General features: G+C 37.9%; 1 protein-coding gene across 3 annotated transcripts; it reads left to right on the plus strand.

Annotated features, from left to right (window-relative positions):
• The first annotated feature begins 12,274 nt into the window (after window positions 1-12,274).
• On the plus strand, window positions 12,275-49,826 carry LOC149156549 (uncharacterized). 3 transcript variants are annotated; one of them, XM_089438277.1, is made up of 4 exons: window positions 12,275-12,626; window positions 48,069-48,169; window positions 48,476-49,291; window positions 49,452-49,826. In XM_089438277.1, the coding sequence occupies exons 1-4, from the start codon at window positions 12,586-12,588 to the stop codon at window positions 49,523-49,525; spliced, it is 1,032 nt and encodes a 343-aa protein (XP_089294403.1). In that variant the 5' UTR covers window positions 12,275-12,585; the 3' UTR covers window positions 49,526-49,826. The 3 variants fall into 3 exon arrangements, with proteins under 3 accessions (XP_089294403.1, XP_089294404.1, XP_089294402.1); XM_089438278.1 differs by having other exon boundaries at window positions 12,278-12,626; window positions 48,060-48,169; window positions 48,476-49,237; XM_089438276.1 differs by having other exon boundaries at window positions 12,283-12,626; window positions 48,060-48,169.
• Window positions 49,827-72,089: the final 22,263 nt, after the last annotated feature.

Here is a 72,089-nt window from a genome sequence, read left to right on the forward strand (position 1 = left end):
TTTTTTAGGAAGGTATTAAAGTATATGTGCAAAAATTTGTGGTGGAATGTGTGGTATGCCAACAAAATAAAGGAGAGATTATCAAGATCCTAGGGCTCCTTCAGCCATTGTCTATACCAAGCCAACATTGGGAATAAGTTTCAATGGGTTTGTTTACATGTTTACCCAAATATGAAGGAAACAATGTCAATATGGTAGCGGTAGATTGAATGAAAAATTATGCCCATTTTTTCTTTCTTTATCATCCCTTTAAAGCAAGGATTGTGGTAGAATCATTCATGGAAACAATGTAAAAGCTACATGGAATACCAAAGATTATTATAAGTGTCAGAGGTCTAATTTTCACTGGAAAATTTTGGACTAAATTATTTTCTTTGTGGGTACTCAATTGGCTCACAACTCATCTTACCATCTTCGATCTAATGGGCAAACTGAGATTGTGAATAAATGCTTAAAATGATATCTAGGTTGCTTTGCATATGATAAAAAAACATAATGGGTCAAATGGTTACACTTGGCATAATGGTGGTACAACACATCCTTCCATTCTTCATCAAAAATATCACCATTTTATGGCACTTTATGGATATCATCCTCCATCCATCAGATCACACTTGAAAGGGACTATAAAGGATCAATAAATAGAGAACCATATACAATACTAACAAGAGGTTCTCAAACCATTGAAGGACAACATGGTTATGACACAAAATAAGATGAAACAACAAGCAGATCAACATCATAGTGAAAGGGAATTTGAAGTAGGGGATTGGGCATTTATGAGGCTACAACCATATAAACACAAGTCCCTCAAGCAACAAAATGATAATAAATTATCTCTAAGGTATTATGGCCCCTATAAGGTGTTGCAGAGGACTGGAAGTATGACTTACAATTTAGAGTTGCCTCCATCTTCACATGTACATCCAATCTTCCATGTTTCTTGCTTAAAGAAGGTAATTAGCAATAAAATCCCAATCCAAACTATCCTAACAAAGATTGATGAAGAAGGGAAAATAATACTAGAACTAGAAACAATTTTGGAAACAAGGACTAAGCAGCTGAGAAATTGAGCAATTACTGAGTACCTCATCAAATGGAAGAAGCGACATGGGAATATGAGTTATTCATGTAGAAACACCCACAAATAGTCGAGTGTTGATGACAACACTTTTTGAAGGGTAGGGGCATGTTAAGCCCTATAGATGCCCCATGTTAACCTAAAAAACCCTTATTAAGCCCTAGATATCGAGTGATTACATTTACATTATTATTTTTTTACGTATGCTAAGACCTATCATGGTCTCATTTTATTATAGTTGCACCATTTGTCTCTTGTATATACACTAAGGAGACCTGGTCTTAGGATCATCAAATATTGTCGTGTACATTGTATTCATTGAAAAGGAGGTTTCCCCCTCGAAGATAATTGTAATTATTGGTTTCTTATCATTTTTAAGGCACGAGGATCATAACAAATACAAATAAAGGGGTACTCACTATGGAGTTTCCTATAACATTATTGCATGAGTGGCTACTAGTAAATATACTTCCCCCATTGTTATTATCTCAAATCCCACTTCTAGATTCTCTACTTAACTATGGAATAAGTACAATGCTCATGAATGGAATAATTTATCCTCCTAACAACCTAACATTTAACATAACCTTATAGTTGTCTAGGGGTAGGGTTTTTACATGCCATTTAGGGGTAGTGTTTCAATTCATCATAAGATTTTGACCTTAACATGTGTGAATAATGGGGGTTGATGTGGCATCCACTCATACAGTGGTGGTCAACAAGATGTGTTAACCTAAAGGGGGCATAACTTTTTCATGTGAGATTCGATTGAAGTGATTTTTACACCATTAGAAATATCTTGATGTGTAGAATAGTATCAAGAGGCTGTAAGATATGCATACAATTTTTTGACCTAGAAAAGTGCCATTTGATGCCTCAAAATATGTAAGGAAGGTTCCATACCCCAAATTTTCAAATTGGGATTTGTTGTTAAAATGGGGCCTGCAAATTAATTCCTCCATTATTCCACCCAAATACAACCAAGATAAATGAAAAATTATATAATGATCCATTCAGGATTAAAGCAAAATCACCATTCTTCTCATGTCTCAGAGGATCCTTCTTCACAAATATAATAAAGTAAACATAGGCAAATTCTAATGGAGAACATTTCGACATTAAGTAATATAGATTGTAATAGTTTCCCTACGTAACAAAATAAAACAATAATTCTATCATTGACATATACACAACAAGTGTATTCACCCATTTAAATAACTACGTCAACCTTCTACAAGCCAATATTTAAACAAAACATGACTGCAAATATAAAAAGATATTCAATACCACTCCTAATCCATATACCTAAAAAGGTGAAAAATATCATAAAACAATAAATAAGTCCATGACAACATAAGCCACAAGTTCCTAGATGGGGTGGTTAGAGAAGTGTATGGGGTGCACCGCCCGACCTGACCAAGAGGTAGGGGGGACGTGGCAACACACCCACTTTAGTCAGAGGAATATGACAAGGCCCATCAAACGGCATCTTTATCTAGATGATATACCAAGAAATGAATGTGATGGGAGATCTTGCAGGTGTGAGAAGATTGGAGGTGGAGCCAAGATAAGGGTCTTTAATGGAGATGGAGAATGTAAATTTAAACATAGTACGGGGAACTAGATTAAGTTTTCCATCGAATTCAATTGGCAAGACAATTCACCAAATGCATGAAGGCCAAGTAGAGGAGAGTGCTGGCCAAATATATTTGAGGGAGACAAAATTGATATTTAACAGGGTGGCAATGTTGAAGGCGGAGGATATCCAGTGAGAAAAGTTAAATGAATGGTCATTAATCATAATTGTATAGGACATTGAGCCGATTAGTGGGGAGAGAGGAAGAATAAACAACATTTCATAATTTGTTAAGTGTTTCCTTATAGATGTCTACTGAGGTGTGGATATCTTATGGCAATTATTAGAGAGTCTATAGGGAAGTGACTTTCATCAAGCTCAGAGCTTGAGTGGCTAGGGGGAGTCAAGGTGCACTAAAACTAACACCTACTCAGCTTAGTAATTGGGAAAGCGAACAAGAGCTAAATGGATAAGAGCTTGGGTGGCACAAGAAAGCAAAAGGACCTCTCACTTCACCTCTCTTAGGTACCAGTCACTCTGAAATTTTGCATTCCTTCGTAATTTTTTACTTCAATTTGTCTTTGCATAATTCTTTTCTAGAACCTTGGTCCCTTTTAGTTGGGCCATTGGTGGAATTAGGCAATGTGCCTCCTCTTAATGTTGTTTCCTCGTGATTAAGTTGGTAACAAAACAGGGAGTGGGAGTTAAAAGGTAATTTAGGAACTTTCTTGGGGAAATCTAGTGTTGTTGGGATTAGTTTGGTAGAGGGAGGCTTTATACGTTATGGGACCAACGCCGACCTACGATGGTGGATTCGACTATCTAAGGTCCTGAATTACTTATCCTATTGTTGGAGGTGAGTTGGGGTTGGGGTTTATTTAGTTGGGAGATTTCTAGTGGCATTGCAAGTCCTCTCTAGGATGGTGTGGCTCTATATTGTCTACGGTGGGGGTTGGGTTGGGAATGAATCTGTTCCTTGCTATATTTCACCGGAGTGGGGAGAATGGAGGGGCTCTACTCCCATTTCAGGCAGAGGAAGTTTCTCAAAAGGGGTAAATAAGTGGTTGAATTCTTTTGTATCTCAATGTGGGGGGCAGGACAACAAAGTGTTTTACAGGGAAATAGTCACTCTCGATGTAGACCACCTATTTTTGCCTACTTTGTCAGACATTGCTACTTGGTTTTTGTAGAAAAGGTCATCTTTCCCAGTTCCAGTCAGTAAAGGAAATATCATCATTCCAAGGTAGAGGGGTCGAGTGCGAAGTGGATCTGCATATTATGAAGAAGGTGCTAGTCGAGGGAATACTCACCTACAAAACACGTCTACGAGATTTGTATCACAATATCGAGCTCAAATCCCCATGCATGTTCAAGAAGAATTTAATCAAGGAGAAAGGGAATCAATGTCTCAAAGATCTTCACTTTTAGATGTTGTAGTGAGATCTGGATAAGAATTGTGGATCCTAAGCACTAGGCAGACAAGGAGTAGGGAGAATCAATACATGAAGGCCATCGATCTTTACTGGACGATGAAATTTCTTTTGGGGAGAGTGTTAATGGACAATCAATATTCAAGGAGGGATATGTTGCAGACTTTGGACCATATACATGGTCATCTAAAGCATCACGACTACCGATTAGACATCATGGATCGATAATTGGCTCATATTGAACAACACTTGGGAATCCCACAATGATGTTGAGACCATCATTAGACCAAATGAGCCTAATCCCTGTAGTAGGATTGGATTCTAAGTCAATGTCTTGATTATCTAATGAATCTTGTCTATGCATTCATTTTTGTTACTAACAATGCTTGTGATCGGATTGATCCAGACTTATATAGGAATGAAAAAGAATACAGATACAAACATAAACAACGAGATGCATCAGAAATAAAACTTCATTTCATTATTATCAAGGAACTGAAATATGCTTACATACAGAATGAAAATAAACTAGTTTAGGTGATGGTAGCTTATCTCTAAGAAGAGATGTGGTGGCTACATACCTCTTAACTATGTTACAATGATTCAAAGGCCTTTTTATTATTAAACAACAAGGGAAAACCCTAAACAACCAAAACTCTAACCCCAAGAGATGGAACACCATGAGTTTGTGGGCCTCGTTGGGGTTAGTTGGGCATCCAACTTCTCGGGGTTGTAATTTGGTCATATGATCTTCATTTTGCACGTACAATAACTCATTGAAAATATCTCTCCAAGTACTGCAGGATTTTCCGCAGGCCCCTTCCATCAATTTGGACCTACTGTGGACCTCAAAAAAATGTCATTTAGGGGTTCAAAACAACTCCGAAAGTTCAGGACTTGAAAACTTTCTAAAATAGTAAACGCTACTATAATCAAGGAAACAAATGAAACCGACTGGAGTTCTAGGTGGAATAGGCGGGTGGCCACCAATATCCACTTGGATCAATCCTACCCCCTTAGGAAACAATGGTTCCCATTGCGTGCAAAGCCTCCATGAGGTGAGGAAATTTCTGTTGTACCTAGTCCCTAGTGAACCACTTGCCTTGGTGAAGGAGTTGGCCTACTTTGACAACTCGATATAGCTAGATCTTCTCCTGACAAGTGTTTTTATTCTACATGTCCATGATCCTACTAGTTGTGGCCTATTCGATGCAACTGGGGTTGAGGTTTGTGTTTATCAGTTGCTCATCAACATCAGATGTGTCCAATAATGGGGGAAAGTATGGTCGCAGATGGTACACATTGAATATCGGGTGCAGTCCAAGGAATGGTGGAATGTTGAGCTTGAAGGCATTGTCCCCTACAACCTTGGTGATGGTGTACAACTCATATCAGAGTGTGCAAAGTTTGAGGTGGGCCCTAGTGAGGCTCTCCTTCTGCAGATGTAATCAAACTTTGTCGCCCACCTAGAACTTGTGTGGCACCCGATGTTGATCATGACATTGCTTGTATTTAGCATTGGCTTTATCCAATATGTCATGGAACTACTTGCAAATGTGTTGAATGCGTTCAATGAAGCTGTTAGCCTTCTCAAATTCAACCTGAACATGAGATAAATCTACCTGAGTAGCTGCAAATGGTATGGCCACATCAATGGGACATAGTGGTTGGAATCCCAATCCCACCTGAAAGGGGTTGTGGCCAGTTGAGCTATGGAGAGCTCTATTGTAACTATGCTAGACATAGGGGAGGATTTCATCCCATGTGCGTGGATGCTTCGAGTTGTACATGCACAAAATATGCATGATCATGTTGTCGATGACCTCTGTTTGGCCATCAGTTTGGGGGTGGAAGGTCGTGGACTTAGTAAACTAGGTACCCAACATAGTAAACTCTCCCGCCGTCACCAAAATTTCTGAAAAAAGAGCTGATTTTAAATCAGCGATATCTCCCTCATCCGAATTCCGATTCAACTGATTTTTTTTTTTGAAATCGGGTATTTTTTCACAAAGAATCCAGATCTGCAATTAAATTTTGCAGATCTTGCACCAAGACGTCCAGATCTGCGTCGCAAACTTGCTGCCCCGAAAATTTGTCTGCAACACCATTGATTTTTAGATCAACGATATCTCCTTCATCCGGACTCCAATTCGGCCAATTTTTTTTTTGAAATCGGGTATTTTTTCACAAAGAATTCAGATCTGCAATTATATTTTGCATATTTTGCCCCAAAATGTACAGATTTGATCTGCAAAATCACCGACCCAAAAATTCCTACAAAATATTAAAAAAAATAAAAATTTCTCCACTTTTGCCCAAGAAAGTGCTATGGTACCACTTGTTATAGATCTGATATGAAAGTATTGATAATGGAAATAAACCCAAGAATATCAATCCCAAAATTATATGATAATATAAATAAACCCAGAAATAATATGAAATGATTCTTTATTGATCAAAAACCCTTAAGGTAGGGCAACGCCATACATTCACTCCTTAAGGAAGGAGAACACTCCACAAGCCATATGCCTGTTCATACAATAGTCCTTGACACCTCTCCATGTGGAATCTCCAGCCTCTATATAGGCCGCATACATACAATACCATGGGTCATTACCATGGTTCCTTCATACCATCGAACTAATAGCATGGGCCCATTACATTATTATTAACTACTTGTTACCCAATATTAAATTATTACCTTGGGTACCTCCCTTTGTACCCCATATTATCCTCCCTAGGTATATAACAAAATCCCAATCCCACCTGAAAGGGGTTGTGGCCAGTTGAGCTATGGAGAGCTCTGTTGTAGCTATGCTAGACATAGGGGAGGATTTCATCCCATGTGCGTGGATGCTTCGAGTTGTACATGCGCAAAATATGCATGATCATGTTGTCGACGACCTCTGTTTGGCCATTAGTTTGGGGGTGGAAGGTCGTGGACTTAGTAAACTAGGTATCCAACATCAACCAAAGGCTTGACCAAAATGTACTCATGAACTTATTATCCTGATATGAGATAATGGACTATGGGATCCCAAAGTGTACCCACACTCGTTCAAAGAAGAGCTTAGCAGTGGCTTCTATTGTGATACTCTTCTTGCACAACGCTAGAATGACCATCTTAGAGAATCGGTTGACGACCATGAAAATGCAGTTGTTACCATGCTTAGTAGAAGGAAGGCCCAACATGTAATCCATGGAGATGGATTCCCAAGGCTGGCTAGGAGTAGGACAAGGAGTATATAGGCCTTGCTTCTTGATGGTTGGTTTGGAAATGGCGCAAGCAATGCAGGCTGTAATGTACTTCCCAACATCCTGTCGAAGGTTCAACCAATAAAAATACTTTTGTAGCACTTCCATTGTTTTCTCTACTTCGAAATGTCCAACAACTTGATTGTAGTGCACCTCCCAAATCATCTTGGCACACTTGATTGAAGGAACACATAGGTGTCCTAAGTGGCATAACAGTGCACCTTGGAGGTGAAAATCAAGAAAAAGCTTGCCTTCTAGGAGCATATGGTATGTGTTGCTGAATTCTGGATGAATCTTATAAATATGTGGCTACCCTGAAGTCTCATGTCCACAAGAGTTGAGCACAATGGTCAACGCCATGATCGGCAGTCGGTTGAGGAAATCTGTAACATTATTGGTGCTGCCCTTCGTGTACTTGATGTTCAAATGGAACTGTTGCAAGTATGTGGACCATTTCTGATGGCGATCATTCTGCAACTTTCCTTGTGTCTGTATGAACTACAGGGGCCAGTGGTCTGTGTGGATGACCGTTTCCTTCCCCATAATGTAATGCTTCAATTACTGACATGCCTACGTAATGGAATACATCTCTTTGTTATAGGTGGGATACTTTCAGACTGTGTTTGAAAGTGTCTCACTGTGATATGCCACTGCATGCCCTTGCTAAGTAAGAAATGCACCAATAGTATAGTTAGATGCATTTGTCTTAATCTCAAATGATTGTTGAAGGTTTGGTAATGTGAGTAGTGGTGCAAGGCAAAGGAGACGCTTCAACTTGACAAACGCCTTATGTTGGGATTCAGAACAAAAGAACCTTTCTTTGGCTCCACCCTTGCTGACTTGACTCAAAGGCCAAGTGATATGAGAGAACCCCAACATGAACCTATGGTAGAAATTGGCAAGACCCATAAAGCTACAAAGCTTTGTTAGAGTGGTTGGGGTTGGCCAATCCCGAATAGCTTGTATCTTGGTCAGGTCCACATGCATACCCCGTTCATCAATGATGTACCCTATATATTGAACCTGGGTCACACCAAAAGTGCATTTCTCCAAATTGGTACACAATTTATGTTATCGTAGGTTTTTTAGGACATGTCAAATATGGTGGAGGTGCTCTTCCCAACTCTGGTTGAAGAACATGATGTCGTCCAAATACACTACCACGAATGAGTTGGTGAAGGGCCGCAAGATGTCGTCCATCAACCTCATGAAGGTTGGGGGGGCATTCATTAATCTGAAAGGCATGACCAACCATTCGAAAAATGCCTCCTTGGATTTGAAAGCAATCTTCCACACATCAAAGGGTTCAATTGGTACCTGGTGATAACCAGACTTCAAGTCAATCTTGCTGAAATATTTTGCCCCCTTGAGTTGGTCCATAAGGTCATCAATCTGTGGGATTGGATACCTATTCCAGATATTGATATTATTCAACGCCCGATAGTCAATACAGAGTCTCCAGTTCCCATCCTTCCTCTATACCAACACGATCATGCTCCCACAAGGTGATGAGCTTGGCCTAATGTGCCCTTTCTATAACAGCTCTTGAATCTACCTCTTTATTTCATCGTTCTCCATAATAGAGCGTTGATAGATCGGCCCGTTGGGTAGCGACGCGTCCGGGGTCAGATTGATGGAGTGTTTGACCTAACAGTGTAGGGTTACCCCTATGGGTGAGGTGAAGATGTCCCTATAATCCTCCACGACCTTGTTCATCTACTGTTGCTATGTGGAGGAACCTTGTATGGAGGCCGTGGATGTGGCCATAATCTTCTTCTTGCTCTAAGGACGAATCATAAGGAAGATAAACTTCTTGGTATGGGAAATGATCGTACTGTATTACTTCACAAAGATCAAAGAGATGATGACAGGTGGTGCTACCTCTCGTATCATGTATAACTTATTACCCAAAGAAATAATAACAATGCTAGGCCTGGACTCATACAGAACATGTCGTTTCCATAAGTATGGTTGGCCTAATAATAGATCACACACTTCAAGAGGAAAAGCATCAAACAATACCTCATCTGTGAAGGGCTTGATGCTATATGGAAGGCAACACTGTTGGGTGACACAAAGATCTCATCCTTGGTGAAGCCACCCGATGGTGTATAATTGCGGGTGGGGTGTTGTCTGTTGACCCAATCGCTTCACGACCTCTGCTTAAATGAGGTTCTTTTGGTTCTCACTGTCGGTAATGAACTACAGCGGAAAACCCTTCACCCACATCTGTGAGTGGAAGAGCGCTCCCCCTCCTCTGGATCTTTGGGCTCAGTCTTCTGGAAATGATGGCACTAGGCTTCGCATCAATAATCTGTTTCCCTTTGTTATTTCTCTTGTCGCATTCTGACTCAGAGTCAAAATATGCATATGATTCAGAAGCTTTCAGCTTGACCACCAGTGACTGCTTGACTCGACACTCACTTGTGTTGTGAGTGGGGCTCTTATGGAACTCACACCATTTCCTTATGTCCTTCTTTGTCTTAGTGGTGTTGTTCTTTGCTTGCGGCTTCGGTGGGTTGTCCTAGGTTGCCCCATCTTGGCTTTGTCCTTTATTCTGCAGTTTGGGGGTGCCTTTCCCTTGCTTCATATTCACATATCCAAAGTCTTGCTTCTTCTGTTTAAATTTCTGCTTGATATTGACAAGGTATCGATAGGCGACGCCAAGCCAGGAGATGTCCAGGAACTCCATATTGTCTTGGATGTACTTACGTAGACAACCACAGTACTTGAGTACCAAATGTCGCTTAGAATCCTTGATACCCAATTTCATCCAAAGGGTATGAAAAATATTTGTGAACTCCAGTACATCTTGGTCCCTTCCCTACCGCAATGAGGTCCACTTTATGTATTTATCTTCATAGCTCCCGACAAGTGAATATTGTTCCTTGATGGCGTCTTAGAAAGAATTCCAAGTGGGTGCAGATGAAAACAATGAGGGTTCACTCTCGTCCTTCTATTCACAGTAGGTTTCCCACTAGTCCTTGACATGGGGGGAAGTTTTGAGGAGTGCAAAAGTAATATTTTCCTGATTGGAAAAGTCATGAATCGAAAAATATCATTCCAACAGATTTAACCATCTATCTACAACGTCTGCATCTATCTAGCCTTCAAATATGGGAATGTCAAAGTTGACTTGTACTTTAAAGGGATTGGCACCTCTAGAGCAGCTGCTGGATGAAGATGCATCGCGTGTGGGTAGCCGCTGAAGGATATGGGCAAAGTTATCCATCATCTCGTTCCTCTGTCACTCGAGGGCTTCCTCGAGCAATAATTTGAAAGGATCTACTGCTCCCTCGACTTTCTTTTCTTCCGCCATGGGAGGCCGTCGGGGTTTGTCAGATTGGTCTTGCAAAGGTTCTACTAGTTTGATCCCTAACTCCTTATACCCTGACCTCGTTGGGGACATGCGAAAAAAAAACAAAGAAAGAGCAGATCAATCTAAACTTATATAGGAACGCAATAGAATACATATACAAACATAAACATCGAGATGCAACAGAAATAGAACTTCATTTCATTAATATCAAGGAATTGAAATATGCTTACATACATAATGGAAATAAACTAGCTCGATCGATGGTAGCTTATCTCTAAGAAGAGATGTGGCGGCTACATGCCTCTAAACTGTGTTACAATGAGGCTCAAGGGCCTTTTTATTATTCAACAACAAGGGAAAACCCTAAACAACCAAAACCCTAACCCAGGAGATGGAACACTAAGAGTTTGTGGGCCCCATTGGGGTTAGTTGGGCAACCAACTTCCCGGGGTCATAACTTGGTCATATGATCTCCGTTTGGCACGTACAATACCTTGTTGGAATGATCTTTTTGAGTAATACAGGATTTGCTGCTTGCGGTGGACCTCAAAAAAATGTCGTTTAGGGAGTCAAAACAACTCCAGAAGTTCAGGACCTGAAAAATTGCTAAAATAGTAAATGCTGCTATAATCAAGGAAACAAATGAAACCGAATAGAGGTCTAGGTGGAATAGGCGGGTAGGCCACCAATATCCACTTGGATCATGGATGGATCCATATTGTAGTATATGAATGTTTATTTTTTGTTATGTTATGGCATGTCTGTCTCTTCTAACCCTTCGTAGGGTCCAGTTTTGGCTATGGTCCAATCTCCCCAAGAGAAACCGAAATAAACTATAATTTTTTTTGATGTAAACTATGATTTTGAAGTAATATAATCCACTTAAAAAAACCACAAATCCAACATTAAGTTGTGAAATCCAAATTATTAAATAATCTCACCACCAAATACATAGATATTACATAGATATGGGAACCTATCTCAACAAACTAGGAATAAGAATGGCATGATGTGATACACATAACAAAGTTAATTCAAAAGACAACATAAACTTGTTGTGTCACCATAAACTAAAATTTTAAAATCAAGCTACACCAAAGAGAAGACCGCAAATATGAAATCGACATAAAATTTATCAATAGTGAATCTATTATGCAATTAAACATACCTTGTGTCACGTAAAACTAAATCACCTAGATATAACATCTTTGCATGTGTCACACAATTTAGATTCTACATGACGATTGATATACGTTCTCGAAAACATCTCTTTTTAACAAATTCTCACTTTCTAATAATAGATTTGTAATTAATGTAATGCATTTTTGATTTCTTTTCAACCCTGGATAAATTCAACAATATCCAAAATTATTTAGATACTCTACAAAAATTAACAATTTCTAAGAAATAATTATAATTCCTGACCAACATACTCTATAAATACAAAAATAAAATAATGGAAACAACATTAAATCCGACCATATAAGACAACAAAGCTTCACCCATTATACTAACTCCTCCCTAGATCTATGCTTTTTGATGTTTAACAGCCCTTTTTACGCCGTTCAATGTCCATCTACTACAGCTCCGTGGATGTCACTAAGCAAAGTTACTGTCACAGGTCGTACAGGGCACGTTTCCTAAATGCGATCTTGCAGGTGGCGAGCTCACACTGGATCACGAAACCCAAAAAATGTTCAGCCCACGTGCCCCGTATGGGTTTCCTGGACCATTGCAGTAATCCAGTCGCTCGAAAGGACACCAGCAAGAATGGAGTGGACAGCCTTTGACCCTATACCATGGTGATGAGACTTGAGATGCACCTGCCTTCTCTACGACATCACAAGCTTGGTCTGATATTTTCTCCTCTTTTCTGTCGCCTTTAAAGGTTTTTCCTGTTCCGGTTTGACTTTCATAGCATATAATGGGGCAAACACGAGGAGAAAGAGGAGAAGAAGATATCGGGTAAGTTAAGCTGATTGTCAGAATGCTTTCATGGGAAATTATAAACTGCAAATTTTCCAGTTTTATATGATATCGTCTGATATCGTCTATTACCCAATGCTGTGATGAATCCTTGGGTCGGTGTGATCTGGTATTTTGGAGTGAGTATAGATTGGTTACTGAAAGGGATTAGGGTAGGAGCATGGGAAATTAGCTAGCTGAATTTCATATATATGGGTTCTGTTTAGCAAAAATAAACTCTGACCAAGGTCGGAGATATAAAAATATTATTACAGCTGCCCTGTTTTTTTAGAACTGTGAGTTGGGCATTTCATTATCAGAACTTAAAATGTTGTTCGAGATAGGGACGGGGTTTAGGATGGTTTCCTCTTGGATCTCTAGGGCACATACTGGAACTTTTATCTTATGCTAAACTGAAACGATGATCCATGCCCCATGCCAGTATGATATTGGGGGGCTCATGGCCAAATTAGAATTCATGTTGAAGCTTGAATCATGGAAAGCTTGAGGAATTATTTTTAAAGGAGCATTGTAGAAATGTGCATGTTGGCCCAAAAGTTTACAGCTTTGACACTAAAGATGGTCCATTAAAAATAATAATTATAATCAAGTGCAACGTCCTCTATTTAGACGAGGAAAAGTGAAACTTCATTTCCTGCACAACAGGAACAGCCAAATACATGAACGTCTCAAACGCTGTCTTAACGCTTCTTCAACATTGCCCTATGCACATCTGTTTTGGGATTTGAACCCGGGTCATTGCAGGGCAAACAATGTGCACCCCCACAGCAGTGCATTGAATGCTGTATAGGTCAGGATATCCACTGTTGAATATAAATGTTGTGTATCCCGGTGTATATTCAACAATGTATATCTCCACCTATACAACACTTGAAGCACTGCTGTGGGGTGCATATTGTTTGCCTCATTGCAATGGTAAGCACACCATTTGCACATCCATTGGGATTTGAACCTGGGTCATTGCAGGGATACACCACAGCATGAAGGACAAAGATCATTATTAATTTGATTGAGCCAACTCGATGCTACCTGGCTCAAGGTTATAGTTTTGACACAGCAGATGGTAAATTGGATTGAACCTTAGTGTACGAGTTTGACTCTAGAGTTTTTATTGAACCAGCTGGAGAGAATAAAGTTAATTCTTCTGTACCTATTCATCTGTAAGAAGGCACCTTTTATTAAAACTTAATCTCAAGTGGACCATCGTTTACAACTTTACTCTATGTGCCGAACAATAGGCAAATGCCCCTGCATTAGAAATCTTTACTATTTTCTTTTGAAGTCAGTTCGTGAGACATCATGGACAGTTATTTTAAACCACCCATTTTGAATTTTGTCGCTCCTGAAAAGAAGTATCTTCAGTACACAACAATTTTACATGCTTGAAATGTGACAAAGGGTGCTTTGTTGCAGTTGTTTATATTTTTGTATTTAGAAAAGAAAGTGGCAACGGGTTGAATGCAGACTCTATCTTTTGTTTATAGTCTTGAATTTGAAGAAGCAAAATTTAAACTATGCTTCCCAGTCACCATTTGATGTTTAATAAAGATTTCAAACTGAAGAAGTGCTTTTATAAGTAACACTGCCTGACATGAATGGGCTAAGTTGTATCCCAGCAACATTGACGACAAAACACTGTGATTTCCTGCACTGGCTAGCTAGGGATCTTACACCTGGGGTGATGTAATACGACAATTTCTCCAAATTATCTTACATTAGACTGGCTTTGGGTTATCGATTTCAACAGATCGAAAACCTAATTTAAGTGTCATTCAACAATCGAAGACACGAACAACTACAATTAAGTTCTCAGTCTCCAGGTTGTGGGATCTGTGAATCTTGTTTTAGCTGAGTCCCTGCCCACTCAATTGAAAGTTTGACTCAAGGTGTAGTCTCCAAATCAATGGATGAACATGTCAAGTATGTGCACTACACCTACTAAAAACCGTAGTCACCAAGTTTGGCTGAAGAGGCCCCAATAATTTGGAAATTCAGTAGTTCGTTTGCTCAGCTGAATTATTTGGAGCAAATCATATTAAATTTGCATGAGTTAAATTCGGCAGTTCAGATGGTTTTCATTTTCAACAGAACCATCAAGCTAATTTTGGACTGAATAACATTATTAGCATGAATTATTGATATGGTCTTCAATGTTAGTGGTTCAGAAGGTCCAAACCCAACAATCAAGCAATCTCTACTCGGAGACCTGCAAAACTTATGTCCAGATGGCAACAGTGATGCAAATACATCAGGGCCATTGAACCATGTGACCAGAGGTAAGGTTGATGATGTGTATTCAAAGATTTTCAGAACAATATAGAGCTTCTTTGGGAGAATGGGGCACACAAGTGGAGGTATGAAAGTGTTAGGTAAAGGCATATGGCTGTGAATGGTAGCAATGGAGGAAGGAGTTGTTGAGTGTGGTGGCAGATTGTTGTCATTGATGTCAAGTTCAGGGGGAGCTTCCTAAGTATCCATTGTCATTGATGTCATTGTTGTATACTTGAAGTTGTCTTTGATTCTTGAGTGTTGGAACTTGGAATTTTGGCTTGTTTGCTGAGTGTTGGATGTGTAGCTTGAGTAGTCTATCTCTGTATGGATTGTGCCTACATTTGCCTAGTTTGAAAGAGCATGAAAATTGTCTGGTTAGATAGCCCTTTCAAAGGGCTTTCCAACGATTTATATCACTTAGTCTAACTCCGAGGGAGTGAAAAATAAAACCGTTTTGAAGTACGAAATTTGAGTAGGCTTCAAGGCATCTAGATTCATTTGGGGGGCATTCACATGCACACTTGAAATGGGCAAATACTGGGTTATGTTGATACATTTGGGCTTTGACAAAATCTAGCAGGTACGAGGGTATCCAGGCATCCGGGTTTGCCCATGGCAACTACTTAAGAAATGGCCCAGATCCTGATTTCTCAACACCAAACTAGTGGACCCCAATGTGACAAGGCAACACTTGGAGACAGGTGGCAATGGCAGTGTAGTGTACATGGCTCATGTTGGGGATGTGACGCCTTGATGTGAGGACATGTGGCAGGTGGATTCGGTTCTTTTGGGTGGCCAAAGTGACAAGTGGTAGGTGACATGTGGCAAATCTTTGTTGGTTGGCACAGATGACATGGCAATTGAGTTGGGATGTCGATGTGGCAAGGTAGTGGGCCACAAGAGGAGGTATTTGGGCCTCCGAGCATGCACTAGATATGTAGTTTACGAATGACTTGAATATGGATTGACTCGGATTTGACCAAGTCCAGCGGGGTTGGGTAAAGGTTTTGCCTTGTCAAAGTTCTAGGCCCCCAAGACATTCAGGATGCGCTTAGAAATCTATGCTTCATTTTGCATTTGGGCATCTAGGCCTCTGGGACTGTAGCAAAGAATGACTGAAGGAAAATATCGGATCAGGTTTTGACTAAAGGCGTAGGTGGACCCCAAGCACAACTAGAGGTACGTGTGGCGGTACAGGTGGCACAGGTTGGTGACATGGTAGCTTGAGCAGTTAACACGTGGCACAGGTTGGTGACATGGTAGCTTGAGCAGTTAACACGTGGCACGTGGTTTGTGTGTTTTTCGATGACCAAACAGACAGGTACAAAGGACACACGGTAAGCTTGGTTAAGGTTTTAGTTTGGCGTCAAGGTTAGGTGGACCCTAAGCACAGCTGGAGGTACGCGTGGCGGTACAGGTGGCACAGGTTGGTGACATGGTAGCTTGAGCAGTCAACATGTGGCACGTGGTTTGTGTGTTTTTGGCTGACCAAATAGACAGGTACAAAGGACACACGGTAAGCTTGGTTAAGGTTTTAGTTTGGCGTCAAGGTTTGATGCCTTTATATCTAGGTATCCAGGGATAAAGCAACACAAGCATTTTGGCAGGTTAAGAATGGGCCGAACCTTTATTTGGATCAAGGACTTGGCACAACTATCGAGGTGAAGGTGGACCTCACGCCAAGCTTCGAAAGGAATCTGGCCCATCTGGGCATCTAGGGGTTGAGGCATGCAACTGCGGTGGGTCAGTTAGAATGGGGCCGGAGACTGGATTTCTGGATCAATGCCTTGGCAAGAAAAAAATTGTGGACCCCACATCACTGTTTAAAGAGTTATTCAGGTCGTGAAGCAATCTAGGTATGGTACAAAAGGAAAAAGGACGAGGGGACGAATCTCTAGAGTTATCCGGATACAATAATATTTGAGCTTTGACCACATCCGAGAGTAACGACTTAGTTAAATGAGGTTGGATCTAGATTTTTAGGAAAACAATTAGTTGAATAGATACAAATTTATTTAAGAAATGTTGAAGATGGTCATATTGTAAGATTTTGTGGGCCTAAAGTTTAAGCCCACAGGGACTAAGGGGTCATGGAAAGAAAATATATATGGGTTATTTAGACTGGATTTCCGGCAAGAAAAGTGAAAGAATAATACAGGTTGTTTGATTGATTTTCAACAGAGTGTTGGCCCAACCATGATTGGTTGATTTGATTTAGTATATATAAGTTGGAGAAGTTTGGAAGTGTGCGATGAGCGTGTGTTTGTTTGGTGAGGCACATTTGTCTTGTGCGTTTTATGTAGCTAAAATGGTGAGGAGTTGAGCAAAGGAGGACATAGAAGCTTGAGAGAAGCTCTGTGGTATTGGAAGTGAAGGAAATCTGGAATGAAGTATAAGGAATGTGTGCGATAGGCAAAGTAGCTGCTCAGTCTAGTGCAATATGATGTGATGCATTGAAATGAACTTGGAAGTGTTAGTGTCTGTCAGTCCTACCAGTGACCAGTGATCAAATGTACTTTTTCAATATGGTTGATAGGGTACTAGGTCAAAATTTTATAGTTTCAATAGGTTTTCAAATAAAAATTTGGTCACTGGTTAGTGTGTCTAGGTATGTTACTACTCCCTTCATTTCATGGTCAAAATGGCATCTTGGTCATGCCATCACTCCTTGTGATGAGTTATCAGTAAAATGTCTTGATCACCATCTCAGTCATCATCTCATGGTCAGTGCTATTGCAAAGGTCTAAAGGTCCAAATCATTAGTCTCATAATCCATTAGGTGTCATTATTAGGTCAAGTCATCAAAATGGTCAAAAAGAGTCATGACATCACTTATGGTCAATCATTATGGGAGTAGTAATTAGGGGAAAAACTGTTCAAGGAGATTTCATCTTGTTTCAACATCCTCATTCATATTCCATATACCTCCCTCAACCTTCTCTCATAAATGCTCTCATTCCATCTAAAACCCTTTGTTCCTTGGAAGAATCCTTACATCCTGATTCCTGGCCAAAACCCATTTTTTTCATTGGAAAAAACTCATTTTCAAACTCTAGCCAAAATCCATTTCATAGTCCAACTTTAGCCGCATTTCCATTTTGTTTATACATTGAAACTCTAGTCGTGTGCCCCATTCTTTTTATTATATATATTGCATTATATATAAGTTATAACATAAACCCCGCACCACTCCCGCTGCGATAAACTAAGCCCGCAGACCACGTGTCACCATGTCGGAAGTTTCAATACTGTCGTGCCCCCAAACCTCTTCCCTTTGCCGATTGCAATCGCGCGATCACAATCGCATGTTTCACACGACAATTCAACTCTAGAGCCCCTTCCATATTGCGATAGCGACGAACTCGACTGATTTATAAGTTATATTCTAAAGTTTTTCGGGTCCAAGTCTGTGTTAACATCCCATCCCGGAGGCGATGTGTTATGTATTATGCTTTAAAGTTTTTTCACGTCCATCCATCCTCACACCACAAAGCATATCGATGTCGGCATATCGCATGGAACAATAAAACAACTGTTAGTCTCCCCTTGCTGATTGCGATAAGTCTCCGCTCGCCAATTGCGATATCGCAATTGGGGATTGCTCAAGTCACAAGTTTCTTCTCCGCTGAAGCCCCTTCCGGCTTGCGATTGCGATGGATGCGATATTTTATAAGTTGTGCTTGATAAAGTTTCGGGCCCAACTCGTCGGCAAAACACTATGAAACATGATTAAGGCCCCTCTCTTTGTTGCGATTGCGATATACAATGACCTGGATCAACGACCCAGGTTTAATCAGCCCGAATCAACAGTCCCAGATCAACGGTTAGTAAATCCTCTCGGATGGTCAAAATTAGTTCATTTTCTATGCTCCCAGCCATAATTTCTCGTTGTTTTTCATGTAATTTACCATCAATGCGCACAAAGGCAAGTTGGAAATTTTGTTGGTAAGTGCCAACCAAGCCACAAGAAATTGATAAGTTCTAGCAAGAAGTATGTTTTATTGTTTTTAAGAGAAAATCCGTTTGTAGAAGAGTTAGTCAGAGGCAAGGCATCCTTTGAGGGGTGTACTAAGAAACAAAAACAACAATTGGAAGAGATGCTACAAGCATATATGGATGTGTCTTGAGAGCCTAAAGGGTTACCACCTAATAGGGAAGTGGAGCACAAGATCCAACTATTGTCGAACTCCCCATTGCCAAACAATTGGCTGTATAGGCAATCCGTTATAGAAGCAAGTGAGGTGAAGAAATAATTGCAGCAGCTACTGGAACAGGGTGTCATTCGACAAAGTACATCACCATGTGGGTCACCTATCATCATTGTGCCAAAGAAGGATGGGACTTGGCGGATGTGTATAGACTACAGGGCATTGAACAAAATCACACTCAAGAATAAGTACCCCCTGCCTAGGATAGATGATCTGCTGGATCAATTGCAGCATGCAAATTACTCATCCAAGCTAGACTTAAAGTTTGGATATCACCAAGTTCGAGTCAGAAAAGAAGATACTTGGAAGATTTCCTTCAAAACCAGGCGAGGTTTGTATAAGTGGTTAGTCATGCCATTTGGCCTATGCAATGCACCAACTACATTTATGAGATTAATGAATGATGTACTGCGCCCCTTTATAGATTTATTTGTTATTGTCTATTTGGATGATATACTGGTATACAATGCTACCTAGGAGGAGTACATCTCACATTTGACGCAGGTGCTGGAGACATTAAAGAAGCACCAACTGCTCGCAAATCTCAAGAAGTGTGAGTTTGCACAACAACGTTTGGTGTATTTGGGGTATGTGATAGGGGGAGGAGAGCTAAAAATAGATTCTGTCAAGATGGAGGCCATCTTGAAATGGCCAGTGCCTGCTAATGTCTCTAAGGTCGGGAGTTTCATTGGCGCAACACAATACCTGAGGAAATTCATAGCCTCGTTTTCAATGGTTGGAACACCACTACACCCCATAACAACGAGTGGCAAGAGATTCCCGTGGGGAAAACATCAGCAGAGGGCTTTCGAGTAGCTAAAGAAGACGATTAGTCAAGCACCAGTTCTGGCATTACCAAACTTGCAACAGCCCTTTAGACAGATGCAAGTTTGTGTGCTATGGGAGCGGTCTTGATGCAAGGAGGAAGGCCTATATGCGACCATTTTGAAATATTTTATGGGGCAGCTCTTAACTACCCTACCTACGACAAGGAGCTCTATGCTTTGGTGCAAGCTGTGAAGAAGTGGAAGCATTATCTGATGGGAAAGGAGACAGTAGTCCAAACATATCACCAACCACTATAGTGCCTACATGGCTAGAGTAAGCTATAGAAGACCAGGCATTACAAGTGGATGGGGTTTCTACAATAGTTTCATTTGGTTATTAAGTACAAGAAAGGCAACACAAACAAGTTGGATGACATGCTTTCAAGGCCACCTGCATTAAAGATCACAACTTTTGGAACTCTAATGCATGGAACCATTCACCCATGATACATACAGAGACGCATATTCAGAGGATGAGGACTTTAGGGAGGTGTTTCAACAGTTGCAGAGTCAGAGTCATGTGCACAATGGCGACAAGACTGTTGACTACCATCTCCAAGATGGGTTACTCTACAGGCTAGATAACCTATGTGTTCCTAAAGGTGAGTGATTGTGGCTAATTAGAGAGGCTCACACCTCCAAGGTTGCAGGGCAATTTAGTGTAGGGAAGACCATGGCTAACTTGTAGAGTATGTGTATTGGCCCAAGATGCAAGAACATGTAGCTAGGTTCATAAGAGGATGCATGCTTTGTTGTACTAGCAAGCCTAGCAACATGAAACAGGGTCTATATCATCTCTTACCTGTACCCACTTGTGCTTGGGAAAGCATTTCCATGGACTTTGTGGGAGGTTTACCAACAACCAGGAAGGGACATGACTACTTGTTCGTGGTAGCTGACAAGTTCAGCAAGATGTGTGTTCTAATGCCTTGTAAGAGGACCATCAATGGGCAAGGAGCAACAAACTTGTTCTTTGGACAGGTCTAGGTGCACTTTGGTATACCAAGGAGCATTGTTTTAGATAGAGACACATTGTGGGAGAAGATGGACACAAAGTTGAAGAGATTTACAACATTCCATCCATAGATAGATGGGCAGACATAAGTAGTCAACAAGACTTTGGTGCAGCGTCTGAGGGGATACAACTAGAAGCATTCAAAGACCTGGGATGAAAATCTGGTATATATACAACATTCTTATAACAACGCAATCCACGCTTTTACATGAAGGTCCCCATCTGAAACTTGTTTTGGATATTTGTGGCCTTCAACTTTGGACATTGCATATGGAAAACAAGTAGTAGTGAGGAAAGATCTTACAGGGGGTGCCTTGAGGGTGAAAGCTTTATAGAGAAGATTAGGAAGATCCATATACAGGTACAAGATACACTGCAAAAGTCACAGGAGAAATATAAGGCCAGACATGATCAACACAGAATAGAGAAATTGTTCAAGGTGGGAGGCAAAGTATGGCTGCAGTTGAACAAAGAGAGGCCACAGGGGCCTCGTAAGAAAATCAAGGCTCTGTGGTATGTTCCCTTCGAGATATTGGAAAAGGTGGGTGATAATGCCTATTGACTCATTCTACCACCATATATGCGCATTTACTCAATTGTGAATGTAGAAAACTTTAAACTATACGAGCCCTCCATGCTAGATCAAGAAGAGGAACATGTCCTACCTTTTGTGGAGGATTTGGCACTAGATGCTCAGATAGAGTTGACAAAAGATACAATTTTCCAGAAGAGGTCCAGTACTACAAGACATGCATGACCTTTTGGCAGATTGGGTTGAAAGGACAACTTCCAGGCGAAGCTAAATGGTAAACTCAAAAGAAGATGGAGGAAAAATTTCGTCACCTCATTCAATAGAAGCTTTTGGGGACCAAAAACCTCCCAAAATGGGGAGATGTGATCCAGATTGATCGTTATATTGTTTGTCATCCATCTCGATTCTAAAGTGGAAAAAGTGAAGGACTCAACTCTCATAACCTTTTTTACCAGTAGGACCCAGTTTGGCAAATTGGGGTCTGAAACCTTCTGGGAGCGTTTTTGGGGGTAAAATTTTGTTGCTTTTGCATCATACATTTTTTTCCTATTCTACACACAAAGACCTTTCCATTGACGCAAGAATATCGTCAATTGGAGTTTGTATGTGAAAGTTATGCCACTCATAAGTTGACTTTCTTGTTTTCACCACCATAATTCGAGAGGATCCCATGTCATCCCCCATTGTTCATGAAAAAGGGGCTAGCCATGTGATTATGATGTAGAATACTCTAGAAGAGTCTATATTGTAACTCCGGTTAAGAGTTGAAGAAGTCAAACCTAACTACTAGTAGGCTATTAGGTTGTGTTATAATCGAGCCACTAGGAGGAAAAAGGATGATTCTATTCTTTTGAGTGCATTTGTTCCATAGCTAGGTAAAAATAGACAAGGGGGATTGGAGATAGAGCACACAAAGAGGATATGTGCACTGTAGTAGCCCACAGGCCACATACCATACTTCTTTGTACTAGTAGCCATATTTCCATTCATAAAGAGAGCAAAGCGATCTTACCTTCCAGCTAGGTTTTCTCCTGAAAGAGTTTCCCACGTCAAATCTTGTGTCAAATGTGTGTGAGAGCTTTTATTTCGTCGTTCTCTATTTTTTGCATTATTTTAATTTGCATGCATACGCTATTAACAATAATCTACAGATCTATAAATCTAAAGAGAGAAAAATGTAATAGTGTAGAATTTTTAGATTTTAAATATAGTTTTATTAGATCTGTTGTGACGAATTGTCTAGTGGAATATCCAAGACAGTTTACAGATCAACGTTTGAGCAAGTTTCAAAGCATCCAAGCATCTGGATTCATCTAGGGGGCATTCACGTGCATAGCTGAAATTGGCAAATACCTGATTATCTGGATACACTCAGGCTTTGACAAAATCTGACCGCTACAAGGGTATCCAAGCATTCGGGTATCTGGGTTTGCCCAAGGCAACCACTTAAGAAATGGCATGGATCTTGATCTCTCAATGCCAAACAACTATTGGACCCTAGTATGACATGGTAGCATATGTGGAGACAAGTGGCAGTGACAAAGTGGATGATGTGGCTTTGGTTGATGACATGGCACCTTAACGTGCGGACATGTGGCAGTGGATTTGGTTCTTTTGGGTGGCCAAAGTGACAAGTGGTAGGTGACACGTGGCAAGCATAGGACAACCTAGGACATGTGGCAGATCTCAGTTTGTTGGCACGAATGACATGGCAATTGAGTTGGGATGTTGATGTGGCAAGGTAGTGGGCCACAAGAGGAGGAGGTATCAAAGCCTCCATGCATGGAGCAAATATGCAATTTACGAATGACCCACATCCAGATTGTCCCAGATTTGACCAAGTTCAGCGGGGTTGGGTCAAGGTTCCGCCTGGTCAAAAGTGTTGAAAATGTAGCTATGGTCGGTCTTCATGAAATATTTATTTTCATTGGAACTTGAAAAATGAATTGTTTCCTTCTAGCATGTTCTTCATGGTCAAAGTAAATTTTGTAAGCCATACTTTACATGGCATTGAAAGAAGGGAAAAAATATATTTTTAAAGAAAGAAAATTATTATTATTATTTTGTAATTTACAAAGGCTCCACAAGTGCAAGTCGACCCTTCTAGATGGTCAAATCGGCTTACCCTCCTTCACACCCATTCGGATCACTTTGATGGCTATATAAAGAGACCTACTCGCTCTACTTGCTATGCACTCACCTCTCAAGCATATCTATTCGTCCTACTCAAGTGAAGATGTTTGATGGAGCAATCTACAATCTACTCAAGCAAGAAAATCTCTCTCTCTCTCTCGCTAAGGTCTAATTCATTGTGTGACACCCGTAGCAGTGATTCGAGAGCTTGATCTAAAGCTCTGTGGCATAGATCTGACTTTTGGTGGCTTGATCTAAAAGTTTGTGGCATATATCTAAATTCTGGTGGCTTGATCTAAAAGTCTGTGTCATAGATCTAACTTTTAGTGGCAGATCCGAGCTCTGTGGTGACCGATATGAGCTCTGTGACAAAGATCCGAGTTATGTAGTGGCAGATCTGAGCTCTGTCGTGGCAAATCCGAATTGTTTGTCTTATTAGTCTGAGATCTATTATTGGTTGAAGTTCGAGCTCAAGGAAGGGTACATTCCAGTCTTGTGAGAGAATCAACCTTTCCTTTGTGATCTTTATAGGACATTCAATTGTGGAAACCTTGCACAAGTGGAAGTCTTCTTGGGTCAGTATAGTCCTTGTCTTTATGTATTTTGAAGGATCTCTCTAAGAAGGATTTGGTTGGGTTTTGCCCTGGTCTTGGACCTAATTTCTGGTGTCTCTTATTGTGTATTGTGATCTCTGCTTTCTCCTTACTACTGTGGTTAATTTCTGAGGTATAATTATTTGTTGATGGAAGAATAAATCTAAAAGAAGCACTGCTAACCTCACAAATAATATCTGAAGTTCAGAAAATATTGCTTGTACTGCACTATATTTGGTTTTCTAACATGGAACCAGAGCTAGGTTAAGGAAGAAAGTCGAAGATTACCTGGTTCCTGAAGTGGAAGTTGGAGTATCAATCCTTGCACTTTGGAATCATCAGTGGTATTTCTCAGAAGTTTCAATCTTGGAAGGTACCAGTGAAAGAATGGTTAAAGGTATGATCACCTATCTGTTCTAACCTTTCTTTACTCAGTGATCTCTAAGTAATGTATCTGTGGCTCCTGAATTTGTATTGATCCTTTAAAAGCCAGAGATCAAATTGAACAAAGTATTAACATCATATATCATCCTTGTTATTGTACTTCTTGGCATCTTATGGAAATCCGAATTGGATTTTTATTTCGGTGATTTAACCTCTCTAGGGTATGGTCCAAATATATATGAGTAAGAAGAATTGATATCAAGAAGTCGTGGTATTGGTTCTCTTGAATCTCTGCAATCAAAATCAAGTCCCTTGGATCCAATAACCAAAGTCTCTCTGATGAGCTCGTATCTACCTCTGTAGCCAAATCATAATCTTTGTGGCATTTTAAATCTGAGGCATTTTTCTTGAAAGATCTATTGGTTGGGAAGGGCATCTCTGTAGGTTTGCAATCAAGATCATGCTCCCATGAAACTTCTATCAGTCTGAAGTTTATAGGACGAGTTTGACCTTTCCTCTTATGTACCTCAATTTCAACTATATTAGTGATGATCCAAGTTATAACATATCTCTATGATATGCATTCTGTTAATTTTAGTTATGTTCTTTGTTAGGACAATTACTTCAATGTTCCATATTATCCCAATTAACAGTTCCATTTCATTTGCATTAGCAATCACATAAACCATTATCACATTGACAGAAACTGTAGAAAGAACAATAAACAAATGCAGAAGACAAGCCAAGACCAGAGAACACAAGAATTTGGCTCAAGCCAGACAAAAACCCCAAGATGGGGGAAACCCTTGATCATTCCTTCTTATTATCAAATATCAAATGATAAACAGAGAGAGAATATCCAATAGAGTACAATCGATGATCCAATACCACTGTCCTTAGTCAAATAGATTTCCCAATCAAAATCTGCAATTCTTCTCTCAGTCAAACAACCCTAACCAGAAAGTCAACAGTGGTCAACGCAACAATAAAAGTGTCCTCCTTGAGCTCGGTCAAGGTCAAGGCAATTTGACCTTCCTTGAAGATTAACCAGCAATAAAAACAGTGATCAAAGGAGCAGTCAAACTTGGTCAACCAGAAAGTCTGCTCTGCGGTCAAGCAATCAATACAGGTCAACCTGCACAGAAAATCTCAGTTTCTGTGTCAATAAATGCGTCCTGCTGAAACAGAGAGAAACACCACAAAAAAATAGTTAAATGACGTCAAACAGAGAGTCAACTCTGTGGTCAACCTGAACTCAGACCCTGCTGTCAATGTAGATCAAACTTCACCAAAAGCCTCGGTTCCTGTGCTGGAATGTGCGCCTGCCCAAATAGAGATATCTCCACAAAAATCACAACAAAATAGTGCCTAATAAGCTTTGGTCAAAGCTGGTCAAAGGTCACTGCAGAAAAGTCAACGCAGAAGAACAGAGATACCCAGTCCACCCTTTGCACGTGTGAGAAGAATCTGCTGCCTCAGATGTGAACAAACCAATCAGAAGAGAGAGAATGTGTTGTTGTGATGAGGTGCCAAAATGAGGAGGACATATGCTATATTTATAGTGGTTGACGTGGGGTGAAAAGACATGTCTCTTCATCCATGAGCAAACATGAAGGGGTGCCAACCTGAGCCGATTTGAAAGAGAAGCATTTGGAGGAAGGCAACAAAAAATCCAAATTTGCCAATGATGAATGATGTCATCAAGAGCTCTTCAAGGGTGAAGAGTGCCATCAAAAGAGGAGCTGCTAAATGAGGGAATTGATCCCTAGTTGCCAACTTTAACACATTCGAAGTGTGAATTAGCATCTAAATCCTTGTAATATCCAAGGCATTCATATTGCATCTCTGTGGAAGATCTATTGAATTAAAATAATACATCTTTGTGGATTCTAGAAGATTGAAGGATAGACAACTTAACTTGTGAAGCCATTCCCATCCTCTAGAAGAATGAGGCTGTAGAATAAGCCTTGGTACAATACCTCTGAGAAATAAATCTCCATTGCAAGGAGAAATCTGGAAAAGTTCTTCATGATCCTTGACGAGGTCTAAGATACCTACATTAGAATCCAAACTGTATTAAATATCCCTTGCAAAAAGATCTCTGATCTATTCGTAGACATTCTTCAACATTAAGCCGACCTGATCAGAGTAGATTCCTTCTGCCATTAAAAGGAGTTTCTGATCAAAGTCTGTTGCGAAAGTCTGAAGACTTGGAATGTGTTTTACAGGACTGTCAATCAAGTATGTCATAAACTCTGCTCCAAGATTCATATATGAAAAGTATCTCTGTCAGTCTGCCTGAAAATGAACGAGATACCAAGTTTCATAATGAAATTATCTTAGAAGCTAACTTAGTAGATGGTACTGAGCCATTTGAATATACAGTACTATCTAAAGTCATTGAAGTTTTGAGTACTGAAGGGTGATAGAGCCATGTGGATATCTAATTAATTGATGTGACAAAAGGCTTGCACTGAAATTCAAGATTCCAAGTTTGAGTACTTGCTTTCCTCGCACTGCAAAGGATTCATCTAGAAAGGAAGGTATCATCAACATCATGCTTGAAATAGAAGATTATGATGATGATTATCCAAAATATCAAAGTAGAACCCAAAGTCCTTGCTTTAGGTAATGGAAGGTGATGAAGTCATTCCTTATAGATGGTGATAAGAATGTTGTTTTGACATCTGATGACAAAATATTTTAAAACCCCAGCAAGATGAAATATTCTTGATTGAAGTATTGGTATGATAATGTTGCAAGTATTCACACCTCGGTATCTCTATATGAAAAGATCCAGGAAATTGTTATCTGAACCTGATTGATACCCTATGGCAGTTGTACATTTGAAAAAGACCTAAGATGTGGAAGCACGCCTTGGGATATCCTTAAGATTGTAAGTGTTTAGGGTTTGATCTAGAATTTGTGGACAAACCCTAGATTGACCATTTCATTATGCTAATAGTGTGCGATGAAGTGAAATGCAAGGATGAGTGCCACATATTAAGGGTTTGTAAACCCTAGACAAAATTTGAGGAATTATTAAATTATAGGGTTTCAAATTAAAGCCCCAACCATGGTTACTTGGGAGTGGGAGCGAAAAGGGGGAAAGGGAGCGACATTTTCAGAAGCTCCCGGTTTGGGAGTGATTCTGGGAGCATTTTTTATATAATATATATATTTTTAATATTTTGATGCATATATGTCAACAAAAGCATGTAGAATGATGAATTAGATATAAAAACATAGAAAACATAAAAAACATAGATTGAACCAATAACAACAATCATCCAGAAGTTATAATCTTCATCAACCACGTCCACAAGTTAGTAACATACAACATATTGAGTTTCATGATTCGTCAATCTTAAAGTTTCAAGCTTTCAAAATTCAATATATAACATTTATCGTCATTGATCACCAAAGTTGTACTTGTAAGCTAAGTGTAACCGTTACAACAAATAATATCTAACATGAAATGAAATGTTATAAAATGAAATGAAATGAAACAACTTTCAACTTTCACGAAGCATGATATTTATAATTCATTACTAATGAGTTATAATTGCCAACTTCAAACTTAAATTGTCATATATTGTTGACAAAAAATATCATAATAAATATGAAAGAGTAAATAGTTATAAAGACTACTAGAAACTAGAAAAGACAAGTAAATCTATTATCTATTGCTAATGCTTGGGCCTCTTGCCGCCACGAGAAATGTCCAATTTTTTAGTCTTGTTGGAAAATTAGGATCTTTGTCATTAATATCACCCTCTAAGCCTTAATATCCAGAGGTATCTTTGTCATTACCTCTGGATTTGTATAGGGATCTTTGTCATTGATATCACCCTCTAAGCATTAACATAAAATAGAAAAAACATAGCATGTCAGGTCAATATTTTGTTTGAGTGATGCGTAAATTTTTTAGGAGGGTCATGATAGAGGAGTTCGACAACCAATGTCACTAACATCAAGGTACATAGAAGGATTGGTGCTCTTGATTAATTACAAGTTTCATACCCTAATACATGACAAAATCCAATGGAAACATTGCAATCCCCCAATCTTGAAATCCTGAAAAACTGATAAGTTGGCTAGATTTTGAATGAAATCTAAAATTATACTTTCTCCATATGAAATCCAATGAGGTCGGAACCACTCTCAAACATCCTAAGTCATTTCATGGTAATGCTAAAAATTTAAGTAAAAGGATGAAAATGAAGATTAAGGAGAATGTCACTTTTACTTTAAGAATTTAACATCCATGAATCGCATATCAATACTAGGGCCATAGGCTTGATCATTACGCTGCCCCACTCAAAACTTATTTGTTTCTTTGAAAACAAATTGCATTTGGAATATTATTGCAAAAAAGACTAAACACTCTCGAAAAACCAGGGATTTTTTTTTTTTACCGGGAGCACGCTCTCGACTAGCTCTCGAGTTGCTCCCACCCGGAGCATGAATTGGGAGTGGGGGTGTGGGGGGTGGGTGGGGGGGGGCGCTCCCCCCGCAACCTTGGCCCCAACCATACAATTGTAAACCCTAACCATGTTAGTTTTTGTAGCATCGAATGTGTTCTAGCCTTGAAATTTTGTGGAGAGGCTAGAATACATGAGATCTCCAAAACCCAAAAATCGTTTCTGGAAATTCCGCCTAGAAATGACTTAATTAGATTATTAGTCAGTTTTTAAATATTTTCTAAGTCTAGGGAATATGACTAATTAATCAAAATTAAATATGTCAAGGTGTGAATGTTCTAGAAACTCACATGGATTGACTTCAAGTTAATCCTAGCCATCGATTAAGATCTAATCTTAGCCTTTGAAGTGTCAACATAGGGTTATAATCATGAGCAGATTGATTTCCAGAGTAGCAGCAATCAGTTGCCAGAGATGGAGCCAGTGAGATCGAAGCAGTGATTGAGGAGCAGGGACAGTGAGCCAGAGGAAAGAGTTTTCAGATCTGGGGAGGGAGAAACAAGTGAGTCGAATTATCCCAGAGAGGCAACGTTGAGGGACTGCGCAGTGCTTCAGTCAGACAGATTGATTTGGTGAAGAGAAAAATTCGTTCTCAATTCCAGAGGCTGGGCAGGAATCCCAGAAGGTCGGAGAGACGATTTTCCTAGCTTCCATAGGCAGAACGACTTCATCTGAGCCTAGTCCAGAGCAAGTCGTCCAACCAGCTATGCAGAGCAGCGCAAAGGCTGACACAATGCTCCAAGAGGCCAAGTTTTGATAGGGAAAGTCTAGCCAGAGATTGTTAGTGGGAGAAGGGTAATTCCCTCGAGTATTTTACTAAGATTTTCTTGCCGTTTGGATTGCCAGTTGGGCATCCATAGATGTACTCAGATTTCACTGTTGCATAATAAAATAAACCCTCACTATTGCATCGGTTTCCCAAGTTGGGTTTTTCCGGAGACATTGGTCCAAAAATAACTGTGTATATTTATGTGTGTGTGTTAGCATTTCTTCTAGCGTTTCTTTCTTCTGCAGTTTCATTTGTGTAGGTTGCAATGTAATTGATTCAGTATTTGCTGTAGCAAACGGTAAATAAATTGTCAAAAATTAATTTAACAATTAGGAGAATTATTTCTTGTTGCTGGAATAGGATTCGGGTTTTCGAATTTTCACATGGTATTAGAGCGCAGATGATCAGTTGGAGAGCTCAGTAGCGAAGAAAGGAGTTTTGTTGTTCAGTGTGAGCAGCAGATCGAAACCCCTAGAGGTAGCGCAGTCACCTTGGCCAAGAGGCTGAATTTCTTGAGGAGAATCGATTTTTCTGAGAGAGGGACAAAAAAATTCGATCTCTCCAGATCGAGGGATTCCAGAGGTAGAGGGAGCAACCCCAGTATTTTCACAGAGAAAATCTCTAGCTGGATGCAGTAGTTTTGCAACAGTTTGCTAGAGCAGAGCTAGCGTCGAGTGGAAGAAGAGCACACACTGAGGGAAAATTTTCCTCAGGGAACTTCTAGTCTCAAGAAGTTCGATTTCCCTTGTAGATCAACAGTCGTTGTGTGCAAAGTTTCTCACTCTAAAAGGGAGTGCGAATAGTTGAGCAACAATTGAGCAGAAGGGAAGAGGAGATTTTCGACATTGTTTGAGATGGCCACTGCTGGGCTTCAAGATCAGGACAGGTTGGATGGTGCTTCCAACTATGTCATTTGGAAGGCAAGGATGTCCTTCCTTCTAGATGAGTTTGGCTTGAAGACATACATAGATGCAGTGGTAGTTGTGCCCCAGGATGCAGATCAGTTGAAGGAGTACAAAAAGGAGATGGCATGGGCGAAGAGGTTGATCCTTGATGGAGTTTGGGATCACATTGTTTCGCACATAGCTAGCAAAGGGACTTCCAGATAGATGTGGGAGACCCTCACCACGTTGTTCCAGGGCATTTTCGAGCAACGAAAGATGTACTTAGAGGAGAAGTTGAGGCTCATCCTGATGCAGAAGGGGGAAGGCATAAACCCCTTCCTTACCAGGATTCAGGAGGTCCAGGACCAGTTGTCAGCAGTTGGGGCAGTGCCTCAACCCCAGAGCTTGTGAGATTGGCACTCAACAGTATCTTCGAGGAATGGCAAGTCTTTGTCCAAAGCATATTGGGTAGAGACAAGCTCCAGAGTGGGACAAGATATGGGCTGACTTGCAGCAGGTGGCATTGAGGTGAGCTCTTCTAAAGAGTTCCATCAGTGGCAACAACAGTGGACAAAAGCAGGTGAAGGAGGAAAATGTGGCCTCGCATCGAAGGGTCCCAGTCAGGGGCAAGGGGAGCAACGAAAGGAGGACCTATCAAAGGTCAAGTGCTTCAGGTGTGGTGAGCTCGGTCACTATAGTACCCAGTGTCCTCTCAGGAAGGACAAGGAGGAGAAGCAGGACCAACAGACAACATCAACAGAGATCAATAAGCTTTCCTCCAGGCTGGAGGAAGACTTCGCTATGTTTGTTGATATACCTCCAAGAGTGAGGTGGGGTGACTTGGTGCTATAGCCCCAAAGTGCTATATATGGGTAGGATCCTTGAGGAGGTCTGCCTCTTGGATTAGTACCTTGCTATGGGAGCCCACAGTATTTAGTAGTAGGATGGATCAGTGGCAGTAGATGCAGTCAGATGCCAGAGTGATAGATGCAGAGTCTAGTTGCAGTCAGATGTTGGGGAGTGCAGTACAGAGTTGGAAACAATGCGGTTGGCACAGTGCAGAGTCAGTAGCAACATAGAGGCCTTAGTGACAATGCAAATACTAGGAACAATGAGGACTCGAGAGGCAGATGCATCATACTGATCACAGTTGATTCAATATTTAGGATGCTTTTCAGTTGTAGATGTTGCAGTTGCAACAACAACAGATGAATGGGGAGTTGCAGTGCAGATGACCTCCAAAGGGATTGTCGAGTCAATTTGACCCCTTTGGGGGAAAATTCACGAATTGTAATGTAATATTTTAATTAAAAGTTATTAAGTCTCCAACATGTACATGATCAGTAAAAAAAGAAAAAAGAATAATAATTAACTAGAGGAAGAATCCAACTAGTTGTTAGGAAAAGTTTTTCAAAAGACTAACATCTCCTCAAGAAATTGTTGTTGATTGTGAGATCATTTGATACCATAATACAAAGAAATCATTTTGCAAAAAACATTTTATATGTTGAATTGATTTTTTTTATTCTCTTCTTTCTTAGTTTTCATCTCTATCATTGTGCTTTTACAGGTATATTTCTTCCATCACAAGATCAAGACGACAATTCATTGAGGGATGAACAATTACATGGAAAGGGAGATCAAGGGCCAAGCTTTCACCTCACCCTTAGTTAGTTGTTGAAAATACACTTTTCCAAGTATTGTATAAGCCCTCTAGGGGGAATCTCCATTCATAATTGTGGGCTATCAACAATCATTGCTATTTTGATTGGGGCCATCTCGAATGAGTATGTCCTCCTAGTTGTTGAAGAACGTAACTAGTTTTGGTCTTCATAATTGTACTTGAAGTCAAAATGTAATATATTTGTCAAAAGAAAAGCAATTTTTTTTTATTATTATTATTGAATTAACTTGTTAAAGCATGGGTTTCATGCTTGGGTCAATTGTCATAGGTCAAGCCTCCATTGTAGGCTTTAGGATTGTTATTTGGGTTAAAGTCATTTTGTTGATTGGTCAAAGACTCCTCCATCAAGTCTCCTTACAGTTGGCTTCAAATAGATCATCATCAAGTCGGCTACAGTTAACTGAACTCAAGTCGACCTCAACATATATGGAGACACCACCCTTCAACAAAGTCATGTCGGCCTATTACGAGTACAAGGTCTTCGCATTACACCACCCTTCAACGAAGTCATGTCGGCCTATTACGAGTACAAGGTCTTCGCATTACACCACCACAAAAGTTTAGATTAATTACAAAGATAATTTTGGATAACCACAAAGACAAGCTTCAATGATATTCTCGGCATACCTTTCTGAGATAGAATGTGGATTACAATGGAGACTAAATTTCGGTGATATGTCACAGTGACTCGGTGCTATTTCAGTCTCAGTTTCGGTGCCATTTCAGTTTGGTGCTATTACAGTGACCTTAGTTCAGAGCTATTACAGTGACTTCAGTTCGGTGATATCACAGTAACCTCAGTTCAGAGCTATTACTGTGACTTCAGTTCGGTAGTGTCATAGCGACCACAGTTCGATGCTCTTACAGTGATAAGGTCTCAATGCCATTACAATGATAAGGTCTCGGTGGTATTACAATGATGATGTCTCGGTGCAAACACAGTGACAAGAATTTGGTGCTAACACATTGACATGGATCTTGGTATGCAAACACAGTGAAAGGAAGAACAAACAAGGATGACTTGATAGAGGAAGTCTCTAGTCTAGTTTGTAAGGTTCTTGGTCGTCTCATCTTGAATCTACTGAAGAAAGAATTTTTGACCGGGTTTTCCCTAGAGCGGGGTTTTGCACTGGTAGCGTGCCTACATCTTGTGTTCTCTTCTATTTGTTTCTTGGCATTAGTCTTGATGAAAAGAAAATATAATTTGAAAGAACAAATAATAATAATGAAAAACATCCCAAGATAATGTCATAATAAGTGAAATCGTTTAATTGCCACACTTTGGATTTCTCAACATTGTATCAGCACTAAGTTCATGATCAAACACAGTTTGAAGATCACTTATGCATCTTTGAAGTATCCTCAGTGAAAGGTTCATAACTTAAGGACATCTCTGGGCTCATAAAATTAAGATTACAGAGAGCTAGTTCAGTCCTTTCAAGATACCTTGAAGAAGGAGGATTTCGGTATATCTTAAAGAGACTGAGAACAACAAAAATCTCATAGTGAAAAAGTCAAATCATTTCAGAGAGAAAGGTTCGATGATCTCACAGTCTAGAAGAAATGTAACTTCGCTCCACAGGATAGTGATATAATCCACAGAAACAAGTGAAGTTCAGACCAAATTTCAGTGAGGAATTTGTAACAGGTGTAGTGATGAACTCGAGACATCTAGTATCACAAGTATAAGGTAAGTACTATCCTCAACAAGACAGTTCAAATCAGTTTCGGTGAAAATCACAAGGAGACAAGTTCGATCATTGAGTACGTATAATCTCAAAAGTAAATGAGGATTACAGTATGGTGTAAGCTACAGTGAGACAACTCAATCACTTCTGAAATTGGGTGCATAGTTTTTCAAAGAAGTCATAGTCACAGTCATGACTTCGCTATAGATTTCAGAAGAAGGATTCAGGATCAGTGATATGTTTATAGTTGAAGCACTAAGTGCTGAAGCAATGATAAGGTCAAAGTAGCAAAAAAGTATATTCTATCTTCCACTCGTTGAAGGAATGGAACTTGGTACAACTGCCTATGAAGATCTATCAAGTACAAACACAAGGAACCAGCGTAAGGAAATCAAGTAAGTATTCTGTACTCAACAAGATGCACTTGCAACGAGTCTAATGAGCTATCTAATCATAGATACGTAAATACAAGGTATGCTTTTAGATTTGTAATATATTTAATCTTAGATGGTCCTAGTTTATAGTTAGTCTAGGGTAAAAAGAATGTAATCCCTAGATAACATATAAGAACCTTAATCCTAATAAGTAATCTAGGATGTGTAGCAAAAGCCCTAATATTGATTGGAAGAAGGAATAACTTGATTTTCAATATCATAGGATTCCATCCTCCATGATTATGTAGAAGATCTAACTTGAGAAATTAAATCATGTTCTTGGTATCACATGTTTTGCTTGTAAGTATGTATTACAGGTATAAAAGATCATGGCTCAATACAAAGAAGACACTTCAAGGAATCCTTCCAAGGTTTGTCAATCTCTAGGTATATCTTAGACTATACACCTTATAAAAACTCTCTTAATATAAAAGGTATGTTCATCTTATTTTTGTAATTTTCATTACATTACTAACATCGTTATGTCTAGTTGTCTTGAATCATAAATATTCTTGTCGAGGGTGATTCATCGCTAAGTAAATTTACCCTCCTTACATTCTTGATAGTTCTTACAGAACCCTAGACAGGTTCTCTGGAAACCCTAACTTAAGGGTATGCTAATGTTAATGTGTGAAACTCTAGCCTGCTTAGGGTTATTGGAAATGTTATTTCATGTTTTTGATGATAATGTCATGTTTGGGGTTTGGCATGATCATGAAAACCCTAACTTGTTAGGGTTGAATAATGTTGTCTGAAATTCTAAACCTTTAATGGTTTTGGTAATGTAGGGTTTGATTTGTTATGTTATGAAACCCTAGATCTTTAGGGTTTGGTTGGGTCTATAAGCAAAACCCTTGTTATGTAAGGTCCTAGGAATGAAACCCTAGGTATATGTCCATTGGTTGAATCCCTAGCCTAGTCTAGGTCAGTATATGTCTAATGTATTGTCTGACATATGATGTGCTTATTCCTGATAATGAATTCCTAGACATGTGTGCTTGACCTAATTATTAATGGTCATATGTCCTAGGGTTTCAAAACAAGCCCTAGTCAAAGTTTGATATTCTAAGATGATGATGTTTGGGAAATCTAGGGTTTTGCAACTAAACCCTAGTAGTAGTTAAATTCTCTAGTATGTGTGATATGACAATCTGGAATCTATGAATTTATATAGTGATTATTGAGATTGTGTAAATGATAAATCTAGGGTGTACATCAAACCCTAGTAGAAGCTAGTTATGTTGTTGATTAAGTTGTGATCATTGTTTAAGCTCATGTGTGAAATCTAGGATATGTATGAAATCCTAGTGAGGATTCTAACATATGAATTCTGATAATTGTTGGATGCATTACTTGCTTGAATTGTTTATAGGGTTTTTTATATGAAAGAACTTGTCATATCATTGAAAAAATATTGAAACCCTATATGAGTTTAATATTTTGAGCTATTGATGTGATTTAGGGTTTAACAAAACCTGGGCAAGAAGGTGAAGTATTGAAGTATAGTCTCTTGCTGATTATGTTTGTAAATTCTAATGCTTATGTTATTATGAGATTTTGAGATGATTAACCTCATGTTTCTATAGTTTTGGTTCTACTTGCTATCTAAGTTGTGCAGGTGCATCATCTTCAAGATGGTGAAGATGATCGTAAAATGTGGTAAGCATGAATCTAATAAGAACAATGGAAGCCATGAAAGATTCTCCAATTTCATAAGAAGAAGATGATCTCCCTAAGAGGGAGCCTGAATATAAGATATCTCCCTGAGATTAAGAGGGAGTCTAGATATAAGGAATCTCCTTGGTTGAGAGGGAGGGCATTTCATAGTTTTGATTGAATAATGCATTTTGGAGGATATGTTGTTGCATGTGAAGTAGGAAAGAAAAGTTGATTGAAGAATCTTCTATCAATGATTCGGTTGATAATCTTACTATGATAAATTGAGAAGTAACATCTAGAATGACCTCGGAGGTTTGTGTTTATTTCTGAACATGTGAAAGTATATTATTGATTGGGGTTGTGCTTGTACAGGTAAATCTCTCGAAGTTTTGATAACATGCTGGTTACCGATCAGTTTGATCGGGAGAGATTTGTTGTCCTTGATTTGCTAGATCAAGTAGTGTTGAGGCTTTGTGAGTGAAGCACTGCCTGGGAGGACATCTGGCCGACACTTTGTGTTGATGTCTAGATCCCGAAGTAGGATGGGTGGTGTTGGTCATAAAGTTATGACCTTAGATACACATCTAGATGTCTGGGCTGATGGTTAGCAAGTAAGCCTGATGGTATCTAGAGAGGCTGAAAGCTTTAGTCCATCTTAGTCCCACTCAGATAGATTACCCTGGTCAGGAATCTAGTTTGTGGCATTGTGGTGCCTAAATTGTTGAGAGACCAATGGATAGATTGCCTTGGTCAAGAATTTAGTCCATGGCATTGTGATGCCTAAACTTCTTTGTAGATGATGTGTTTTGAGATCTTCCATGTACCTCTATGGTTATATGTAAATATGAATATCTCCCTAGTTAAGAGGGAGTGTTGAAGAGTGTAACTAGGTCTAGTCTTCATAATTGTACTTGAAGTCAAAATGTAATATATTTGTCAAAAGAAAAGCAAAAAGAATTTTTATTATTATTGAACTGACTTGTTAAGGCATGGGTTTCATGCTTGGGTCAATTATCATAGCTAAAGCCTCCATTGTAGGCTTTAGGATCGTAAGGTAAAAAGACAAAGGTTAAGCCTCACTCTTCAACCATCTGTTCATTTTTTTTCTCTATTCTTTTGTTGTGTTTAGAGGAATTGACAACTGGGATGGGCTCATACTCGCGTGACACGGGGTCGATTCCAACTGCTACCACTAGAACCTTTAGGTGAACCCGTGCACACTCCCATGCATGACCCATATCATAATTCAGGGGATTTGAACCTCAAATCTCAAACTTGCACAACATCTTCATATCACGATGATTGCCAATTTAACTACATCCCTGGGGGCAACCATCTCTTATTTAAAATTAACAAAATGTCCTCTTTTATTTTTGCCTCTAGCTTTCTGCAATTTTTATTATCGTACATAGCTAGTAGTCCTTGGAAAAAAAGAGCTTAATTTTTTATCATAGCCAAGGAATTGATATATCTGGTTTTTGATTTTATTTTGCCACATTTTACACAAGTATATCTAGTTTATGTATGCAGATCTGCGGGAAAATATAGTTCAAAATAGGACAAGCAAAATTTTTGTATAGTAACCTCTCTAACTAGGTGACAAACATATAAATAATTAAGGATGGCAGGATGCCGTGATGGAGGAGTACAAGGAACATAGTGCCAATGCCAAAGGGGATGTTAGTAGTTATATCCAAGTGGTTCTATAAGATCAAGCATGCAATGGATGACAACATTAAAAAGTTCAAGGCGAGGTTCATGGCAAGAGGGTCCTTCTAGAAAGAGAAAGAGAACTATGAAGAGACATTTGCTCCAGTCACCAAGTACACTTCCATTAGAGTAGTGATGTCCTTAGTTACATTTATGAGATGGAGGAAATATTAGATGGATGTAAAGACAACTTTCCTTAATGGGATCATTAAGGAAGAAGTGTACATAGAGTAGCGTTAGGGCTTTGGGGTAAATGGGTAAGAGTCCCATGGTATTTCACCAAAAGTGAAGCAGATCCCAACTTATATTATATATTTTATGGGAGTGAATTGCTCATTTTGGTGTTATATGTAAATGACTTGTTTCTTATAGGTGTAGAGAAGCTCATTGCAGGGTGCAAATCAAACATGGTCATTTAGTTTGATATGGAGGACATTGATATGATGCATTACTTCTTGAGGTTGGAGGTTTGACAAAAACTAGGGGATATTTCTCCTAGGTATAAATGATATGTAGTGGAGATCCTTGAGAGGTTTTGGATGGAGGACCACAAACCTATGGCCACACCTTGGCCACTAATCTAAAGAAGGTGACAATGCCAGATTCAAAGTTGGTGGATCTCAAGTTGTATAGGTAGTTGATAAGTTCCTTGATGTATTTAGTTAATACTAGACCAGATAAATGTTTTGCTTGAACACCTTGACTCGATTCATGGTGGAACCTAGGTAGGAGCATTGTGTAGCAGCAAAACATGTATGAGCATAATGGAGTATGGTTTGAAATATCTTGGAGATGGTGAAGTAAAGTTGCAAGGGTATTTAGATTTATATTGGGTAGGTAGTGCAATAGATAGGAAGAGCACCCAACGTGTTGCGTTTAGTTGTATCAATGATGATATCCTAGTTCAACAAGAAGCATACTTCCATGGCACTTAGCTTAGCAGAGGTAGAATATTTGCCAACCAATACTTATAGTTGTGAGCCCATTTGGCTTTGCAAGTTATTTGCAAGATAGCTTGATCAGGAGTTGGACTTGCTAATCCCTTGAAAATGGAGGGTTAAGAGCTAGCCAGTTTTCTTTAGGCTGGCGTTTAAGGTCAACTTTCATAGTTTGTTGTTAGGATTCTTTTCCACACAACATAGATATGGCTCTCCTGGAGGTTAGATATAGAATTTTTTAGTGATTTGAGCTCATTTGAAAGTTACAGACATTTCACAAGGACTTTCATTAGTTTTGGACATTGTTGCTATTTTTAGTAGTTGGAGTTTGAAGGCTTGCATGTCAAAGGTGATTGCATATTTGAGATCCTTGCAAACTCACAATACCAATGAGCTATTTTGGGCCAACATGCGAGACACTGCTTTTTTTAGCAGTTGGGGTCCTAGGGCTTGCATGGTGATTTTGAGCACATATTCGAGTTTCTTGTAGAAAATCAAATCCGATGAACACGATTTCATTGACATGTGATATCTTTCTATTTTTAGCAGTGGCTATATTTAGGCATACTATATCTCGCGGGAATTGCTTATCAGTTTAAGATGTTTTCATCTTCTATTTTTAGTGGGGTTGCTATTTTTTGGCATGTCTATTTATAGTAGGTGGTTGCCATGCAGGGTGACAATTAGCAATAATTGCATGTGCTACATGTTAGTAACATGGCGGTGATGTAGCAAATGCACCATCTCATCTTAGGATGCCTTGTTGGACTGGAGTTCACTCCACCTTCCTCATGTTGTGTTGTCTACAGTTCAGTTCAGTTTAGTGCACATGAGCTTACATGAGGTTGCCTTGTTGGACTTGAGTGAGTTATCCTTAGTTAAGTGGTGAGAATGCATGGCTCTTGTCCACTTCACTCTGCCTTGCTCAAAGCGCATGAAGGAGTTGAACTAGAGCACATGGCTTTCTCTCTCTCTCTCTTCATGCTGTTCCACTAGAGAGAGTGCATGAAGAACTCAAGGAGAATGCACAAGTTTAGCTCCATTTCACCTCTCTTGACTTCACTTCTAACAAGGCACATGGAAGAGTTCAATTTGGACTTTTTTGAGTTCACTCCACTCCTTACTTTTAACAAGGTGCATGAGACCTCATTCACTTCACCCCACTTCATCATGAGTTAACCAAGGAGTGTTGCATGAGGTTGGTGTCTCCTTTAGGTGGAGAGTTCCATAAAGTGAGGTCCAGTGGCCATGTTTTATGATTTATCAGAGCTTTCTTGAGAGTAGTCAGTAGAGCTTCATTTCCATTACTCTCCTTTTTTCCCTATCTATTACTTTATGCAGAGCATTTTATCACAATATATCTTGTATTTTGTCTCTATGATGCAACTAATCTCTTGGTGAATATAAAGATAGAGTTTTAACATGCTTTTCTTCTAGCTTCTAGGCTCATGGATACAATATTTCATGTTCTGTATGGTGATATAGATCGTGTTGCCTCTAATTTGATTTTATCAATCACTTAGAGTGCACTCTCCTCTTCTTTCATATTTTTGCTAATAATTGATTAAAATTCTTAAATTTATTTCAAATTAATCACTCATTTTTATCCTTGGATCCCTGATTACATGTCAAGGATCCATATTATGTGCTGATTTATCTTATTGATTTGCAGTTTTTTAGATGATTTTCAGCACATGACAAACTAGGGACCCTCCTTGAGATTGGAAAAGCACCAATCCGAACAGAGAGGCAATTAGTTAGTGACCTCTGTGTTGATTGCTTATTAGTTATCACTTCATTTTGTTGCTACAAGTCTTGGAGTCAACGCTTTCCTTTGGTGCAGATTTATGTGCCAATGTGACCCAACAACCATTTACTGTGATAAATCAGAGTTGTATCCACTTTTTAATAATTTAGTGTTTCATGACAAGCCCATGCACATAGAGTCAAATATCATTTCATATGAGATAAGATTTAGAAGGGAGCAGTGAAGCTCCAGTGTATTCCCACAAATCACCAGGTAGTTGAAATTTTGAGGAAGCCCTTAGCAAAAGGGAAATTTGAAGCATTTAGAGATGAACTTGGATTGGTGCAGAATTCCTTCCTTGCCGAGGAGTGTTGAGAAATGTAGCTCAAGCAGGAATTTCTTGCACAAGTTGTGTGAATGTGTAGGAAGTGGTTCAAGACATTTAATTAGTGATTGCTTAAGAAAAGTGGGAAATAATTATATCTTGTAATATCACTTTGAGAATGAAAGTAAAATGGAAGTCTAATGTTGTAAAGTCATCTATTTTTAAGAACCTAAATAAAATGTTTTAGAAGTTCTAAAACATTAATGACTTAGATTAAATTTTAATCTGAATCATACATCTAAAGTCAATAAAATGTTTTAAAAGTTCTAAAACATTAATGACTTAGATTAAATTTTAATCTGAATTATACATCTCAATATTGAGATAGGTGGCAGCTAGAATTGAATTGAGGAGATTGGTTATCTTCTCACAAAGCATAAATAGGACAAGATACGAGAGGTCAATTACACATACACGGGAAGACAAAAAGAGAGATGGAAGAGGGCAGAGTTCATTCAAGGAGAAAATAGAAGTAGATTGTTGAAGGAACCAGTAAAAGCAATAGGCCATATGGGCTGTATCACTGCTATAGTGGTAATTTTAGAAGGTACTGAAAGTGTAAGGAGATTTTTGGGAGCATTCCCATTCTTGGGTGGCCATTTCAAGCCTTGTTTGCAGAATGTACCCTATACATGGGAGCTTCTATGTGCTTTTGGTTCAAAAATATTGGAAAAAGCATCCAATATTTGGACTTCTTGTTGTGATGTAAAACATGGTGGTTTGACGGCTTTCAATTTTTTCTCTGGACAGCATGACTTTCTATCTCACCATTGTATAGGAGTGGCTTCTTTCTTCCCCATGTTTTTGGAGTTGTTCCTTGAGTTCTCCGAGAGAAAAGCTGGTTCCAATTTTTCCTCCCTTATACTAATATACAAGTTCACAAACTATCACGTTTTTAGATGAAGCCATAACTTCCATTGTGAAGAGAAAGTTCAGTCACGAGGAGGAGAATACACAGAGGACAATCTCTGGTGGCTCAAATGAGTATATTGGCAGTGAATGCTTTTTAAGTTTCAACAACACACACACACACAAATTATCACAATCTGCGCCTTAAAGACAATCTCTGGTGGCTTAAATGCGTATATTGGCAGTGAATGCTTTTTAAGTTTCAGCAACACACACACACACAAATTCTCACAATCTGCGCCTTGAATGCCATGGCATGAAAGGAGAAAATTCAATCATGAGGAGGAGAATACGCAGATGACAATCTCTAGTGGCTCAAATGAGTATATTGGTAGTGAATGCTTTTTAAGTTTCAACGACAGACACACGCACACACAAATTCTCACAATCTGCAGCTAGAATGCCATGGGATGAAAGAATCTGTCATCGTTGTGACACTAAGAGGTTTGAAGATGAAAAATACTCTATTAGTGTTATGTTTATAACCAAGAGTAGATCACAATTTCAAAATATTTTTCACAATATTGACTTTCTTAACTTTCGAAATCATCAAAACTGTGGCGAGCTTGGAATGCTTCTCTTAATGCTTTTCAATCACAAAAATAAATTAAAAAAATTCCAGATAATCACTTACCTTTATTAAGGTCCATTAGACTAATTCTGGTCTCAATGGATGTTAATCATCATCCATAACTTTTAATTTATGGGGGGACCTGAATTAATAAATTGACAGTGAATGTTTTTTAAATTTAAACTATACATACTATTTAGGTTTGCTTACTCCCTTTGTCCATAACTTTTATATAACTATAAAAATAATAGTTATCTTTATTTGAATTTAGGCTTCTGTGATCTATATCTTGATTTCTGAGAAATTTTTCGGTCATAATCACATCAAAACTCATTTGTCGATGCGTTTTGAACTATCCAATGTGGTTCATTGTCGGAACAAGATGGAGAATTAGATCATGGCATCGGATTAAATAGAGAGTTTGATGAAGAGACAGTTCATTCCAACAGCTAGAATGTAACGGTTAATTTTGACTGGACAAAATATTAATTAATAAGTGATATTTTAATAAATTAAATCATAACAATAAAAACAAAAATAAGAAAAAAATAAAAATAAAATTAAAATGAAATAGAGAGAGGGAAGAAGAATCAATTAATTCCAACCGCTAGAATAGTAGAATGTAATGGTTAATTTTGACTTGAAATATTTATTAATAAGTGATACTTTAAAAAATTAAATCATAAAAATAAAAATATAAAAATTAAAAAAATTGTAAATAAAATTAAATGAACTAAAAACAAAAAAGGGGATCAACCAAAGGGTCAAAGTTAACTAACAAAGAATCAAGGGAATAAATGAGGATGAGAATTAACAACTAACCAAAGGGGAGAAATTAACATAAATACCAACTAGTTCTTTAACTAGAGGTGACCAAAACAAGAAAAATGAAATTAAATAACTCAAGGTTTAAATAAATAAAAAAAAAAATAAAAAAAAATAGAAATAGAAATAGAAATCGATACCTACATAAATAAATGAAAGAATCAATGAAAATGAAATAAAAATACTAAGAGGAAAGAGTAGGGACCCATCAACTGCTAATTTTCTAGTCATCATCCTTGTTTAGATTACTTGGCTTGCTTTCAATCTCTATGGCCTCCCTAAACTTTCGGTGATGAAAATGATCAATCCTTGCAATGACCTGAGCCTCTTCAATGTGGATGTGACGTTGTCTTTTCCGCATGCTCTGCCAAAGCTGAGGAGCGGGTCTTCCCATGTTTGATGTCGGCTGCGTACTCATGAATCGTGTGATTTATTGAGCGACCAGTTTCACCAATGTAGGGTGTACCACAAGAACATGGGATAACATAAACCTTTTTCATATCCTTGGGGTCCATTGGGTCTTTTATAGATTTTCCTGCTCAAAAGATGGGTGTTCTCAAAACTTTAGCTTCTCGTGCATTGAGAATGACGAAAACCACCTTACTAATGAGAAACCACATCTCCTTAATGTTTTCAATAATAATGGATATAGTAGGCACCAAGGTCTTAAAGATTTCCTTAAATATAGCAAAGATTCTATGTTGAAAAAAGACCCCAAAGATCAGATTTCAGGGGTGCATCTTCCTTTTATCTAAGGGACCACAGACAGGATTGCGAGGATCTTGAAGAAACATAAGGTTCCCTCAACCTTTAGGCCCCTAAACACTATTCAAAGCTCTTTATAATCTGTAAAAGACCCAGTGGACCCAAAGGATATGAAAGGTGTTTATGTTATCCCATGTTTTTGCGGAACACCCTACATTGGTGAAATTGGCCGCTCAATAAATCAAAGGATTCATGAGCACACAATCGACATCAGGCATGGGAGGACCCGTTCTTCAACTTTGGCAGAACATGTGGAAAAGACAAAACATCACATCTGCATTGAAGAGGCCCGGGTCATTGCAAGGATTGATCATTTTCATCACCGAAAGTTTAGGGAGGTCATAGAGATTGAAAGGAGACCAAGTAATCTAAACAAGGATGATGGCTGGAAAATTAGCAGTTGTTGGGTCCTTGCCCTTTCCTCTTAGCATTTTTATTTCATTTTCATTGATTCTTTCATTTATTTATGTAGGTATCGATTTTTATTTGGTTATTATTATTATTATTATTATTATTTTTATTTCATTTTTCTCCTTTTGATCTCCACTAGTTAAAGAACTGGTTGGTATTTATATTGATTTTTCCCATTTGGTTAGTTGTTAATTCCCATCCTCATTTATTCCCTTGATTCTTTGTTAGTTAACTTTGATCCTTCAGTTGATCCCCCTTTTTGTTTTTAGTTAATTTAATTTAATTTACTCTATTTTTTGTATTTTTATATTTATGATTTAATTTATTAAAATATCTCTTATTAATAAATATTTTAAGTCAAAATTAACCATTACATTTCGAGTTGTCTTTAGTGAGATTTTTTGGAAGCTTTTTCGGTGGGTTTTTCCGGTCTAATTTTTCTAAAATCCGGCAGGAATTTATTGAAATCACAAGCTTGATGGGTAACCCCTGCACAATTGAAGTGCCCTAGGGGTTTTCAGGGTGTTGAATCCATACATACAGTAAAAAAATTAGTTTAAATAACACAAATCAAGATTTCACCTCAAAATTTTCTGCCAGATTCCAACACCGGAAAGTCCAAAAAGTTGCACTAAAGACAACTCCATTACATTCTAGCTGTTGGAATTAATTCTCTTCTTCCCTTTCTCTATTTAATTTTTATTTTGAACTTTAATTTTATGATTTAATTTATTAAAATATCACTTATTAATTAATATTTTGTCCAGTCACCCCGGATGCGGGTGACAGTTTGACATGCAGCAACGAGCCACATGACAGCCATGGGCTGCCACGTGATAGCCCTTCGTCCTTAAATGCTCATAGCCGCCGGTTCCCATCAACCTATGCGGACTCTGTGCTAACTTAATGGCGTTGGGGGAGAGTGCTGTTAGCATGCAGGAGGTTTTAATGGCAGGTCTTTTCATTGGTAATGAGGGGCGGTTTAAGAAGGGAGGATGCCTGGAGACGGGAGATTATCATGGTTATAGGCTCAGGCAGAGGGATAATCCTCAATGCGCGGAGCAGAGGTTGGAATGTTGGGCAGCGAACCAGAATTTGGACGAGCTCCTCGCACTGGTACACTGCCTTTATAAGCTTATCTTTGTCAAGAGGCCGCTTCATCGTCGGACGTCGTCTGGCGGGGAAGGGCAAAAACGTTTGCTGGTGGTCATGGTGCGGGAGAGAATGCCTTGTCGCAGAGGAACTTGGCGTGGAGAATCCTCTCGCCCTCCAGCTGCTGACACGCACCATCACTGTTGCTGTTGCTATTGTCACCGGCGGATGGGAGCCAATCCTATCCAGCCCTGTCAATCTATGGAAGTCGGAGGCTCGAGCAGTGGGGAGCAAAAGCTACCTGCTTTTGGCTCTGTTATTTTTTCTTTGGGCAGGTCTGAGGACAATCCAGGCCTTAACGCCCACATCTCGGTGCTGTTCACTCGAACTGAGGAGGAGCATGCTGAAGACTCCTCTCTGGTCATGGCGGAGGACAATGCTGTGCTTGACAAAGGCAAACTCCCCATGGAGGTGCCGTCTTCTGAGGAGGAAGGGTCGGCAACCAGTCAAGGGAAACTGCCTCAGGCGGAGTCAGAGAAAGAGGAAAGCAATTCGGACCGCTCTATGGCCTCAGCCCCGCCTCAAGTTATGGAGAAGGCGGATTCGGTGCATAACCTGGCAGCAATGGATGTGGAGTCGGAGGAATAACTTCGGAGGGTGGTTCTGTGTTTTGGTCTTCTGCACTCTTGTCGAGCTTCGGGGTAAGCATAATTGCGTTTTTTTCTGTGTCACACAGAGGACAGTGTTTATGTTATGTCTGGATCAGTTTGCGGTTTATACTATGGCAGTGGGGACATATACTACTATGGGGCGCAACTCCTGTGGGATTGCATAGTTTTTTTTTCTGTAAGTTCCAGTTTTTTTGTCTTAACGTTTCATAGTTGGATTGGGCCGGAGGTCAGTTTTGGTTCGCCCCTGCGTGGGTTGTTTTGTGAAAGTCTTAGTATTCTGTTGCAACATCTTAAGGCCCAACAGGGCAGTTGTAAATGTTTGAAAATGCACCCAAGTGCCGCAGTTAGCCTTGGGCTGCCAGACACCTTGCTTGTATAGTTTTTATGTACATATTAATACAATAGTAGTTAAGTTTGCCGAGAAAAAAAAAATATTTTGTCCAGTCAAAATTAACCATTACATTCTAGCTGTTGAAATGAATTGTCTCTTCATCAAAATCTCTCTATTTAATCCAATGCCATCATCTGATTCTCCATCTTGTACTGGCGATTACGTTGGATGGTTTGAAACGCTTAGACAAATGAGTTTTGATATAAGTTTTATTATTTTGTATAAGATATATTACATATTAGTAGAGCTTTTATTATATATATATAATTTAAACACATATTATATATTTATGATTTTTATATTAATTTAAAAAATTTAATATATATATATATATATATATATATATATTATTGACATTTCCTGTAAATTTAGGTGAACTTCTAGCCATACTAGATACTCATATACCCGCTCCCAACCTTCCGACATTGGAAACTCGTTCAACATTGCTTCACAGTAATAGAATGATCTATAGACGACTCAGACTAGACACAGATTGGGGAGCTCTTGCATTTCAGCTCTGTTTTCGATCTGGCCAGCTCTGTTTCTTCTATGGCGTCACTTGTTTTCCTTTTGACTGTCTTAACCTTCAGGATGTACTTTAATATAGATGGGCTTATCCATTATGGATCTTCTTCCATTCTGCCATGATAGTATTGTTTCTATTTTATTTGTTTACTTTATTTTTACTTTCGGGAGGAGATGCCCGAGGCACTCCACATTTCATTTCATTTCATTTGTTTGCTGTATTTTCGAGTCATATTAACCTATTTTGGTCATCAGTAGACATTCATAATTTCTTTCTTTCTTTACCAAGAGAAGGAATATTTAGAGTTTTGCTTTTGAAATTTAATCATATAAAAGATTCCATTAGTGTTCAACAAAAGCGTGCTATGACCTGCCTACTATTTTAGAACAGTTTAAGTTAGTTTGCCATTTCCATTGAAGTCCATAAAATTTCAAGGTGATGTCTTGAATTAATCAAGCTGTATCCTCAAAACACTGACATGTTAATTGCAATAACACTAGCAGTTCTATTATAAAATTGAAGTCACTATTCATGACTACTTTGGTAGAGGAGATGTTTAAATTTGTCTTTGTTGAAATCCCTGTCCAAGCATCCGCTATGTCTTTTGAGAGGGACACAGAAGCAAATTACGCAAGGAAAACCATGTCTCAATTTTGAACAATATCTGTGGCTGCTTAATATTCCACTTCCTATTGAGTAAAAGTAATCAACTTATCTCATTTTTAATCCAATAGAGTAAGAAGACAGCAATTTGTGCCTATTAACTTACATGTAATTATTAATTTCCCCTTATATATGTATCTAGCATTCCTTTGTTGATATATATTGGTAATATACCCAAATTTTTATTCAGGTTTGATGACAATAGATCTATTGCAATTTGCTCATCTCGACGCTTTCTTTCAGAAATTACAGCAATGCGGTAGCTTTTCTCTCTGGGGAGTTACGTAAGAAACGCAAATTGGAAGAGCAGCTGAACTTACCGTTAGCAAAACAGAAGTTTAGATTGAATACAGGTAATTCTGAGGGTGAAAGCCTTTTGTTTGGTTGTTGTACTAATAAAGATAGAGATGTACAAAGAAGTTTCTATTGTGTTAAGCAGTTTGGACAAGGTGGTATGGTGGATCCAGCTGTCATGAATGTCAGCAATGTTTTGACATTTAACAGTGTGAAATTAGATATGTATGTCGATGTTCAATTATGTGAGTATATTGGTGGCAATGTTGCCAGGAAAATCGAAGCTGAAGATGTTGTCATTACAAGTTTTTTCTGCGATGTGAAATCTAGCAAATATTTAGTGTAGTCTGGTTTGCTCTCTGCAGACGAAACATCTTCAGCTTGTCCAACTGCGAATTCTTGCATTTCTGAATATTCCAAACATACACATTGTGAAACTTCCTGTATTCCCAATCAAGCTTGTGTTCTTCCAGGCAATCAATCTTGTCATCCTCCAGGCAGCCATTCATACAGTTTGGCAGGCCATTCAACTACATTTGGTGTTGGACGTGATCATTCTCAAGGTTCACCACATTATTTAGATTGCCAAGCAAATGAGAAAATTACATCAGATGACTCGGACTGTCTTTGTGGAAGTTTAGAAGAGTTCATTTTTGAAAAAGAGAATTCACATAGTCATCGATCTTTTCCGAAAAATAATCAGTTTAATAGATTCTCCAGCAGAAAAAGTGCAGTACAAGTAAATGAATGTCATGCAGCGGGTTTACTTGAAAAAGATGGCACTGGAACAGATTCTGGAGAATCTACAGTCTCAGCCTACAAGCCTTCCATAGTGAAGAGGCACAAAGCTATAAAAGCATTGGAATTTGGTTCTGGAAGTACAAGTGATAAACATGGAGGTTGCCCAAGGGAACATGCACAATTGGCAGTGTTAGGTGACAAACATTCCTCAATTGGAACTTGCACCGGGCGAAATGCTTCAGTTTGCAATCCAGAAAACACTATTGCTCAATATGGAAGCACCAAGGCTGCAATCACATACACAGACATTTATGAAGAACTAGATGCTAATAGAGAAGCCGATTTCGAAAGTTCGACTCTAGACACAGATATAATGCCTGACACAGGTGAGACATTACCATTATTTGTTCTCTCATCTGGGCGTGTAACTCAGAACCAAGGTAAAAGACTCTTATTCTTATTTGGGGATATTCATATAAGTTGCAAGTTGAAGTGCTTTTGAATCCCACTGCAGCAATTGTCCTTCATTTAGTATTATTGCCAATTGGTTATTGTGCTTAAAACTTTGATGGTAACCACAGATATTCTTATCTTTTGCAGATGCACACACGGGTTCAAGACCCCCAACCATTGATAAAGACTTTGAACAGTACTTTTCCTCTTTAATGCTCTGACCATCCTTTTGAAGTTATTTGTACTACGGAACAAGATTGTCCATGTGTACAGTTTTTTTCATAAATGTGTACATAGAAGGGGTTTCCCTGTCACTCGTGCCTGTTTTTTAAATCACAAGAGAAATGATTTCTGGAGCAGAGTAATGATTTAGCATGTAGAAGGATATGAGATGGCATGGTTTATGGGTAATGTTCTGGAAATAATTTTCATCTCAAAGTTGACATTCACCTACACAAAGGTATGGAGTGCATTCTGAGTATCATATAATCTCCTTTGGATTATGTTAGATGCATTGTTTTTGAATGTGCTTTTGCTTTCTGGCCATGAGCAACTGTCAGAAAGTATTTTTCTTGATTTAAATAATTAATCTGCTTTTGAGGAGTCATAGCAAGGGAATAACATAGTGATTGCGCTGAGTAGTTTACTTTGTGATGCTTAGCACATCTGAGAACTCTCTGCAACATGAACGTTGCAGTTTGGATCGAGTATTTTACAAATACACTACAATCTATTTCCCAAGCAAACCTGTATGGGTCTTATTTTGCATATAAAATATAGGTAGCATAGATGTGAACGCTCTTCCATCCATGTGAATTTGATATTATTTCTTTGCCATGAGAGTGCATGTAATAATTTTAGTAGCATGCTTATAGCCATATATTGTGCTCTGTAGAGTGGGGTTTGTTAATAGGGATTGAATGACGTGTGTTTGCTGACCAGCAAATATACCACACCGGATGGGCAAAATTGTTCTAGTCTCCAATAGAGAAAATATGCCGGGCATTAGGTTTTGAGACTCCTTGATTCTATATATTGCTAGAAGGCTAAATAGCCTAAGTATTTATATGCTTGAATTAATTTACTAATTTAATTGCATCCGATCTCTTTCAAGTTCTGCATGCAATGTTCTAAAGCTGTATCAATCTGAAATAGGTAATACCTGCTGCAAAGATTCAGACTGCATGTGTGTTCTCTGCACATAAGTACAATGCCTGTTTCACATTTTAATCCAGAGCTCACGTTCTTTCAATGCAGATGCTGTTGGGTTAACTTTACTTGGCCCAGAAACATCTGCTAGCTGAACTTGGGGTCCTATTTTTTCATTCTTTTCAAGATACATAACCCTCACAATCATAATTTTAAAAACTGGAACCGGGTTTCAAACCGGCCGCCTATCTAACCGTGATTCGAACCGGAACCAGATCAAACCGGATCGAACTGGATTCAATAAACCGGAATTGGAAAAAATACATAAAATAATTAATTTTAATGAAAAAAAATATTTTTAAGATTACAAACCATGATTCCAAACCATTGGAGATAAAATATGAAAAGTCTTCTCATCTATATACCATGTGAGGTTGTATATATCAAAATCGCACCTAGTGCAATACATATCAATGATATCATTGACAAAATACATAACCAGTGAGGCTCTAAATGGCCTCTAGAGTCCCAAAACAATGCTACAATGAGGCTCTAAATGGCTTTGAGTCCAAAAACAATGCTACAACTCAAGCTACTGGGCCACTAGACTACTACAAATCACTGATCGACATGATCAGTCATCAAACTCATCACCATTACTAAACACGGGTCATCACCAGGAGCTACATAAGCATCATCTAGCTCAGAGTTTGAGGACTCCTCAAACTCCTCTCCAAACTCAATACCAGTGCTAGTAGTAGCATGAGCAACATCACTAGGCCTATCATCAAACTCATCACCATTACTAAACACAGGAGCTACATAAGCATCATCTAGCTCAGAGTTTGAGGACTCCTCAAACTCCTCTCCAAACTCAATACCAGTGCTAGTAGTAGCATGAGCAACATCACTAGGCCTATCAGAACTAGAAGCACAAGTTTTCCAAGCTGCACGACTATTGCTTCCCTCACGAGTCAACATGTGCCATGCTTGGTCTTGTTGGTCCACTTCCTTAAGTTCTTGGTTCAATTAACAGCCCCAACTCAACCAGACAACTCCAAACTAGCTCCAAGATGACGGAACCTCCATACTTGTTGTTAATGCTCAAAATCTCAATGTTGTTGCAGAACTGTCCAAGCTCTCATATGCACACAAACACTAGAAACATGTGTGAGGGAAACAGGAGCTTAAGCATCCTTTTATAAGCCGGGGGGTGGGGGGGGGGTGCAGATTTAGAAGGGAACCTACGAGGGTTTGCTAAAAACCACCTCCAAAAACCACCTGGGAGTCCCATCAACATGCCCAACCATTTGGCTTCTTAACCGGCCGTTTTTTTAACAAAAATCGGCTGGTCAAGTACAAAACCGACTAGTTTGGTACCAAAACGAGTTGATTTGGTACCCAGTCAGTCCTGACTAACCAACGAATCAGATTTGTTGGGCCGGTTTGATATCTCAGGGAGCTAACCGGCTCGTTTGACCGACTTTCTGTTCTACCGTACTGGTTTTTAAAGCTAGGCTCACAATAGTAGCTATTGCGAAAATTTATCATATATTATGTTATGCAATGGTGTTAGAGGTCTTGACGGGTCTTGCTGGTCCACTTCCTTAAGCTCTTGGTTCAATTAACAACCCCAACTCAACCAGACAACTCCAAACTAGCTCCAAAATGACAGAACCTCCATGCTTGTTGTTAATGCTCATGTTGTTGCAAAACTCTCCAAGCTCTCATATGCACACAAGCACTAGAAAAATGTGTGAGCGAAATAGGAGCTTAAGCAGCCTTTTAGAAGCTTGCGGGGGGGGGGGCGATTTAGAAGGGAACCTACGAGGGTTTGCTAAAAACCACCTCCAAAAACGACCCGGGAGCCATGTGGCTTCTTAACCGGCCGTTTTTGAACAAAAATCTGCTGGTCAAGTACAAAACCGACCAGTTTGGTACGAAAACCAGTTGATTTGGTACCCAGTCAGTCCTGACTAACCAACGAATCAGATTTGTTGGGCCGGTTTGATATCTCAGGGAGCTAACTCGCTGGTTTGACCGATTTTCTGCTCGACTGTACCGGTTTTTAAAATTGGGCTCACAATAGTAGCTATTGCGAAAATTTATTTTCTGTTTGACCGGACAGGGTTTTAAAACTAAGCTCACAATAGTAGCTATTGCGAAAATTTATCATATATTATGTTTTTTTTTTGAATCTAGGATAATCGGTAATTGGTGAGAGTTATCCTGAACAGACCCAGGATCAAATCTAACTGGCTGCCACTATAAACCTAGGCTACGTGCAACAACCTGCAAGCCGCACAATAGCAGGAAACTTATGCCTCAACAACAACAGCCGAGACGTCCTCTATGGGGTCGCCTACTCTTCTAGCCAAGACACAACAGGTCAAATATATACTCAATGGGATTTGAATCCTCATCTCGTGGGTTTCACCCAACGAAACTCACCGCTAAACCCCATATCACTGTATTATCATATATTATGTTATGCAATGGGGTTAGAGGTCTTTATGGAACGCCCTATTTCAACATCGGGATCTTCCAAAAGTCAATGCCTGAAATTTGAAATTTCTTTTGTGAATCTCTCCCTCGTTGAAATGCTTACGTGAATTGCAAAACCTGTACTTGAAGAAACACCATCATGGATTTAATTTGATTCGCAATAAAGCAACATGCATATGCCAATGTTCAATTCTCTTAAGTTTGAATCTAAACAGGGGAAAGGTCATGGCTATTATACAGAATCTCGTGTTTGTAGGCATGGCATCCCTTCTCTATCGTGAGTTCTTGTTGAGCATCACCGTGATCATGTTCAATATATATCGATACCAAATTCACACTAGAGTCCATAGATACTGTTGTGATGTGTTACAGGGTGTTGTTTTATTGACAATTTCCTTCCGCACTGTCACTTAGACCATCTTCAAAACCTTGTAAATCTGCTCATTTTTCTGTATGTTTTAAATTCCCGTATTTCCATGCTTCTTTTCAATTATCCTCCTTGGCTAAAATTCACGTCCTTGTTAATTCTAGAGAAATCCAGATGATTTGTTGTTCTAGAGGTGTAAATCAATCTCTATTCCAAAATGCAAGGTTCATAGAGACATTCTCTGCAATAGTTCTATTTGATACCTTGAAAGTGCTTTCTTCATTCCACAAATCTGTCAATGTGGGCTCTTATACTGTTACAAGCGACATCTTACAAGTTCATCAGCAATTTTGTTGTTCAGAATTGCTTCCCAATGACCCTGAAATCATGTGGATAATCTATGTTTTCCTGTAAAGTCTATGGATAGTTGCTCTGAAATATAGAAACATACAAAAGTATCTTCCAAATTGAGAATGCATGATTATTATTTTATTTGCTTTGGGTCCATTTGTCAACCCATGATACAATGTTTCGTGAGGTGGGCGAGGGGCAGTAATATTTAAATTATGAAAGAGTTTACCGTAGAAGCATTAATTTTATGATTATGGAAAATGAAGATATGTCGATTTTGTTTATCAACGTGTTTTTAGTTTATAATATTGTCTTTATTATGAACATGTTTTAGGTAGTTTGTGAATTTTATACTACCAATTACTTGTCATATAATGCATTTGAACCATGTATTGGAATTATACGGGAGACAAGATTATAAAAAATATTTATGAGACATTCACGAAGAAAAATAAATTGGCTATATTCATCTTAAATCATGAGACATTCATTACCATGAAGAAAAATAAATTGGATTATACTAGAGTAATTTCACAGGCATATAAATGCATTTCTTAATTGTGTCATAGTTATTTTATGTATTATATTGATGTGTTGCAAAAATAATTGATCTATGTTTACAATTTTATAGTACATATGCATTTGTGTTATATTAATATGATAAATCTAATTTATTTATTTTTCAAATATTACATGGGAAAAGTTTATATGGTAATTAAAAAAGCAAAAACTAAAGAAAAATGGAAGGGTATGTACAAAATGGAACTTATCCTATTCTTGAGAGCAAAAGGTAGTAGTAAATTTAGAATTATTTACATTACTGATCTTTTTGACATCCTTGATAAGGGGGTGGTATTTGGCAGAGAGTTGTGTACCAACCATATTATATTAAAAGTGAAAAATAAATTGACATAACTCATCTCATTAGCAGAAAACATATTCGCAATGAATGTTTAGATTGTCAATAAAGCTAAAATTTATATATAGTCTTTTATTACAAAATCTAACATTGTAGTGCAAAGCCTTTACAAGGTGCTAAGACTTTGGTGGAACATTGGAAGTGTCACCATTATCACTTTAGCAACTTCCCTTGTTTTATTGAAGGATAAGTCCAACAAATGGAGGTTTCCTTGGTAGGGCTTATGACTCGTAAGGCTTCTCAAGTATAAGGTCTTCGTAGTAGTTATCCAAAATATTATGAGATATATCAATTGAGTTGAGGGATTACGTGGTTAATGAAGTTCAATTTCAAAGTTGGTACAAGCTATTTTATGGTTGATCTAAGGGATTTACTAAACAACAATCTCATGCAAAACAATCTCAAACCACTTAAATCTATTACAGTAGTAAACAAGCTATAAAAACATTATAGTTTAATCCTCAAAATGACTGTAGTGTTTTTGAGGTGCTTGCTAACCTACAACAAACCTTAGATGATTAGTATTGAGTTTAGAGAAAAATGTATTGCATATATGAATTATAAGAACAAAACATGCATTAAATTACAAAGATAAACAATAAGAACACAAAAATGAAAATGGAAGCATACTCCTTTATTTCCAAAGGAGAAGGCCAAGGGACTTTCAATGAAACACCAAGTTTGGATGGCACTTGTGTGTCCTCTCTAAGCTTTGCAGCGGAGGGTCCTCCTATGAAGTTTGGACTTCTCTCTCTCTCTCTCTCTCTCTCACTACAACGAGGTTGCAAGTTTTCATAAGGGTGAATCAACCCTTGAAGGCAAACAATGCTAATATGATTAAGCTTCAAAATTCTTGAGAATTTTCTTGAAACTCTGGCAGTTTAACTTGGCATTCAACATCAGTTGGCAAATAGTTGTCCATGACTTTAATTTATTATTTTTTTTCATGCTTTTAAATTGATTAATCGTGTGAATAGTGGTCTCCCATGCATGAGAGAGATATGATAAGAGCCTTTGACCACATTATATCGTGTTAATTGTGGTTTCCCACAATTAACTTGTATCATATCGTGTACAATTAACCACAATTAACTCACATATTGTATCATATCCTTGTAGTCCCCATACTTGTAGTCACATGATGTGACACGAGTTAATTTTGGTTTCCCATGCATGAGAGAGATATGATAAGAGCCTTTGAGTTACCAAAGTACTTAACGTCATAGAGCTTTGAATTGATCTGAATCACACTTGGCACTTACGTCATAGAGCTTTGAATTGATCTGAATCACACTTGGTACTTGCCTTTTGAAGAATTCTCTATTATTTTGGGTGCTATTAATTAGCAAATTGTTTCTTTCTACACATCCACGTGACTATCAAAGGGGTAGTTGTTTGAATCACACAGAACTTATATTTTGATTTTGCGCAAATAGTGAAAAACTCACTTTATAATGTTTTTTCAGTTGCTTTTAGATTGAAGATTAATGGTCATGGATGAACTTCTTGGTGTATTGTTGACATTTTTAGGTAACACCCTTAAAGTTATGTAGGTGATTTTTGCGTGATAATAATGGCCACTTGATGTATGATGTTAGGAGCAAACATATAGCCAAAATATGTCATCATTTGCTTGCCTTATACTAACCAACCACTCGAGAGAGGAGGACCACCACACTTGCAGAAAAATACATTCCTAAAGATTTTTATTTCCTTTATACAAATTAGGTGGGCATGTCCCATTGTCATGATATAACTGAAAGTGAATAGGACAAAATGTTGAAAGTTCTCGTCATAAATGAAAATAAGAACTATAATTACCAATGTGATGAAGTGGAAATTTGTCGCCCTTTGAGGCATCAATGTTGCATTTAATTATGCAAGGAGCTATTGCTACGCGATCTCATGCCCGATTGAGATCACCAGACAAAAAAATAGAATGACTAAGACAATCTAATAATGATCCCCAATCTAGATGGCCATGCATGCAATTTTGATGCAATTTCTGATGCTATAAAGTATGAGCAAGTACCTTGCCTCCTTGCAGGTTGGTGAAGGGTTTTGGGCCTGATGCAGAATCCTTGCGCTCCAATCAAGTGATCTCTATCATATGCTCCCAATCCAAAACCTGCACACAAATACAACCAAACAAAGACGACACACGATCTTCTGTAGAAGATCTTCAACTCAAAACATCTAGAAATCACACATATAAATCACTGCAAAACTGATATAAGGGGAAGAAACAGAGATTTTTATTAACCATATAAATGAAAGTACATCAATATGCCTTCAACAAATAAGATCCTCTCCTCCAGCTTCTAGTATGGTCTCCTCTCCCAATACAACAGAGCTCTCGCGCCATCGTTTGGATACTTCTTTCTCTCCCCTTTCCTCTTGGTGAGAGTATATAGGCTTATTCTATCTTCCATGAGAATGTATATAGACACCTAGAGGCTTGAGAAGTTAGGAACCTTCTACAATAATGGACCCCTAGCCAACTCATACAAAAGTGGGTCAAGTTGATATCTTTGAGAATGACATACTCTAGAAACCTTTTTACAATTATGAGTTTACCTTTTTACAATTATGAGGTTTTTTTGTTGTTGTTGTTTTTTTCTCAATTATTATCTCATAATTATAATATTTTGGAAAAATGATTATGAGAAATAACTCAATCATGTAATTCTACCTTTTTATCATGGGATAAATCTCACATAAGTAAAAGAAAAGGTGACCATGGATACATTTTAGCCAAACAATTGAGGTAAGTTGATATTGGGTTTCTCTCACTATAATGGAGTGGAAAATAGGGTTATAACAATTAGTAAGAATAGAACATGGTTTTGAGGAACATCCCTAAGAACTTGACATGATTAGGAATGTTCAAACTGATCATTGAGGGATGTTGGTCAAGTCCAGGGGTCTTCAACTAAAACCAGAAAGTGCAACTGTCATAAGACAGACCCACCTTCATGTGAAAAGGTGTTGAAGTCGAACAATAGGGGTCCAACGGAAGCAAATGCCAACAATCACTGTCTATGTTCCATCGGAGGTGCATCATTGTGAAGGATAATGAGAACCAAGGTACTACTTCGTTCTTAGAATGTGTGAAATAAAGTTGATAGGAAAGAACACATAATGGCCAAGGAAGATCCTTGGAGAGTAAATTATAACTAGGATAGATACCAAACTATAATGGAATGAACTTTGGTTATGGAAGATCAACAGAGACAGTCAAAACTGTGGACTTTCCTTGGTGAAGCATAGGTGGGAGTTGAGCAAAGGGTGACATTCAAAACCTAATGGGATTGCCATGTATTTAGAGTCTTGACTTGTCAATATTTTGACTACAAGTATGGGGACTACAAGGACACATGCCATAATGGATTAGAATCACTAGACTAGGAAACATAAATGGTGGTCGTTGTGGGTACCAAGTGGGTACAAACAACTTTGAGTGTCATGGCTCTGACCAAAGGTTACGAGGATTGCCACCCAAAAAATAAAATGGGAAAATGGTGTGATGGTAGAGAGGTTTGATTTCAAAAAAATATTTGTACACTTGCTATATGAATGAAAAAATATGAATGTTAAATGTACGAACATGGGGATGGGTGTCCCTGTGCAAAAAATGTCTTGCTTGATGGGACAAGAGGAGAAAGTGCTATGAAGTGGAGAGGGCCCCATTGGCTAGTATTTATGTGTGTAGATGAATGGAATTTAATTATATATATGGTCTATTGTTGTTTGGGAGAATGAAAGGCCACATGTGAATGTAGTGAACATTAATTATAACCAACAAAACTGAAAACAAGGAGTTTGAAGGGGTGGGTTAGCAATATGATGAGAAAGAAGCATGAGGTGTATTCTCAAAAGATTTAAACAATAGGCTCACATGATGTAACATGTAGTTGGACATATGTTAGTTTTGAAAAAGGTGCTATTTAATGAGGCAATCCATGTGGGTGGAAAAACTACCAATTGGTTGCAACCATATGTATGAAGAGAGGGTGATGGAAGCATGCTTAGTAGGAAAAATGAGAAAAATGAGGCCTCAAGGGCAACCCAAGAGGTGAATTGGTAAATGCAAGGAGCTTAAAGGGAGTACCTAAAATTCCAGTTTGAAGAAGTACACAACTATAAGGTTAGATATTGCCCCCATTTAATGTGCTTTAGAGAGTTGGAAAGAGGGGAGGATGGAGTCTTGCACACATGAAGTCAACAACCTTAATTGAAGTATTCATTATAGAAATGGACAATGATGTAAACACATGAATGATAAAAAGCAATATTGTGATACGTGTGTAGAGGTATGATTGAAGTAGGGGCCATGGGGTGAAATTTTTGGGAGGGTGAATGGAACATGCCAATGCATAGGTGGTATCTCCCTTATCATGATAATGCAAACAATTCGAAAAACAAAGATCTTGTGCTCTAGAATGGGCAAAAGGAAGATTGATGAAACAACATATCGAAGGTGCGAGTTCCACAATGCCACTTCATTTGTCTTTGCAATGAAGTAGTAGAGTTGGGTTAGCGGAGCCCACATTCATATGGACCTTGTTGAGTGCCTTCTAGAGACTGGATAAGAATACTAGAAAGGGAAAATAGCCCCAGTTCTATATGGCCTTGTACGTGATGGATTCCATCTATGTTAGGATGACATTCCCAACCATGAAATGGAGGTGGACGCTCCATGAAGAACCAATACATATCTATTGCAAGATACTATAGGAAGATTATTATATTCGACAATACACACGAATTTACCGTGGCTTCTTAATTTTATTGTATGAAGCTCTTTTTAGTGAATCTACTCCTTGCATGGCATAATGGGCTAGAAAGGCAGTGCTAGTAGTTGGTGATTGGTTTGTAGAACATGATGGTACCTTTATTAAGGTATTTGGAGTAATTAAACCTATGCACCTACTACCTAGATTTGTATCTGACCATGTGGTGTTAAAATAAATAGCATATTAGGCTTATAAAGGAGTAGTAGGTGCAATCTCAAGAACCAAGAAGCATCCCTAGCCACATTTTCCATTCCACTTGGGATCATATCAATTTAAGGATATGAAGGCCTCTGTTTTAGTCTATTGAAAAGTATGCATTAGTTATTGGTACACTGGAATATCAAGTAAACTTAAAGAGAAATATGCATCACATGGAAGAGACATAGATACAAAAGTAGTAGAGAACCATCAAAAGCACACTTGCATTAGATATATCTCTCAACAAACTACCAAATAACTTCATGGGGTCAAGCACATACATATTTATATCCCTATAGACAGTTACAACAATTTAATTGTCTCAATTGACTTATCTAAGCTAACTGGGTCAATTGACTAAAGAGAGGAGTCAACTGACTTACAATATATATTTAGTATATCGACTCAACTAATTCAACTATCCCCTCCAACATCTCCCCCACCCTTAATGCCTTCTTTGTGGTGAAGAAGGGGGTAGACTTGGAGATATACAAAATTTTAAAATAAAAACTTCAAAAATAAATAAATGATAGAATGAGAGTGAGAAATAGTTGGATGGATCTCTACTGGATGTTTATTTGGAGTAGTTGGTGATGGAGACAATTGTGCTGGAGTGTCTTTTGAGCTAGCTGGTCGACTGATTTTGTAGGTTGGACCTCTATCATTATGGGTATTTCGACTTGAGGGGTTAATATATAGTTACTTCTTATTTCTCTTTCCCTTGATGACCAGGTGGAGCCTTTGACCTCAATTTCTGAAGTAGCCAATTGTGCTAGTTGAAATGATGGGAAACATTATGATGTAGTCAGCGCAAAAAGCTGAAATTTGGGCCATGGTGGAGTCGTTTACACTGAAGGTCCTAGAGTCAAACTTTCACCAAATGTTGTTTGGTGAATAACAAGTGCAATTGTTTGAAGATGTTGGTAAAATATTGAGCAATATTTCACTGAATGTTGTGCCTGAACCTCAATGGTTTTCATTTCTACCAAATACTTAATTTTATTAGACAAGGAGCTCTCTTGGAACCTAGGCAGGTTAGAAGTACCTTGTTGTTCCAACTTCTATATCTCATTTATGCTTTGCACCTACTTAGTGGCGTTAGTGGCCTCAATTTGGGTTTTATTTCCTTCTCTTAGCCACTGCCTCTCCTCCTACATGAGCTTATTCTCTGCCTTCTCCTCCTATACACTTTGATTTTCTAATGCTGCTATGGCCAAGGGTTCAAAGGTCTGCCTTATCAGAAAATCCCTGATCAACATTTGTTGCACTCTTAGTTGATCACACGTATTTGACAAGTTTGTTGGCCAATTATTGAGAACAAAACTTAGTATTAGTATCGCTACTCTATCCATAGTTTCCTCCAATTTGGTCTTTACCTGTGCAATATTCTTAAACTCATGTTGTAGCAAAATTGACAATTCTTTGTTTCCTTATGTTTTAGCCTTCTACTGTAAGTGGTCAACTTATTCTTTTATTTGTATATTATGATCTATCAATTGGTGGACCAATTCATGGATAACAATAAGTGGATCATTGATGTGGTTCAGATTGGCAATTTGAAGTTTTTCTACTATCAGGTTCTTGCAATTGGCCTAGATCTCCTCTTCCTCATGCTTTGTATGATGTAGTGTAACACCATCAAATTCCTTCTTCTTTCACCTTCCTCTTGCTTTATTGGATGTATTGACTAAGAAATGAAAGCCCTGTTTATGTGATGCGTATGTCAAGTCATATGGTAGGGATTTTTGTGCAACTCCTTTTGGTTTCTTTGACTTGTCCACACTTTTATACTCACTAGGTAGTTTAATTGGTTCCATCCTCAAAGTTCAAACCAACTTGTCCATTGGGGTAGACTGACCCGGTCTATCCGCCTATTGTGGGGTGCCAATTGTTGTTCCTTCTATTGTCTATAACTATCGCTATTGTGGTATGTCGTGTGGTATTTTCGACTCCCATTCCTCATTGACTTTAGTTTATTTTTCCATGTTTGTTGATATAGCATGATCCGATGAGATATCTTGGGTGTGAGTCTGCAATTCCTTCTCTGTTTGTTTCTTACCAACTTCTTGTTGGATAGGTATTGGACTAGCTGACGGGGAGTTAGTTGTGAGATCAATCTTGCTTTGTTTCTTGTCTTTATTTGACTATCCATTTTTTACTTTACTTGGCAAAGTCCTTATTGGCATTTTCGACTCTACTGTGTCCTCTCTTTGTTATTCTTACCTTTTTTGTTTCGCTAACATTTTCTGTTTGAAAGTCAATAAAAATTCCCTTTTCTGGACTAACATTCTTAAAATTTTAGGCTTTCTGATGATCCTAAAAATTCCTTTATTTTCTTTTGCTTCCTTGTTGACTTGCCCTTAGTTGTTGTTTACTCTAGTACTTGTTTGGCTATGGTGTCCAATCGGTTTTGGAGTTTAGGGTCATCTAGGGTAATATCCTTTAGTACTTCAAGCTGGTTGATGCCGATTTCCTATTTCTTCTCGACTGTTGTATCCACTAACTTGCTTGTCAACTTTTTAGAATTCTTCAATAAAGGGCCTGCCAAGTTGACTTTACATGGAATAATATATTTTTTTCCTCCCTTTCTTCTTCCTACACACCATATTTAAATGGGAGGATGACTTTAGTTTGAGCCTGCAAAATACCTTATGGAATAGGAAATATAATGTTTGTCTGCTAACTTAATTCTGCAAAAAATTGTTGGGCTAAAGGCTATATGGTAATTCATTTGGATGTACGTTTGATGATTTGACATGCCAAACCTTGGTCGAGTCAAGACCCAACGGGATATGAGATGTGCTTGTAGGGTAGAAAAATATGTTGTGACACCCTCCATCTATTTCATACCAACTTTAAGTTAATTATCTAGTTTCTAAATATTTCATGGGGGGTATTTGACTTAGGGGTACCCAACCAACTATGTATGAAACACTTAAAAAGTTGGTCATCAGTGGGACTGACTTTTGAGTAAATGAAACCTCTTTGACTGGAGAGACTTGTGACAGCGAGCCAAATTGATAGTGAAGGGAAGCATATATCCTTACTTGAATTTTTGCATTCTTGGACGTTGGTCTTCACCAAGTCTGCAAGGTGATCGACCTAGTTGTATTGCTTCCCAGACCTGGTTATTTGTTCGATGGTTTTCAACATATTCAACTTAACATCCGATGCCTGAATTGCTCGAGTAAGGCACAATAAAATTATTATACATGACCATTTAAGCCGAGGGTATTACACTTGACTGATAATAAGCCCCTTAGAATTTTTGGTTGTTTTTCCTTGGTGAATTATTTGAGCCATGTGTTGGAGTTGACTGTCATTGGTATTTTTTCGCCTCCATGAGGCAGGGCAGTGAATTTATAAATCAATGCCTCTGTAATCGATAATGGTCTTTCTAACCATAAAAATCCATCATGACATCAACTGATTATGAATTTAGCAGTGTCTTCCTTAAGTCCTTGGAAGTATGGGACCAACAATGTGCCCAAGTAACCTCTGATTCCTACTTTGTATAACAACTACACCTTTGTATGCCATTTCTTATCAATCATGCTCCATTTCTTGAAGGTTGGGTCATGTTTTCCCTAGGAAGGTTCATCCACCTTGGCCTGTTTAATCTTATGGAGCGAAACCTCCAATTTCGTTGTAGTATTTTTATTGAATTGAGTTTTCCTTCGACTCGAATATAAATTTCTAATCCTAGAGATGTACATGCTTCCTCGTCATTATAAAATCCTCTTATAGTTCTTGGCCTCTCAAATACTCAAGGAGGTTGGAGTTCGAGTTTGAGTTAGCGGGACTTGAAATAACTGGGACTTTAAAGAGCTCTGTAAATGCAACAGGTGATAACTCATGCACAAGAATGGGTAAATTTGGTAACCTCCTCGATTTTATGTGCAAAATTGGTATCTGTAGGTCATTTTTAATTTTATCCATGATGTCCAATTGTGTTTGTCCCATCACATTTATGTTCATCACTTCCATTGCTTCCGACTCGTGTGGGGCGCATGGCCACACTACTTTGATGTTTTTGACAATTGGTGTGCTTTTTGAATATGCCAAATCATCATAGAAGTGGTTTGAGTTGTGTAGAGTGTCTCCATCAATTTTGACATATAAGTTGGGTAAGGTCCTTCTAATTGTTTTAGTCTTGAAGTCAATTTGTGGTCTCTCATTAGTGCTTTAGGTCGAGTCAAATTCTCTTTTTTCTCTAAAATGTTGTCAAAACCTTTGTTGGCAATCTTTTCTTTTATCATGCTATTGCAGTCTTCAATGCTCTCCTAAGTTTTGATGTGATCTTTTATTAAGAAAACATATGAAATATTTGTCTCCATTATTATGATATATAATTGACATGTTAATCCTTCTGACAGTACTTATTTGCTAGCATAACTGTCATTATACCTAATTTTTATAATTGTTTCCTTTAATAATAATTATAACTACTAACTTTTCTTTAATTACTAACTTAAATTTGAAACTATTATACATAAGGTTAGGAGGCTAGACTGCTACAAAGTGGATTTTAGTCTAGCCCATGCCCATTAGTGCCACAAAGAGGTTTTCACGAGTGGACATGTTGAAGTCGTCGAGATATATATTTTTTCAATCAGGTACCATTTACTACAGATTTAAATAGGTGCCCTTGGAGTGTCTTCAACTACATTGTACCTGAAGGTTGGATGTATTCTACTACAAAGGGGCCTAGCTATGAAATTTCCAGTTTTTTTGGTTTCCCCTGTAATCGATTATCATATAGCAGTGCTAAATCTCCTACTTTTAAATGCTTTATTTTTTAATTTCCTGTCATGGAAAGCTTCCCCCCCCCCCACACACACACACATATTTATATGCACTTGTTGTTGGTGGAGTGCCTATAATATATCTTCATCTAATTGATGAAGCTGATGAAGTTTTTCTCTTTCGATGCTATCAATGTCATACTTTAGCACGATCGACACTCTTCATGCATTCATTGTATAATGCAATGGTATTATTTCTTCTTGTCCATAGACTAGTTTAAATGATATGTGTCCAATCAATCATTTATATGTTGTTTGATATGCCCATAATTCCACCATGACTTTATCATAACACTACATATCTTTGTGAGTAGTTTGTGAAAGGTCTTGTTAAACAACTCTACCATGCCATTCACTTGTGGATTGTAAGCTGTCATCTTTTTATGCTCAATCATAATTTTTTGTAGTAGTATTTTAATGGTAGCATTGACAAAATGCATTCCCCTATTGGTGGTTATAGTCAAGGGGCATCTGAATCTTATGGCACTATATTTTCATAAATAAAGTTACCTGCTACTTCTGTTTTACAAGATTAATCTAGTTTAGCTTATGCCCACTTTGCTAAAATTTCCACTGTTGTAATAATGTATTTTGCACCCATTCTTTTAGCCTTTTTAGGAAATGGACTACCAAAGTTGATAGCCAAATCTCAAAAGGTAAATTAAGGTTTATGGACTATAGTGGCATTTCCTTCAACAACGATCCACATGTCCATGAAAAATGTCACACTTATGGATTTCTATTCCACAATCTTTAAACAAGGTTGACCACCATAATCCTACTTGAAAATTTTTCCTAGTTGTCACGTCACCCTTGTAATGTCCACTAGCAAGGACTTTGTGGGATTCCTCTATTATACCCTTCCTTTCATGTTCTAATTCACATCTTCAAATTAGTTTATCTATCCCCAACTTATGTCCATTGATTAGTGTAAATGAGGCTACTTTCATTGTTATTTTTTTTTCTTTTAAAATAATTTCTCTGGTACTTTTCTTGAGTGCACTGAACATATTCTGCGAACTTAGTAGGGGTTTCTTCCACTTTAAATAAATGCGCATCCATAATTTTATATTTTATTTCTATCAGTTATTCCCCTGTTTCAAGTTGAGATAAGTGATTTGGCCCGACATTCTTTTTCCAAGGTTAGACTATCACTTCGAATTTAAAGTCCTGAAATAGTAATAACCACTGATAAATTCACCCATGGTGTACTGGGTTGTTGACAAGATATCTTAAGGCTTGATGATCTATGAATAATATAAAGGGATTAGTCAGTAGGTAGTGGCAGAAATTTTGCAACGCAAAAATCATGGCTAGCGCTTTGTGTTCTATTGTTAAATAATTTCTTTTAGATTTATTTAGCTTCCCACTAGCATAGGCGTTTGGATGGTATATCGACTCAGTGTTAGGTTGTGCTAGTACTTCTCCGACTACCATATTTGATGCGTTAACATGCACATGAAACTTCTTTGACTAGTTGGTAAATTTTAATATAGGTGCTTCAACTAGCTTCTTCTTTAGTAGACCAAAAGACGTTGCATTCCTTACTCTAGTTATAAAGGACATCTTTCTTAAGTAGATCATCAATTGGGAATGCTATGTTAGAGTAATGTTGAATAAATTTTCTATAATATCCAGTATGCCCAAGAAATATTTTAATATACTCTAATTTATCGGGGGCTTTAGGTCAAGATTCACTAATTTTTTCCATATCTACCTTGATTTCGTCTTTGCATACTAGATGTCTTAGAAGTATTCCTATTGGCACAACAAATACACTTTTTTGATATAAAGAGATAGATGAATTTGCCTACATCTTTATAACATAATTCTCAACCATTGGGCATAATCTTTGAGAAGTGTATAAATAGTATAGTCATTAAGATAGGATCTCACACACATACACACACACACACAGACATATATATATATATATATATATATATATATATATATATTCTTGAAATGCTTTTACTACTATTCTAGAAAATATTGTTGGAGCATTTTTTAGACCAAATGACATAACTTTGTATGCAAAGGAGCCAAATAATGAGATGAAGGTATTTTTTTCTTGATCTTCCTTTGCAATGGGTACTTGATTGTATTCTAAGAATTAGTCTGTAAATGAGTAACGTACATGTCCTACCGCTTCATTTATGATTTCATCAATGAATGGAGTGGGGAATGGGTCAATTACTATCAATTTATTTAGACTGTGACAATCAACAAAAATTCTTAGCCTTGTAGGTTCGTTCTTTTTGGGTTGCACCACCATGGGACTTGCCCACTTTGAATATTCTATTGGAGAGATGATGCTAGTAGCCAACATCACTTCTATTTTTTTTGAATAATTTATTTGTATTTGTGAGCCAATTTATATAGTATTTTCTTTGTGGGATTAACTCCCTAAATGAGCTCAATTTTCATCCCCCCTATTTCATTCCCGAGTCCCTTCAAGTCTTTGTAGTCATGTGCAAATACTCCTTGATATTATTTTAATAAGTCGATAATTTCCGTGGCCTGTTTGTTTGAACAATAGTTTCTAAATTGTGCTATTTTTGGTCGGTGTTCGTTTGATATATTGACTTCTTTAATGTTGATCTCCCATCTACCCATTTGGGAGCCTTTGACTCATCAAGCTTATGGTCTCCGATTTTAACTTTTTGATAGGTAGGAGGGAAATCTGGTTTGTCCAACTTCTTATTTTCTTCTTTGGATACCTCTAATACTGTTTTGAATTTTCTAAGATCTTTTGGTTGTTCCCTTCTCCAATGAAAACTTTGCCTTGAAATATTGGTGTTTTCCATTTCTACATGGGAAATTGTTCTTTGTTTTGATTTTTTGCATGATACAGGGTTGCATGTGGAAGTTAACAAGAAGTCGACTTCCATTTTTCCTTCTAGTTTTCTAGCGGAAGTTTCCTTTTGTAAAAAATAATTAATTTATCGAGATGCTTCAAAAAGTTCTTCCTCCTTAGGCCAAAATTCAAAATCTTTAATAAAATTTCTTTTTAATTCACTCCATTGCAATATTTCACCTCAAGTTTCTTCTATCTTGTACCACTTATTTGGTAGGTCATCAAGACTGTTGGGAAAAATATGAGGCCAAACTCTCTCATCCTTGTAGCCAATTCTCTTCCATTATACTTCAGAGATGGATATGTTCTACATGGTTATGGCCAAGTTTGAAAGTTGGAATATTGGCTTATGCTGATAGTTTCTTCTCCCTCAAACACTCAATGAAATATGTAGTTGTTGTCCATGTCTAGAGTCGAGGGGCATGTGTATCCCACCATCTTGTTGCTTATCCAGTGAAGGTTTAAAAAAACTCTACATTCCTCCTTGTTCTTCTATTAACTTATTTACTTCTTCAATATGGGTTATAAGAGATTATCATTCTTTAAATCTTAGTGGGGTACTAGAGTCCTTCCAGAAGTCATATGGTAACAATGTTAGAGTTTCTCTCAACTTCCTTTCTTGTACAATAAGCATTGCTTTTATTATGAAGCATCATCAGACATTGTGGACCTGGATAGATTCAACCGTTTAACACTCTTTAGCTTTATATTCATAGTTATCTATCTACCATTCATATAACTTAGTCTATGAGTTTTGGCCCATGGAGAGTGGTGATCTTGAGTAGATTTCTCAAATTCATTTTTCTCCACACTGTGTTTGTATTCCTACAAAATTTGATATAATATTCTTGTTCCTATGTCATCATCCTAGGGTTCTACCCAAGATTTTCATACATGTGGGTTAAGAAGGATTATAATTTTTTTCTTGTTTCCCTTTGATTTTATTCTATCTCTTTCCAAGGAAATTGTTGCTTTAATTTATGACCCCATGGTATTCCAACAAAGGATGGATATGTTGGTATGCCATCAACTAAGTTGATCACTTCAAATTCAACCAAATTTGGAATACCAATTATTGAGGTTTTCAGTTGTCTTACTGTTTTGATAGGTTCAATAAATATTTCATTTTCTAGTTTCAAGTAGTTAGTCATTCTTTATAAGGTTGGCCTTCCCAATTTTATGCATGTTTCTTAGGGAAGAATATTAAATTGTGACCTAAAACCAACTATGACTTCATTTACCATGTAGTATCTATCTCAAAGTCTACTTGATGGTAGTAATCATCTAATTTTCTGCCATGAGATATTGTCATTATTTCTTGTATGTATTTTTCTCCTTGTTATAATGTTTGAGTATATGGAGGAGTTCAATCAACCATCCGACTGACTATTATTCTTTTTAGAAATTCTATAAATTCTTCTAATATGTTATCTTTGGTTGAATTTTATGGCCCAAATTCATTCCTAAAGAATTCAGCTGCCTTTTCCATTGTGTCATCGTGTTGCTTCATATTAGGAAATGGGGCAATACCTCTTGGTTGTCGGAAGATTTATTGTGTTATTTGGGTATTCTCTTGACCTACTCCTGATCGAGTGATGAAATGTAAAATTTTGGAGTTCAATACCTCTTGCTTTGGAACAAAGTGGAGCATATTTATCGCTGTTTTATTCATTACTTTCTCTAGGATTTTAGGGAAATCCTCCAAAGAGTGATGACCCAATTTGCACATGTTGCAGAAATGAAAATTGATTTCATCCTTTAAGGAGTAGCTAGGCCCAGTATGGCCTTCCCGTCAACATGTATAGAAATATATTTTTTCCTAGCCTTGACCTCCTTCATTGAATCCTCCTCTTCTTCCACCAAACTCTCCATTGCCTTGATAACCATTTCCTCTACCTCCTTGTGTTGATGGATTGTTTGACTAGTCAGATGCATGCGTATGGTAAACAACATGTTAGTTCAATTTGCTTCTCTGATTCAATTGGAATTCCTAGGTGGATTAAGTATTGTATTCACATATAGCACACCACTTGGGTTTTATACTTTTTATATTGAATTGACACTCTCTTGTTGTATGATTTAAAGTGACTTGAGATATTTCACAATATATGTTTGTTGAACACTTTGGAGATCTCGTTTGAAATAGTTTAGAAATTTACAATTATCCTTTGTGTTTCCTTTAGTTCTATAATTGGTGCAACACAAATCATTTTTTTGCATTGACATATTCAAAAGAGATTGCTACAACTGCTAAATTTTTTATTCTATTCTTTTATCAATCGATGAGGAGGTCAACTACCAGTGCTCATATGTTTTCATATGTTGGGCCTATTTTAGTGCTTCCTCACATGATGTGATTTCATCTATTCTCAATAACCCTTAGACTCTTTGCGATAGTCCAAAAACGTACCATTGGCCTATGGGAGCTTCATCAATGTTATATGGGATTAGATCCAACAAATCCTTAAACCTTTTTTCATACTCTGTCACTTATCTAAGCTTTTGTGCCGTAAAGTGGTTAACATATTGGGATTTGAAGAATGAGAGGAAATTATTTTTGATATTGGTCTTACTTTTGGTTTGATTCTCTGTGAATTTCATGAAACATGTCAAGGTTCTTTTCCAAAGAGGTGTTGCAAATTGTATTATTTGCTTATATTATACTGTAATATCATTTGCTATCCAAAATTTTCACAAATGAACTAGTGATTTTTGGGATCCCCATATCCCTCATGGAGGGGGATATTGATCAATCCCATTTCTATTTGGAATTACGGTTCGAGCTATTGGGATAGTATGCTCCTTCGATGATTTAGTCGACTGAATAAACTCAACTAGAATGTTGGTTCCAACCTTGACACTTAGTGTCTATGAATTGTGGGATACACTCTTTGTTTTCTACTTCCATGCTTGCAAGATTTATGAAGCTATAGTTTATTTGACACCCTTTGTCTATATACTTGACAAACCGATTTCTTATAAATTGCGACTGTTTGTCATCTTGACTTCTATCTTCTTCTTCCTTTGCAAATATTAATCTTGGCAAGGGAGTATGTTTGTGATATTTTTGATATGGGGAACCTCATAGAATTACCATGCATCTTTGATCTACCACTCTGGAGATTTTTTATTTCTCAACTTGTGGAATTTTTTTTACTCCCTCATCTATTTTCATTTTTTTCTGTCTTTTTTCCCTTTTTATTTTCTGAATATTAGTTGGTTGTCTATACTATTGCATACATGATTGAGTTCTTCATCAAATTTCCTCATCAAGCATATGCTCTCGTATTCTTGTAACCTATTGTTTTCCTCCCATTTTGACTTCCGATTTACTTACTTCTCTTTCTTCTTACTCTCTATTTATGTGTCACAAATGTCTCCGCCCCCCAATCGTAGACATGACTTATTCCTGGTTGGCGATGGGGATCTCATCAAACATTTTCATTCAATCAAGAAGTAATACCACACTTAGTTGTGTCTTTACAATGGGTGTCAAGAAATTTCTCCTAGTCAACCTGTCACTTGTCACTGTTAAAATTTATTGGGGTTTGCAAGGGTGGTCTATATTCGATTATATGATTGACTTCCTTATTGAGGATAAATTTATGAATTAAATCAGGTATAGTACAAAAGATTTTTTTTTGAAATTCGTCATAGAACCTTGCTTTCATTTTTCCAAAAGAAGTGCATTGTTCTATTACTCGCTCCTTATAGAAATCATCTAGTATTTTTCTACCCACTCATGCAAATTAATTCTCCCATCATTAGTCAATTTTAGTATTAACTGTCCATCAACTTATGTTTTTCACATTAGATGGTTGGTATATGTATTTATTTTATTTCGATGGGGTTTGATTCAATAAACTTCTCATGTGATTCAGTGAAGAAGTGCACCCTGACGTCTGCGATGGATAATCAATTTCTCCTTGCATAATTTTCCTGGTAATTGTTAATCTCTATCCCACCACTCTTGTATCTTTTCTAGAGTTAACATTTATGTGGGAATATTGTATAGACTAGGTTCCAAAACTACCATCAATGGAACCAACAATTGTAATATAGTGAAAAGTATGCATTAGTTTCCAGTAGAGTGGAAGATCAAATAAAATTAAAGAGTAATATGCATCACATGGAAGAGACAAAGAGATAAAAAAGTAGTGTGGAACCAACAAAATCACACACGTATTATATATATCTCTCAACATACAACCAACTAACTTCATGGAGTCAAGAACATATATATTTATATCCCCATAGATAGTTACAACACTTTAATAGTATCAATTGAATTATCTTAGCCAACTTGGTCGACCAACTTGAAAGAGGAGATTAATGACTTATAATATATCTTTAGTATATCGAATTAAGTAGGATAGTCAAATTATCCCCTCCAACATCATCCAAGGAAGATTCAGATGCACTAATATTTTTTCACTTTAGGGATCTAGCATTCTATAGATATGATCCCAGATTAACAATAAAGAAACATTGCAAATCATGCGAATTCAAATGGTAATACCTATCATATACCTAACCATATGAGGAAAATAAAATGAATGCATGGAACTATGTAGAGTTTATTTCAAGAATCTATTATGACTTAGCCCAAACAAAATTAGAAGAAGATCAAGTTAAATCACAAACATTATCCCAAGGGAAAGCAACTAGGAAAGAACAGGAAGCAACACAAATAACACAAGAAGTTTCCCAAATAGCCCAGGTAATAGAGCTTAAAGAAAAAGACTTGGAGGAAATGAGAAGGGACAATGAACAAACAAAAATAATGGAAGAGAAGAACGAAGTAGAATAGGGAAGAAAAAGGTTGAGTATGAGTAGAA

Source organism: Pinus tabuliformis, chromosome 9, assembly GCF_031772625.1.
Source record: "Pinus tabuliformis cultivar Carrire ecotype Pingquan chromosome 9, CPIR1, whole genome shotgun sequence".
NCBI classification, from domain to species: Eukaryota; Viridiplantae; Streptophyta; class Pinopsida; order Pinales; family Pinaceae; genus Pinus; species Pinus tabuliformis.

Excerpts from the sequence above, each read along its gene's own strand:
- LOC149156549 (XM_089438276.1), top strand. The coding sequence starts at position 12,586 with ATGGGGCAAACACGAGGAGAAAGAGGAGAAGAAGATATCGG. Across the intron at positions 48,170-48,475 it reads GAAGTTTAGATTGAATACAG|ACGAAACATCTTCAGCTTGT; the intron begins GTAATTCTGAGG and ends TGCTCTCTGCAG. Across the intron at positions 49,292-49,451 it reads GCGTGTAACTCAGAACCAAG|ATGCACACACGGGTTCAAGA; the intron begins GTAAAAGACTCT and ends TATCTTTTGCAG.